Source organism: Equus przewalskii, chromosome 14 (genome assembly GCF_037783145.1).
Source record: "Equus przewalskii isolate Varuska chromosome 14, EquPr2, whole genome shotgun sequence".
Classification (NCBI taxonomy): domain Eukaryota; kingdom Metazoa; phylum Chordata; class Mammalia; order Perissodactyla; family Equidae; genus Equus; species Equus przewalskii.
This window is the reverse complement of record NC_091844.1, coordinates 90,556,147-90,626,897: the sequence shown is the minus strand read 5'-3', so window position 1 is coordinate 90,626,897 and position 70,751 is coordinate 90,556,147. Positions and strand designations below refer to the sequence as shown.

Genomic DNA, 70,751 nt, shown 5'->3' with positions numbered 1-70,751 from the left:
TGTAATGCACACAAATTGACAAAACCTACAGTAAAAACATACAGTGACAGTTATTCCCGTGTGATGAGGTAACGGGAGATTTGATCTTAGTTTAGTTTGCTTTTATTTTCTTTAATTTTCAATAACGAACATAAATTGCTTTTATAAGAAGAAAAATTATTTATCTCTTAAAAATATAAACACACGTGGCAGCACGGTGCACTAATTGTAACATAGTGTATCAATTTTCTGACATTAGCACAAACATCAAAAAAATCTGAGTCCTCTCTGTCGTGTCAGAATCTTCTCCTATTTTGTCTAAAAGAATGATAGAAAGTATCACTTTTTAGGAGGGGCCAGGGTGACATTAACTCACAGCTCCTTTCTTATTTCGGTTTTAGGGTCAAGGTGACACCATATTTCTGCAGTGTCCTTAGGGATTTTAATTTGACAGAAATCAGAATTTAGGGCTATCGAGTGTAATTGTTTTAACTGGAATTAGCTTGTCACATCAACTCCAAATCCGCAGCCGTGATGCACAGCCCGAACCTTTGCAGGAGGAACCACGGGCCCGCCTGTCTTCATTCTGTCCTCGGGGCTCTCTGCTCGGGGGACTTCATCCATCCTCTTTCAAGGAGCCGTTCCTGAATGTTATTGTGTCCAGGACGATGCCACGAACCGTAGAAGAGGCCAAGAGGTAGTTCTGTCCCTCCAGGAGTGTAGGGCTGAAGAAGACAGACAATCCTGCATCCTACGCCACCAAGACGACTTAGGGCAGAGGGAAAGTGTCCAAGTGGTCCAGGGGCTGAGAAGGGGAAGCAGGGTGTCAGGAGGTCCTGACGGGCTTGGAGGAGGAGCTTGGACGGACCATCGGGGACAGACCCAGAGGCTGGGAAGGTGCTGCTCCCGGGGCGGCCGATCCGTGAGAAGAGGGGGCGACGCCCAACAGCACAGGCGTCTGCCCCTCGCGCTGCACCTGTCCCTCCCAAGGCGCAGGCTCAGCCGGCAGTGTTGGCATGTGGCGGCCAGGGCCCCACGCGGAGAGGACGGAGTGCTGCTCTGTCTCTTTTTGGAAAGACTCCTCCCTCTGTGACAGGAAACCAGAGCCCACGGTCCTGGAAATAATCATCTTCTGTTCTTTCAAGGTCTGTACTTCGTCAAGCCAGTTATGGTTTGCTCCCATGAAAACTATCCGAAATCTCGCATTTGATGAAAGGTTTGAAAGAGCCACTTTGAGATGAAATACTATAAATTCGTGTAATGTTTAGAAGTGGAGCTTTTCCCTTAAATTGTGGATGGAATTTGCAAAGATTATGGTCTTTTAGGTTTTACAGAGTGTTCTTCACTCTTTCAAAGGAGGGGGAATTTAGCGTCTCCCGTCCTTGGCGCCTTGCGCTGTTCTGCGGCTCCCCGTGCATGGGGGGCACCAGGCCGGTCCTCTGCTTGCCCCCTGAGCTCCCGGTTCACCGTCCTGGGATGAACATCGGAGGCTGGGAGGTCAACGTTGGGGGCGGATGGAGACTGTTTCCAACATCATAACAAGACAGACGCTGTTCCTGAGGGGCTGCTCTTCCCCAGAGGCGGGGGCTTCAGAGGTTCCTCAGGCCTGGTCCCCACACAGGAGCTGCTGACTGGGGAACAGAAACTCGCTGGAAATGCATTTAATCGGGAATCTGCCTCAAAAAGCTTCAAGAAACTCATCATTCCTCGCTCTCCTTTCTGTCTCCTCAAGATTTCTCTTGAATCATGTTTAATTTTGGAATATACGCAGATCTGTAGAAACTGAGTTTTTGTAAAACATTTGGCAAAATGTGGATTTTTTGCATAACTACTGGAAAGGTTAAGACAAGGAAAAGTCATTCAACTCCCCTGTGTGCTGTTTTTGTTTTGTTTTGTTTATTTCTTTCTTATTTTAAAGATTATTGGGGAGAACACTTTCTAATCTGTTATCCCGGACGCCCTGTGGGACATTTTCGTTGGTGAGAGCACAGATCGTACTTGAGAAACCCGCGTTTTGACAGCGCGTTTATGATGGCAAAACCTTTCCAGCCATGGTGTCTGGTGGATGGGCTGGTGACGCGGGCTTGGGGGCCGGGGGAGTGAGGCTGACACAGCACAGCAGACATGTCCCCCACCAGCGCCACCCCCCTCCGAGCACCCACGTGTCAAGGGGCAACTTCGCTCAGCCTCGCTCAGGATTTTGAATCTCGCTGTGATGCAACTCCCTGCCCACTCTGAAGTGGCAGAGAGGCCCCAAGTGAGAAAGGAAGGGAGTTAAGGCCGATCTTAAAGCCGGAGCCCCCAGGATGCGGTGAGGTCCTGACTCCTGGATGCGTGGCTGAGGGGTGGGCGAGGGAGTGGGGCCCGCTCTGCACGGGTCACCCCTGAGGCAACACGTCCTCCCTCTGCGGCCTCCCTCCAGGGCGCAGAGCCCAGCAGCCGGCTGCTCCCAACAGCTCCCACCCGGAGAAGGTGCGCATCCACGGCGGCCCAGGTGATCGCTGAGGCAGCGGGCTGACCGCCCAGGACATTTATCTACAATGGCCTCACGTCCCGGCCGCAGCTGCCTGAGGCCCCGGGCTGCCTAACCAATGTTTCCTCCTCTCAAAACCCTTGTTCTCTTTAAAGTCAGATGTGCTGGTTCACGGGGAGGAGCACTAAACATGAGCTCTCAGCACTAAGGTTTTCACGTTTGCTGCCGCACAACGTGAAGAAGAAGCTGAGGCCATGTTTTATCTTCTGTGGCTCTATTTTGTTGCTCCCGACTCCAGGGGCCGCTTGAGCAACCGGGCGTGTGGCCGCAGAGACAGAAGTTCGTCTCTGTTGGTTCAGGACTATGCTAATGGCAGTGAGTGTGGCCACAGCCAGCGATTTACTCATTCACAACCAATACATTAGAATTGCCCCAACCAAGCCTCTAATGCGCCGAAACAAGGAGCTGGTGCCTTCCTCCTCCCGCAGGGCCGGGGGGATCTCACGCCTGGCGAGGTCAGACCTCCACGCCCGAGTCTCAGGAGGAGGTCTCCTGTCCCCTCGTGCCGGGAGAGTTTGAGCGGCGTCATCTGGAGAAAGCCGGGGGCGGGCGGCTCCGAGGAAGTGCTGAGAGCAGTGGGCCTCTTGCTGCTCCTTCTAATCTGCGTGTTTTCTTTGAGAGGCGCCAGGAACGGCACAGCTGCATCGTCTTAAGGCGTTTTGTCCATGGAAATGAGGGGGCTTTCAAAGTCTGATTATGGAGCGGGCTGCAGACACGTCTAAATAAGGGGAAATGAGTCTTCTAAAAAAGGGCTTCTTTAAATGCCTGTACAAACGCAGAGATTGTGTTCTTCAGACGTGGGAGGGCTTGGACCCGAGTGGCGTGGGCGGCCCCGGGGGGCAGTGTGGACCTAAGCTCCTTGCGCCATCAGTGCCCCGGGAGGCTGCAGGTCCCTGAGGCCGAGGGCCAGGGAGGCATTGGGCTCCACCGCAGACCCGCAGGACGGCTTCCACAACGATGCGCAGACTTGCCTGGCTCACCTTCAAGTGCTGGTGGGAGGGACAAACGGCCAGATGGTTTCACTGGAACTTGATAGAGCTGCTCTCGCTCTGTTGAAGGCCAGTGGTTTTCTGGTCCCTGATTTCTCCCAGGAAAACGCTGGGCCCGTCACGACAGCCCTGGGCAGACGAGGTCTAGCAGCCCTGCACACCCGCCACAGCCCTCCCTCCTGACCAGAGGTCCCCCAGGGCCACGCAGGACCTCAGCCCATGTCCACAACCTGGAAGCATGCTGCACACAGGAAGTAAGCTTATCACAATAAAGGTGAATCGATACACATTGTGCCTCCACTGGACACACGGGGCATTGTCCTGAGACACAGCCCCCAGGCCTCCATGTCCTGAGGCAGACCACACCTCCCTCTCCCCAGAGTTTAGATGACCCACCTTCGCTGCTCATGTCTTCCATGAGTGTTTTTCCATAAGATGGAAGCTGCCTCCTAACCCAGATGGGAGCCTGTGGCGCACGCCGTGGTCAGCCCTCCACTCCCTGCGTTCCTCAAGGACAGGGAAGGACTTTGTTGGCTTCTGTCCCCAGTTACCAGCCTAGCGTTTGTCAGAGAGCAGGCATGCAGCAAATATTCAATCAACCCAGCACACAGTAATGAAGGGACTGCTCCACTCCAGGCAGCCGCTCAGGGCTCCACGTGGCGTGGTTGATACGGATGTCGGCCGATGGCCTGCGGCCTGGCATCATCTGGCCACCACAGAGGTGGCAGCGGATTTTTCTGCTCTGGCTGGCCAGGCAGGGCTGCAGGCATCCTGCATGCCCGAGGGATGCTCTCAGCCAGAAGTCCTCCCACAGGAGGCCCAGAGGTCAGAGCAAGTGATCATGAACTTTGACATAACTGTGACTAGTATGTGCGGGAAAAGACAAAGTTAAAAATTTTAGGGAAGAACCAGAAGCCATGAAAAGACCACTGGAAATTCTAGAATTAAAAGAAAATTCAATAGCTGAAATTGAGAACTCCATGAACCACATGGAAAGAATAATTAATGAAGCAGAAGGTTAAAAGCTACTGCTCAGGAGGAAGCAGGGAGCGAACGCAGGAGAGCGCCTCTGAGAACAGCATCTGAGACGCGTGGGACAAAGTCGTCACGCATGACACCAGTCAGCCGGGTTCTGGAATGACAGAGGGACAGCATGGGTTCCGGAATGACAGAGGGACAGCATGGAGCAGAAGCAACCACTGAAAAGGCGACGTCTGAAGAATTTCAGAACCTGATGAGAGACATCAAGTCACAGATTCAGGAATCCTATAAACCCAGTCAGAATAAAGATAAAAGGACCACACCCAGGCACATCGAAGTAATATTCCAAAACACGAAAATAAGGACACACAGAAAACCTTAAAAACGGCCCAAGAAAGATAAAACATATTCCATTTCATAAAAGCAGAAAGTGAGATTGATCGTTGACTTCTTAAAAGGAAAATGGAAGCCAGACAACCTGTAACGGCACCTTCAAACTTAATAAAAGGAAATAAATGTGAACGCAAATTCCTTAGGCGGGGCCGGCCCTGTGGCTGAGTGGTTAAGTTCGAGCTCTCTGCTTTAGCGGCCCGAGCACCATTAGTCAGGCCATGTGGAGGTGGCATCCCACACAGCGGAACCAGAAGGACCTGTTACTAGAATATACAACTATGTACTCAGAGGGGGGGCTTTGGGGAGAAGAAGGAAAAAAAAGAAGATTGGCAACAGATGTTAGCGCAGGGCCAATCTCTAAAAATATAAATAAATAAACAAAAGTATTAGGATGAGGCTAACACTGCAACAAAAATACAAACTTTGCTATGTACCAACAGCCATGCCTTAAGGTGGGAATGGGGGAGGACAGAGAGAGAGCAAGTAACACAGTGGAAGATGACATAAAAGCTGTGTACACGTACAACATATAAAACAGAGGAAGATTGTCACAGATGTTAGCTCAGGGGCAATCTTCCTCACCAAAAAAAATAATAGTAATAATTTTGGATTGACTAACGAAGCAAAATCCAAGACTGTTTTGTATATAAGAACATACCTAAGACAATGATTCACAAAGGTAAAAAGTAAGAGAAAGGACTAAAATGCAGCAGACAAGTACAAGTAAAATGAGTGGGCCTCACTGTTATGATCTCAGACGAGGCAAAGTTTTGAATAATAAGCTTTAAGAGACCAGGAAGCCTGCTTTATAAATCTAAAGGATTCAGCTCTTAATGATCACAACCCAGTAACCTGCTATCATAGGCCAGAAACTGCAGACCTGAGAAGAAGTAACAGAAACACAGATGGCAGGTGATTTCCTCTCAATCCCAGACAGGTCAGGCGGGTGAAGCTCTGTGAGCAGCGTGCATCCGCCCTAATCCAGGTCAACAGCAGGACGCCTCTGACAGGGACACAGAGAGCTGTGGTTCTGACACTAGAGTCTACACTTTTGTTTCAAGAGCACATGGAACATTCATAAACATTTACCACAAAGAAAATCTAGAACATTCAAAAAGTAGAATTCAAAAAAATTCAAAGAAAGGACACCAAACATCTGATTAAAAAATTCAGATAATGGACAATGAATGAACAAAAGAAAGCAAAAGCTGGGAATGAGTAAAGATTAAAGGAGAAGTTAATGAATTCAAACACAAAGAGCAGAACAAATAAATTAGAAATCTTTTTAAAAATTCAATAAAATAGGCAAATTTACAAGCTAATTTAATCAAGAAAAATAGGAAAACATAGAAATAAATTAAACTAGAAATGGCAAGGGAAAAATAACCATAAAACGGAAGAAAATTTTAAAATCCAAAGATAATGTTTTGTGCAATTTTATGCACATAAAATGTAAAAACTAAAAAAAATTAAAATTCACTTTATACAGTTTAACGAAATTGATCACAGTAGAGTCAGAAATTTCAACCAAAGGCCTTAAAAGAAATTAAGTTAATAAAGAGCTCTATAGAAAGCAAGAAGCCCAGAGAGTCTAATAGGGGAAATCTACCAAATTTTATGAATTTTATTATCTGAATGCTACCTAAATTATTTTGGAGTACAGGAAAAAAAGGAAAACCTCTAAATTATCTTTTTAGTGTTGACACAAACAATCAATAATCAATCTAGAGACTAGAAAGATAGAGTGATATTTAATGAGCCAGCACTGAGGACGAGCCCAGAAGTGCTGTGTCCCCGGGGAGGAAGGCGTTCTGGAGCAGCGTGGTTTACAGCGTGTTTATACACCGTTCCAGAACAAAGAATGTACACCTAGCACGACAGGAATACAGCCTTTTCCTAAAGTCAGACGCAGACGTTTTCCTCCAGTTTAGCACAGACACAGAGGGTCGCCTTGACTTGGTTTTCCGGGAAGAAAAGCTTTTCTTCAAAGAAGTGCTGGTATTGGGGTCGGAGAAAGGGGCACTCATCTCTGTCTTTACAGGGTGCGCTCTCTGCTTTGGGAAAACGTTTGAAGCAAACGTCCTATGAGTGGCCAGTGGGCCGTAAGTCAGGCTGATCTGGGAAAACAAGTTTTAGGCTAAATCAGGCTTAAACCTGAACGGCTTCCCCATATACCTCAATATGTGAAAACTTCTTATTATCATTATTTTCATCATTAGGAGTAAAACTTTGACTCCAGAAACACAGAATGAAACAACACAACTACAAATCATTTTCATTGAGTAATAATGATGTAGAAAAATTTAAATAAAGCACTTGCAAAAGAATCTAACAACACGCTAAAAATACGATACTTCCTTAATAAAACATGGAACATAGTGGTTCCTCAAATTGCAGGCCACGCGTCCCAAAGTCCCCGACTCTTAGAGGATCCTTGAGGCCAAAGCTATTTGCAAATTAATACTTAGATGTTGTTTTTCCCACTGTGTTTCTATTTGCACTGATAGTAAAACAAAAATAAAACAAGCAAGAATCAACCAAACAAAAGAGATTGGAGGGTAAAACTGCTGGCACCCTAGTACAAACGGAGAAGCCGGCACTGACCCATGGCTGTCGCTGGGCTCCCTGTGCGTCAGGCCCACAGCGCCTGAAAATGGTGGGCTTCACTCCAGGAAGTCCTTGACGGAGCGACAGGCATCCCTCGTTTATTACATCACAGACTGAAGTGCGTATTTCATATAACATACACAGAGAATGGCTGTCGGGTGGTGAAAGAAAGAGGGAGGGAGGAAAATCAGGTGAGATGGAGGGAAGAAGAAGACAGAGTATTTACTAAAAAAGAACGGGGACGAGGATGCGCCACGAATGAGGGGTGCAGTCAGCTCCCCCTCCTTGAGATCCAAGTTGGCAAAACAAAGCAGAATGGGGTCCCCGAGCAGAACGCAAGCAGCCCATGGCTGTTGGCTTTCATCGATAAAGACTTTAAAAAGTTCCTTTTCATCATTCTTGCTTCTCATTAGCTTGTGTAATTTTAGTTTTGACGTTGAGTCAGCACTATTTAGCATCATATTACTAATTAAAAAACGTCCAGTCAGAGGAGTGACAACCTCACATAACTGAAATGACACGTTGAAAATATATTTATGTATTACAAATGTTTAATTTTAAATGTTTTGTGTTTTGCACTTCCCTCTGCTTCCTGAGGTCACTATTTTCACACGGGGAAGAGTTTGTATTCGGTTAATTTTTGTAATGTGCTGCCCACTAATGGATGCTAGGATGCAGCTAGGAACCTCCAGGAACCAGCTGGTCCTTTTCGGGAAACGTCCAGTTTAGGTAACATCTTATTTTTGTCAGAGGTCCTTTGATTACTGACCTCTGGGTAGGGGACGTTACTAGTTTTCACAGGAAGTCAGACAGGGAGAACCCGGTGGCTCTGCCCGTGCTCCTGAGCAGGTGTCTGAGCAGGTGATTGTCCAGGAGGAAAGGAGCTCCACTGACCACGTTGGTGCTTTCGATGGCAGCTCCCTTGAAAGAGCTTCTGCCTCAGAGATGCCACCTCTGCCGTTGGCAAACTTCCTTCTTATCCGCAAATCAAAAAAAAAATCGAATCATGACAGTTAACGCGCTGAGGAATATAGAGTTTCAGAAAAAGTGTGCCAAGAGGCAAACACTGTCAGTGTTTCTGCATCTTCCCAAGAGGCTTCGCACCATTCTTTAGGTTGATCCCATCTGGAAGGGAAGCTCACCGGAAGACACATTTGGAGAGCTGATGAATGGGGATGCTCTGAGCTGGAGGCCGTTTGCCCAGAAGGGCCCCAGGACTTGATCTGAGGGAGTCAGAATCCTGTTATTAGTCATCTGAGAAAGGCGGTAATCAGCCCATTAACGACATTCAGAGGGGTTACTGACCACAGGGACAGCTGTGAAGATATAAATGGTTCAGGAAAAATATAAGCAAAATATAGTTATTCAACTGTGAAGCTACAAAGAACCTGGTACAAACGGAACTAGAAACTCATTTTTAAATAATAGCTCTATTTGGCTTAAAAAAATGAATTGCTAAATTGTCTTAAAAACCGTGATTATCATCAAAGATTCACATTTACAAAGGAAAAACAAACAAAAAATTTAGTAGCTCAGTTTGTTTTCCATCCTGACTCAAAGAAAAATGGAAACTTTTCTAAAAACGAGTGATGTCGGGACAGACTGGCCCACCGAGAGAGATGTCTAGACATCTGGTTTGAACGTTCGAAAGGTTCCTCGGTTCTTGACCACGCGGATCTCTGTAAGTGAAGCAAAGGTCCTCCTGTGGGCCGGTCCCCTGAGCACAGCGCAGGACGCCCAAGTCCTGTCTCCTCGCACACAGTGGCGTAGCGTCGAGATTGGACTCGTGACGAGTTTGCCCTGATTCGCCCTGTGGTCCCAGTGTAATTATTATCAGGGTCCTATTTTACTCTCGACATTTCCTAATTTGGGTGGTATATTGTATCATCGTCCTAAACTCAGCAGTTGGGGTTAAGATCGTGGACCTTGGATCAAGCGCTGGCTCGTCCACCTACACGCCGTGGAAGCCAGCTACTCCGCCTACCTGTCCGTTGTTTCCATCTCTGCAGAGTGCGTGAGAGCACCCACCTGCAGGCTGCTGTGCCGTCAACTAAAACACTTCTGCCCACACCCGTGAGCACCACGTGCTGAACAAACGTCCCGGAGCAGATGAGCTGCACACCCCCTCCGTGTCTGCCCGGCCTCCTCCCTCGGCTGGCTGGGCCCCCCTCCCCTCCTTTTGGAAACCGCTCTCCTGATCCATGGAGATCTGGTGGAGATGGCCCAGCCTGCGGGTTCTGCAATGCAGACTCAGAGCCTCCACCTTCTTGACACGGAAATGACAAGGTGGCCCATGCCAGGCAAAGCAAAGTGCCCCTGCGGCTGATTCACACGCATGGACAGAGAACTTCTTTCTCCCCAGGGTACTTAGTCAGGTGACACGGATGCGGAGATGTTAACGGAAAAAGGCTTTCACTGGGAACCAGGCCAGAGCAGAGGGAAGAGCAGAGTGAGGTGAACAGAGTCCCTGGATCTCAAAATCTTTTCCAGCAAATAAAACAAGGTAACTTAACTATTCTGTCACAGATAGCCTACACCCTACAGGACTGCTTTTTCCAAGTTAGCAGAGCAAGACCAGTGGGACAATGCAGTCTCCTAAGCAGGGTCCTTAGGTGGTATGGATGTGTGTAAGGAGCATCGGAATCTTCTGGTCACTCACTCAGGACTGGAGCATGAATGACGTAACAGCGAGGAACAGAAGAGAGAGAAAAAGATTGTTCCTGGGGACAAGCCAGAGTCAAGCCGTCACGCGGTCCGTTTGCTACGCTGGAAGAGGACTTCACGGAGCAGCAGAGAAGCCCGTGGCATGCAGCTCGGAGGGCCGTGGGGGCAAGGCCCCGCACAGAGCCAGCAGCACCGCTCCATGCAAACCAGACTCCCTCCCGCACAGCAGACCCGAGCCCACCGAGAGAGGCTGCGGGTCCCCCTGGAGCCCAGCTCTAACTTTCTGGGTACATGGGACTCCAACTGTTTTCTTTATCTGGTCACTGCCCACTGCTCATGCTTCCGTTAAAACAATCATTGTGTTTTATTGTAAATTATTATAAACTTAATGTAAACATACCTTGTGTACCCCACCACACAACATAAACACATGGTCCATTTATGGTGTTTTCTCCATTCCTTCCACGTACAAAAACGTAGGTTTCCACAGCATAAACATACCTGACACAGAGAGCATCTAACCCCACACCATGAAGAGAGGATGAAATGTCTAAAAGTTAAAAGTCTTGCATTTGCTATCAACGTTAAGCAAGATTGTAAAGGCCATTGCATCTTTTCAAGATGAAGAACAGTATTAGACGCAAACAAAACTCAATCTGCTTGGCCTCTGTAAATCTCACAAAGCTGACTTGTCTCTTTTCACGAGAATGAATCTCACAATAAATCGTCAACACCAGTTGGGTGTTAATCTTGTCACTAAATGGCTACGCATGAAGTATCCACACAACCTGCAGGGCAATCGGGAATGCGGTTTCCAGCTTTCATTTGTTTTGATTTGCATACGTAAGGTGCATGGCGACAGTTTGCTCTGTAATGAACTGTCTAGTCTTCCCGGCAGCTTTCACTCTGACGGTGGACACGATGTGCTGACTCCGTGGAGGAAGTGGGAGCTGGGGTTGCCCTTGTCAGCTCGCCAGCTGACAGCGTCCAAGGTCGGCTCCTGTCTCGCCTTCCGAACCGTCAGCATCGTGTGTGCGTGAGCTCATAGGGGTTTGAGTCTGTGAATTCCGAGACTAGAATGAAACACAATCTGTACTTCCTTCTATGCTATTCCCTTCTGAATCCTGTTTTTATTAGATTTGGGAGTTGCCTCCACGGCCCCTGAAAAGTCATTTTCTATCCTAACCTTCACCATTGCTTATTTCTAATGTTTCAGGCAAAAAAAAAAAAAAACTAGAAATAAGTTGGAGGGGAAATGCATTATGATTTTCTAACAATGTTATACAGTGAGATAAATATTGGGTTGTATTTGATTCGTTTATACAGAAATGACTCAACTCATCTATAAAGGTCAAATGACGTTAACTCAATAGATACGTTACAAAATGCCCAAGAAGAATGCTTCTGATAAAATAATGTATTTTCAGATTTGTGCTAAGTCATTCTTTAAAGTTAAAGAGCTCCTTTTGTCTAGTTCCAATACCAATGGTTCAGACGTCAGTATTAAGAACGTCCCTTTAGACACAAAAACATGTACTTAGAAAAAGCCACGAAGGAAGCTGAAACTGCTGTTGAGCTGCTCTCACGTGCAGTGTGTGTGAAAGTCTTCACATGACAAAGTCAGCGTCAGCCTGGGGGAGGCAGCATCGCCCATTACACCTGGGGAAACTGAGGCAGGGAAACGAGAGCTGCTCCGAAACGCCCTCCTTGAACATCCACGCCTGCTTCCAGGACTCCACCTTCACTAGAAACGACCTGCTCCTGGGAAACACCCCTCACAAGGGAGGGACAAGGACCTGGCACTCAGGAAACTCCGGGTGCTGAGTGTAGGACATGCCACTTCCAGCCAGCTCCCTGGACCTCGCCAGAGCCAGTAACAAACACCTTGGCCTTGTTGATAACTGTTTTCACAGTGCCTGTCACTTCATAGCGAAAACCCTGTCTGCTAGAATCCTAGACGACAGATTATGTCATTCTTCACATGGCCAGGATGTGCGTTGAGGGGGCGCCAGAACCGCTGAAGGCGTGTGCCCCAGGCTGGTGGCGGGTGGTGTCACCACCTAACACTGGTGTGGGTGTGAGGCTGGTAAAAACAAACGAATGATCGTATTGGGGTCGTTGGGGACTAGGGTCTTTGGGCAAAGAAGAAATGGACCGTAGATGCCCGTGGGTGACTTCCAGCAGGTTCTTCAGCCACGGCATCCTTCTTCCTATGGAACTCGGAAGTTCTGATGAGCGATATGAGGCCGTGAGCAGCAGGAACCCCAACTGATCAGTTTTAGGCTCAATTGCACGTGTGTTTTCCTGTTTCCACATAGGGACATTTTTGACAGATCATACCCATTGCTGTTCCCCCTGCATACCCATCAGACGGGAGCAGCCTCTGTCTCCCCAAAGAAAGGAGACCGAGGGGCAGCTTCTGGCGGCTGGGGCCTCATACCCATGGACCAGCGGCCAGGTGTGCTGTTTGAAATGTGCTGGACCCTCAGCACCTTCCCCCACTGTTGGATGGATGAGTCAGGACCGAGGATGTTCCAAGATCTGAGTTCTCAGAAATATGTAGAAGGCTCTGTGTTTTCCCCACCTCAGCTTTACCGGCAATAAAGCTATGTTTCCATTCGCCTGGCAGAGTTACACGTATTTATGGTCTTCCAATTGGCCTGGGGGAGAAATGATGAGTTCTAGGAGTTAGGCAACAAATGCCAGCATAAATCTTTAATAATTAGTTTTATTTGTTTATTTTTTCATTTCATTTGGTGTCTTTACATATCATCATCACAAATCTTAAATAGCACAGGAAATAGAATTGTATTTGTACAAAAGTACAGAGAACAGTGGAAATTAAGTTTTCCCGGCACTCTGGCGTATTAATTAAATTTTGTGTTTTACCAGCTAAACGCTGAAGGTCTATTGGTGATTAGAATGACCGATCAGGCTGTCAGAGGGCCCTGGTAATTGTGTAACAGTAATGGGATTGTACCTCGAAATCCCAGAAGTAACCTCATCTGAAACTGAGGGGAGGCCCTGGCTGCTCGCTGCTCAGCAGCTCGTTCTGGGAAGAATTTCAGAGATGGCAGAAGTGGATCAGAGAGCAGCCAGCCCATCCCGCCTCCTTCTTTATCTACCATGGCCCCCACCAACCGCACCACCAAGGAAGGACCATTTCTGCCCAAACATGCTCAGTGATGTCTAAAAGCACCTCCTACTTAATGAGTCCAGTTAGAGTTCTTGATTCCCGTTCTCCCAAACTTTCCTTCCAGAAATTTCCTTATTTCATTTTGTGACACTGCCACATATCAAATTTCTCCAACAAAAACTCAGTATTCCTCCTTCTTTTCCTCCTTTTCCTCACACCCCACACCCAGAGCCTCCTCGTGCCCTGTTAGCTCCCCCTCTGAGGTGGGTTTGACATCCGCTCGCTTTCCCCCTCTCTCTGATGAGGAAGGAACCGCTCACGACAGAGTCGCCATCAAAACTCACAGGAAATCCTACAAGAGCTCCCTGCCTGGCCTGTGGTCCCATTTGCCCGCCCTACACTCCACTCTCTGCTCAAAAGTGGGAGCAATGACTCACAAACATGACAGAGATCCTATCAACCACGTACCAGCTTAAAACTCTCCACACATTCTCTGTGGAACGTGGAAGAGAATTGAGGGTTTTCTTTTTTACCTAACCTCTTAGGCCCTGTGAGATTGGGCCTGTGTCCATCTCTTGACGGCCCTCAGCCACCGCGTGACAGCCACAGTGGGCTCCCTTCTCTCAGGGGCATGGCAGCCTCTGCCGCTTTGAGGCTCGTGTATGTCTTACTTCTGCCTGGAATGTCCACCCCCACGATAGGATTGACTCATCCCCATCCTGCTGTCCTCAGTGGGGTGTCACCTCATCAAAAGGGACGTCCTTGGCCATCCTACCTAACAAAAGGTCCCCCAGTGGCTCTCTGACTCACTGACCACCTTATGTCCAGCGTAGCGCTCAGCACAGGCAGGACGGCTGTTCACCGTGTGCCCAACCCATCCCTGTCCCTGTGACAACGTAATTGTCACAATGCTTTGTTCAGAGAAAAAGGTGGCAACTGTCTTGCTTACCTGTGAATTCCCTGTGCATAAGTGGGCCTTTAATAAGAATTTGCTTAATGGAAAGTTATCTGAGGAAGAGGGTGGAGGTGGAGGTGAGACTAGGAAACGAACATTGAGACTGGTCTGGCCTCTGCTGAGGGGCGTGTGCTCCAGCAGACAGCTGAGAGAGGAAACGGGGTGGAACGCACTTTATTCTTCTTCATAGCCTGGACCACCGCCTGACATATTAGTTGTTTATTTTTTCATTATTCGCTGGCTGTTTGTTCATACTGCCGTCTCTCCTTCCCACTGGAAGGGAGGTCCATGCAATGGAGACTTCCCTGATTTGGGTCATAAATGTGGTCCCTCCACCGAGTACACTTGCTAACTCTCAGAAGATACTCGATATTTGCCAAATGAGCAACGAGTAAGTTCTTCTGTCTTCCTCTACGCTTCCCTTCCTTCAAGTGAATTAACAAGACAATGAACTAAAAAGACAGGGCCACACTCATTTAAAGGTTGTTTCGTTCCAATTGACTAATTTTGCTGGCATTAAAAAACAGTTGCCAGCAGTCCTCATTCTATTGGGGGAGGTGGCCTGACCTCACGATGGGACCTTCTGCCCTCGCAGTATCCTGGAGGACGGAGGTGGGAGGCAGCAGACCACCAGCTGTGAGTCCACAGGCAATGAGAGCTGGTGTGAAGAAAGACATATATATAAAATATATAATGATATATATTTCCTTAATTCTTATGGGGAATATATCATATATTGACTTTTTATATATTTTTATTCAATATTATATATTATATATAATATAGAAAACATTTTTATTTATCATATATACTGCATAGCATATAATTTCCACAGATGTACCTTACATTGCTTACTAATACTTGCTGGGGCCAAGACGCAATATACACACGTGCACATGTGCATGTGAAAATGCGTGAACTGCCTTTGTGGTCAGCACTTTGGGTCCGCATGAAGGTGAACCGTAGGAATAAATTTAGAAAGTTACGTGAATTTCTTGTAATGTGCGCCTACAGTTTCCCGGAGAGAAAATATGCCGCCTGTCGTCGCTCAGCTTCCACAGGAGAGACGCTCTGAGACAGAGCTGCCGCAGGGGGTTCCCCGGGCTCTCGGGAACGACATGGGTGGGATTCCAGAGCTGGGAGGGCCCTTCAGAGGGGTCCCCACTGAGGCCAGAGGTCAGGCCACGTCCGTTTCTGCCACTGCTGTCATCCCGGGGTGCAGGCGGCCCCTGCGGGAAGTGCGCCCCGGGCCAGGTGGCTTCCTTCCCTCCCGGCGTTTCCTCGAGGAGCCCCAGCCTGTGGCGTCACAGCTAACGCCCTCAGGAGCCACAGTCCTAGCCTTCTCCATCCTGAAGCCTGTCTGGGGGGCAGCAGCCGCATCTGCTCTGCCACCACCCAGTCAGGGCACTGTGTGAACATGCTTTTGTGTGTGGATGTTGCATGAGCTGTTTTCAAAAACTACCTGTCCTGATTTTGATCCTGTCTTATGGATACAATCATAGCAAAGTTAACTCAGATGTTCTTCAATATAAAAGTAATCACACTGATTAAGTGTTGGGTTAAGATTGGTATCTATGGCCAAGTGCATGTCTTCATGGATGTCTACAAAACCATGGCGTGTTTGAGGAGGAAGCTTTTCAGTACTGACCATGTGGGTTCAAGTCGCCTCATCAGACAGCATTTGCTGTAAGTGCCAGTTGACCCTGCGTGACGTGCTTGGGTGTTGGCTTATCCAGAAAGGTGGAGGCTCTGCTACAGGTGTGATACGTGCAGACTTGTTTCCTCGAATCAGTTCTTGTTTGTTTGACCCAGAGGAAGGGACTTTAATAAAATATTGAAGGAATAGAATCTCGATATTGTCTGGCCAAAATTCTAATTTTGTAGGTAAGAAAACCGAGGCTCACAGGGAAAAGTGATCTCCCCAAGGAAAGAGTCAAGCGCAACAATTTAGATTTTAAGCAAGACGTGCAGCCTTCCAATAAAATACCACTGGAGTTTCTCTAAAAGTCTCGTAACCAAGTTCTGAGGATTTGAAAACGTATCTGTAACCGCATTTTATCATTTCTAAATCGCTCTGCATTGGCGAAGTCCCATCATTCATCACTTTCTCCTGCTCTGTTATGAATGGTAGGCATTGTGCCTCTCAGAAGACATCCTTTTCCTGATCCAGCTGGGATAAAGGATGTAATTTTTTTTGGCTCTCAGCCCAAAATAAGGGGAAGAGAAGAGTCCCGCAGGCAGTTGTCCTGTCTCAGGTGCTCGTCACCACTTTGTCAGATCAGGAACCTTCCGACGCCAGGAAGCTCAGTCACCCAGCAGGTGTTGCAAAATTCAGAAGAGAAACAGCAAACGTGAGGCACACATTCCTGGTGAGATTTCTCTTTGTGAGGCCGCATGGTTTGAAATTCATGCATTTGTATTAATTACACTTTACTGATGCTCTAATATGAAGAGTTGACAACATGCTCAGAAATAGATTATTAAATAAAGCAAATGTTGTTGTATTTTCTAGATAAGGATGGAGTGTAAGTGCCGTGATTATAGTCATTTGGATTATTAATAAGACAACAGAGATTTTATTCTTGAGTTTTAAATTCTTGGTTGAAAAGATCCTGTTACACTGCGCACTCCCTGTGACGGCTGAGAAGCACTCGGAACGTACCCTCTGAGGCTCCAAGGAGCTGTTGGGGCATGACGGGTACCGCAGACGGTGCCTTGCACCTGGAGCTGAGGTACCCGTGTGACGTCCACCTGTTCGAGGTTGTGTTGCTGGTAAGTCTGGTCCCCATGTTTCTCAGCCGATGTGCCGCAGCGAGACGCGTGTCGACCTGGCAGTGGTGCTCTGGGTCCCGAGCATCCTCTTCTTCCACAACGCAGTTTAAGAGAAAACGGCATGTGGCACAACTAACAACAAGGAAGAGGAAATGTCCAAAACAGACCTGGGATTACAGAAGGCAAGAGTGGAGCACCTCAGAGGCACACAGAGAACCTGAGTCTTCAGCACTTGCACCACCTTTGTCACTCACTGGGACCTTTACTACAGGGCGTTAAAAATAAATAGAAGCTTTTTAAAACCCTGCGTCTTCAGGGCTTGGTGCAGTAAAATTCATGAGTCCAGACTGTGTTCACATGTGCAGCTGCAAGGTAACCTAAGTGGTCACTGAACACGATTGAAATGGATCTGCGTGGGATTTCTGCACAGATGGAACCGAGAGCCGTGGATTGTAGTGACTCTGACACACACGCCCGACGAGCTCACCATACGCTGTGTTTTAAATACGACTTGGAAGTATTTTATTATTGATCATGTTAATGCTAAGCATAGATTATTTTAGATAATGCCGTTAAATAAAGATAATTTACTAAAAATTCCTAAACAAACTGCAGATTAATAGCCATAATGTATAAAGATATTCTGCAAATCAATAAGAAAAAGACGTAATGGAAAAAAGGCAGAGTGTGATCTGGTAATTCACTGTGGAGGAAGTATAGATTATCGAAATAACCGTCAGCAAATGGCAGTGGGTGTCAGTCCCCCGGGTCATGGGGAGAAGTTTCCGGCTCCGCTGACCAGAGGCTCTGATTCTGCGGCTCTGTGGCTGTGGGTTCTGAGTCCGAGTGCCCAGGGACTCGAGTTATGATGACCTCGTCAGGTGATTCTAATATATGCACGGGTTTGAGAAGGGCAAACACAGACTAGGTGTAGCCGAATAACTTTGAAAATATTAATAAAGTGGAAAACTATATGAAAAATACAACTGGCCAAAATTCATTTAAGATTAAAAAAGAAAGATTATATCAACATCAAATATAGAAAACTTCAAAATAATGAACAATCTCCAGTAGTGGTTCTGGAGTCAGAGTGTCACGTCCACAAGTTCTTTCAAGATTTCAAGGGGCCAGCCCCGTGGCTGAGTTTGCACACTCCGCTTTGGTAGCCCAGGGTTTCGCCGGTTCGGATCCCGGGTGCGGACATGGCACTAATTGTCAACCCACGCTGAGGCGGCGTCCCACATGGCACAACCAGAGGCACTCACAACTAGAATGTACAACTATGTACTGAGGGGCTTTGGGGAGAAAAAAAAAATAAGAAGATTGGCAACAGATGTTAGCTGAGGTGCCAATCTTTAAAAACAAAAGATTTCAAGAATTAACACGTTGAAACCTGTATGAATGTTCCAGACACTGTTGAGAACTCTTACCTCCTTTATTATTATAAAGCAGAACTCTGACAAAAGCCCGTCATGGAAACATCACACAAGAACTCTGCAGACACTCCACTGTCGTACATCCACGCGAGAATCCTGACACTGAATCGCTCTCTCCCTCCAAGATATATTTCTCTAGCACGCAGGTTTAATATCAGGAAATTAAGTATTGTGTTATATTACGTCATTCAGGTAAGTGAGAAGATGTATTTGATCACCTCAAAGGATTCCAAATGAAATCAAATCTCACACCCATCCCTGACAAAAAGCTGCCTTAAACCGCTACATAGAAATCATACTTAACAGACAATCCTGTTAATAACTGTGAACAAGACAGCGATCCCCACAACCACAGTTATCTTTAAAACGTGACTCCAGAAGTTCCGATGAATCTAATTAAACACGAGATAGATTTTTTTATGTAACTATCTTTCAAAGTTCCTCCATGCAGTAGATATTCAATAAATATGCTAAATAGATGAACAGTTGAAAAGATGAAAAAATGGCGTCGTTTTAAATTCAACCACCAGGTGCCAAACAAGAGATTCCACCCTGTGTTGTGCTCCCTCTGTGGCGAGCAGCCACTGTGGGTTTGATGTTCTGCGAGAAGAATTATGGTCACGGTTACGTTTGGCAGCACAGGTTTGCTCCTTTCTGAAATTGTAACAGAACTACTCCAACAGGCTTGTCGGGGCTCCAGCGTGGGGACCTCTACCCTGAACGGTTGTGTAACCAAAGTAGATGAAGTCAGAGGCGCCCCGGGGGTTTGGACCGGCTCCGACCAGGTGTCAGCCAGAGTCTCGGCAGAGTCCCCAGCGGGGGAGCACAATGAGGGCAGTGTGAAGGCCGCCGTGGCGCAGCCTTGAAAGCCACCAGCCCCTCAGGGTCTTTGGAGAGCCCGGCACCTAAGCTGCCCTCGGGTTAGTGACACGGAAGCTGAGTGAACAGGCACCGGAGAACCGGGTTGTGTCAGTGCATTAAACACACACGACACAGGGAACAGTCAAGGCAACTCGCTGGGGCTGTTTCTGTAAGTCGTGTCCCTAGGCCAAGCTATGGAGCTGCCCCAGTCAGCAGGAACGTGAAAATAGACCCCTCACAGGGTCTTTGAAGTCACGGTGCGAGGAGAGGGTATGTAATTCAAATTAACCAACTTAGGAATGGTAAGATATAAACATATTTTGAAAATTTTAAGTTACGTGCAAATCTTAAAATAATTCTAACCTCCTAAGGTTACAACAACCATGCAATTTCAAAGCTGTTGGATCGTGCATGTTGTGGACATTTTCACATATCAGAAAATACATGTCTATAATACACTTTTGATTACTGCAAAATAGACTATGGCACGAGCGCACCACACTTTACAGCACAGCGTCCCTAACAGGACTGTCAGGAAGAAGTGAAACACGAAGTTATGTAAGGGGGGTTTCTTCTTTTTTTTTTAAAGATTTTCTTTTCCTTTTTCTCTCCAAAGCCCCCCGGTACATAGTTGTGTATTTTTCGCTGTGGGTCCTTCTAGTTGTGGCATGTGGGACACCGCCTCAGCAAGGCTTAATGAGCGGTGCCGTGTCCGCACCCAGGACTTGAACTGGCAAAACCCTGGGCTGCCAAAGTGCAACTTAACCACTCAGGCACAGGGCCGGCCCCTGGAGGGTTTCTTTTAATGATATATTTACCAATTATCTTATGCCTTAAATAAAATAAAAAGTTTAAAACTTTAATAATTATTAACCTTACTATATTATTAAATTTTTGAATATTCACTAATAATTATTTAGTTTGTAGCTAACTTTAAAATGTCAGCAACTATGCAGTGTGTTGTATTCTTTGTCTATCAAGCATATGTGTATTTCATAGATATCAATAGTTTTCACGTGTATATATCTTGACTGTATTTTGGTATAGCTACAATTCCACTTCTCTGCTCCCCTTAGCAATGAACTTTCCTAAAGAGTTACTTACCTCCCACTTATGCTTTTAAAATGTGTTTATGAACCATTTACAACTTGCAGAGTTGGGATAAAATAATCTTGTGACGCCTCTGCAGCAGTGCCATGCTGTGTTTATTTGTTTAAATGACTTGTGCACTTGCGTCCTTGATCTTCTTGGTGTAGTTGCATTTCCTGGACGTGCAGCCAAGCTGCCAACCTTCCCACAGGGAGCGAAGAGCACCTTTCAGTCATTTCAATTCAGGTCTTTTCTTTTTTGCTAGAAGCAACAGATATGCAGGTACATAGGAAACATGCTGAGCATTAAAGACAATTTTGGTCAAGATTTGTAACTATCCCATTTCATAATAAATTCCAGAAATTGCAATACTGTCCACATCACTGTTTCATCAGATCAATCCTAGGTGCTTTCCAATGTCTCCAGAGTTAACGCACTTCCTCTAATATTTCTTCAGCAGAAAATCTGTCAAAATTTTCCAATATATCCCATAAAACCACCAGAGTTTTCCGTCTTCTCATAAACCAGAGAAAACGGCTGAGTGACATGTCAGATCCGCTGCCTGGAAGGAGTGGCCCCGTGGGGAGTGTCTGCGGGAGGCACCTGGCCCCTGGCATTTGGCTTCCCCGGGAGCCTCGCTCTGTCTCTCCTGGTTTCCGCAGAAGCAAGGGAGTGACCTCCTGTTGTTTCCTTCGTTTTCAGTCACTCTGCTATAACTGCCTATTTGTATCTACTGTTTAAACGCAGCAACCTGGTAACTCAGGGCTGGAGACGCAAACTAGCTGCCAGAACGATGGGGTCCCCGGGCGGGGACGTTCCCTGGAGGAGAGTGTGCGGCTGACGGACAAGCAGGTGGCAGCGCTGACTGTGCACCTGGCAGTTCTCTGAAATAACATCTTACTGAATTCAGGGCTCTCAAGTAAAGTCACAGAAATGTGCGAATTTGAAACTACTCTGTAAAATTATTAAAACAAAGCAAGTTTTTAGAGCTTAGATCAATGAAGCATTTTTACTGGGTTAGGGTATCTTGTGACTCAAATCGTCTAGAATTGCAGGCTTTAGGAAAGCAATGACTTTATTATCGTTTATATTCTCGACAGAGCCTGCGCCTGTGGCCTGCACCCTGCCCTTCACACGCCCCTGCCCTGTACCCGCCATACGAGGTAAGGAATAGCACGTCAACTCACCTTCGAGTCCCGTCGTACCACCAGAGGCGCCACGGTCCCAGGTTGGTATTGTCTTTCTCCAGCGTGCGTTCACACAGGGTGTTACAGAGGCATGAACCTCTGAGACAGGGGTTGACTGCACGCCACAGGGAGCCTCGGCACTTTGTGATCTGGCCCACTGTGCTTGTGAGGTGTCTCCACGCTAACGGGTGCAGTTGTAGGAGTCCCTTTAACTGCAATGGATGGGACAGGTGCTCATTTCCCTACTACCCACCAGGAGGAAGCCAGCAGTGAGGAAAACAGGCAGCGTTCTCACACTCCTGGAACTTAGTCTCCTGGGCAGACGAACCCATCAGCAATCAAGGATAACACGTCCGTTACGACTCCACAGAGTAATGTTCATCCGTGGGATTAGAGCAGTCTTCATCACCAGCCCATGCTCTACGCTTTCACTAAAAATACATGACAGGCTCTGATGATTACGAGCATGACCATGTGGTTTGTGGTTATCAGACAAAATGCAGCAAATGACTTCACAGAGAAAGAGGTAGCAACTCCCAGATTCAGAAGTAACAAAAAATCGTTTGTTAAAACAGAGGTGCCGTGTATTGGAACAGCACTACATTGAAACCGAGGTGTACGACAATGCTAATTAGCGAACAAACACAAACAAACCCCGTACAAAATGGCAGAGACTTGAAAACAGAGACAGATAGGTAAGGCTGAAAAGAAAACTAAGGAAAAACAACCACGTAAGGAGGAAAGCTGGAGAAACTATTCAGCTTCATAGTATTTACATTAAGGGTGTTTACTTTTTGGGTCTTTTCTTTTCAATGAAAGGGTGGAGGGCAACTTTCTAGTGGAAGAAGGCACAATCTCTAGACATGAGAAGGATCACGGATTTTAGGGTGCAGTAGGCATCTCCTGAACATCACAGTCTCCTTCCGTGAAGCATTTATATGAGCAACCTGTTGAACCACCGTTAGGAGCCACAGTGGGTCCAGGATCACTAATGCTGATCAAAAAGCCCATATTCTCTCCAAGTAGGTGACCCATATTTTAAGGCGCTAGATTTTCTCACTTCAAACGCTATATAATCATAAATATTGGTTTGTTTTGTTTTCTTGGATTGCAGAAAAATTGAAAGCATAGGGAATTTCTTCCCTTCATTTTATAACTATAGTTTGCATGTATGAGAGAGACAGAGAAGAAAAGGAAAACGTCAGTTTATTTAAGAGGAAAATACATAAAACTAATAGTTTCATTAGGAGCAGAATTTTGAATTATAATAATTTCGTATTTTGAAATCTTGAAGAATCCAGTCAGGATAACTTAGTATTTTTAAGAAAGAATAAGACCTAACTCATGATCAAATACTATGACTCTGCAAAGGACGTAATGCAATAGATTTTTTCCACCCCCTGTAATGGTCACTGACATGCCCAGGGTTTCTCTTTCACAAATACTGTTGCCCTGAAGATTATTGTGCGTCTCCTTGGGAGACGTGTGCGATAGATTCCTCCAGGAGCAGACGCAGGAGGAGAATCCACATGTGTGCGAATCTTCCTCTGTGCTCACTGTTCATAAAGGGCTGCCTTGGGTGGTCGAGCCATTTATACTTTACACATCTACACGTGAGACCTCATGTGACTTCAGATGCTGACCAGAATGTAGTATTTCTGGACTTGTATGTTTCTAACCACCTTATCAGTGCAAAATGGCATCTCACTGGAGTTTTATTTTGTAGCCCCCAGATTATTGGTGAGGTTTCTCATATTTTTCAATATACTTATTGATCACTGAGGATCTCTCTTCTGTGCTCAGACTTTTCGTATCCTTTGCCCATTTTTATATTTGTTTTTTGTCATTTGCGTGTTGTTTCATAGCCATTCTCTACACTGTAGAAGCTAATTCTTTGTGGATTGTATGAGATTATCACATCTTTCTAATATATCTTGATACCTACTAGGAGAGTCACTGTGATATTTTTTCAAAGTTATCTTGTTTATATAAATTTTTAAATAACATTTTCAAGGTCCATGTAAAAGCCTATTGGGATTTTTATTAGAACCACAGATAATTTATAGGTTCATTAGGAAGCAGAGAGCATTTTTCTGATGATGAGTGTTCCTATCCATGAGTATGGTATATGGGTCCTTTGATTGTTCTTTAATTTAGTTGAATAAAACGTGGTAATTTCCTTCATTATGTCCTCCTGGTTTTACTGAGTAAACAAACATATCATCTTCAAATAGTAACAGGGTTCATTTTTTGAATCTTTAAAGCTTTTATTTATCTTTTGGTTTACAGAATGGATTACCACCTAAAATAGAATGTTAAATAGAAATATTGTTAGTGGTCATCTTTGGCTCTCATCTAATTAAGTATGATGTTCACTCTATTTTCTGGTTAATAACCTTTATCAGTTTTCTAAAATGTTTAGTTCTTTTGGTTTCCTGAGTTATTTTTTTAAAATCGTAAATGAGTGTTTAGTTTTTTCAAATACATTTTTTCTGTATCTATTAGGAAGATTGTGTGGTTTTTCTTTTTAGTTTCATAGCAATTTTCATTGCGTAAGTATACAGTCAACACTCCACGTCCGCGGGTTCTGCATTTGTGTCTTCACCCAAGTGCAGATGGAGAGGCCTGCGATGGTTATGACTGTACTGAACATACACAGGCTTGTTTTTCTTGTCGTTATTCCCTAAAAGACACAGTATAACAACCATTTACATTGTACTAAGTATTATGCGTAACCTAGAGATTATTTAAAGATCAGAAACACTGTGGGCTCCGTTCCAGACCACCCCAATAAAATGAATATTTCCATAAAGCCAGTCGCACACAATTTTTGGTTTCTCAGTACATATAAAAGTTATGTTTACACTACACTGTAGTCTACTGAGTGTGAAATAGCATTATGTCTAAAAAACCATGTACATACCTTGATTAAAAAATACTTTATTGCTGAAAAATGCAAACCATCAGCTGAGCTTCCAGTGAGTAGTGGAGGGTCTTGTAAAAATGCAATTAAGTGACGTGCAATAAAATGCAGTGTGCCTGTCCATGGGAGGGTGTGTGCGGGTCACGTGCAAAAACAACGCCATTTTATACAAGGACCTGAGCATCTACGATTTTGGTATCTGCGGGGCTCCTGGAACCAAGCCCACAAGGATACCGAGGGATGACTGTATTTGTAATATTAAAACCAGCTACTCCTTTCTGGGATCATCCTAAATTTGTCTCGATACGTTGTTTTTGTTTTGTTGTGCATGTATGTGTTGGGTTTATATTTTGCTACAGATGATTTGAGTAACAACATTAACAACCTTGACCTAACGTAAAAATCCACATCCAAGACGTGGGTAAGTTCTCCTCAAGCACACGTGGAACATTCAAAAGAGACCACATACCAGGACATAAAACAAGTTGAAATCATTACAAAAAGACAGTGTAAGACACAAAACTTTCCTGACTGCAGTAACATTGTTAGAAATAAAAAGTAAAATATTATTTTAAAATGCAACAGTATACATTTGTAAAATAAATACACATATCACTCATAGATGAAAGAAATATCAAAGAAAGTTAGAAAATATGTATGGATGAAAAATAACAAAAATACTACATATTAAATTTTTGAGAGACAGCAGAAGCAGTATATAGAGGACAATTGATAGCCGTAGATGCACATAATAGAGATAATTTTTAAAAGGTTGAAAAATAATAATTTAAGGCTATCACTAAATGCTTATGCCATTAAACTAATTAAATGGGTAGTTTAAAATCTACTTGCAAAAATACTAGCAGACTCAAAGTTTTATATGGATTACATCAATACATCAAAGTAGAGAGAATCCCAAAATTTTGCAAATCATTTAGAGAATAAATATGAAGGAATATTTTCAAAATAGCTGTTTTAAAATTTTTTCATGTGTCTCTTGTAAGAAAATTTGATGATCTGTGTCTGTTTTATATTCAATTTAACAACTGTTTGGATTCAACCTTTCGTGTTTCATCCATTTGTATACATTCGACAAGAGATATATTTGCATTTTTGTCCACTCCCTTATTTCATGGTTTCTCCTGACCTCAGTTAATAACAGTGTTTCATTTTCTACTCTCCTGACTGCTTTTGAATTGAGTGATTTATTTCATATTTTTTCCTTTCTAGTAATTCCATAGTCATTTATTGACTTTCAATTATTTTAGTAATCATCACTGAAATTTTGACATGTGTCTAAACACTCTCTAAAGGTAATAAGTCCTAAAGTGGCATTTTGGTGGGAAGATTTTTGCCTCTAAATTCTATTTTAATGGTCATAGGGAAATTATGTTAAGTCCATTTTAGAAAGTTATATTTTTCTAAGAATGTATTTATTGCAATAATTTGTCAATAATGCTTTTATTCTATTTTGTTTAATCTGCAGTTTATATAGTTATGCATCCATTTTATTATTGATATTGGCATTTCTCAATTTTTTTTCTCTTGGGTACGCTCTGTAGAGATTTGTCAATTTTATTAGTAGTTTTAAGAAGTTTGTTTTTATCTTTAGGCTTTCGGTTGTCCAATGTTTTCTGTTTCACTAATTACCCCTCGTATCTTGACTCCTCTTTCCTTCTTTGGGTTTGTTCTGTTGCTATTTCTCCAGCTTCTTCAGATAACCACTTAACTTTCTGCCTTTCCTCTTTCCTAATCAATTCACTTGAACACTCAGGTCACCCTCCATACGCCGTCTTAGATGTGTGCCCAGGTTTTGAAGGTGGCACTGTCACTGCTGTGCATCTCTCCCTCTGGTGCACACCTCGACCTGTCGTTGACACAACCAGCCACAGCGACCACCTTGAAACAGACGACCGGTGTCCTCTCCCTCCTCAGTCCCACCACGTTTCTCCAGCACATGTGGACCACGCTCCACTTCCTATGGGGCCACACAGACGCCAGCACGCCCCCTCATGGCTCTGTTGACGCTTCCACGGCTCCTACTCCCCAGGTGCTGCCCATGTGGACTTACCGCGCTGGCTCCTTTTGCCACATTCTGAACGTAGGTCAAGGGGCCTTCCCTCCTCTCATTACTCTGTCACACGGCTCTGCTTCCACAGTGCTGTGAAAATCTGAAAGGATCCTGCTTATTCTGTTTGTTGTTTGATTTCTGCCCAGAGCAGGTCTGCTCAGACAGGAGAAAAACTTTTTCTTTACTCATCTCTATTTACAGTACTTACTATGTGAGAGGAGTCCAACCAGTATTTGTTGACTGACTAAGTGAGTTAATGCCCAGGAGAGAGCAATGTAAAGACCATCACAGAGCCGTCTGCTGGAGGCAAGGGAGCTGAGTGGCCAGAGACAGTTCTGCCCCGAGGCTGCTCACCAACCTGACACCTCGTCTCTTACTCTGTAGTCAGTGAGTTGACTGGTCTCAGCGTTAAGTGGATGCTTGCTAATCTGTCACCAGACCTAGAAAAAGGAAATCCCCAGGATATCATCCCTGAACCAGAAGCGTGCTCACTCGGGAGTCGAGGGCCTCAGAGCATGGCGCAGGGCCTGGGGGCCATCCCTGAGCTGCAGAGCTCCCAGCCACATCTGCCCAAAGCTGAGGGTGCCCGAGGGAGCTGCAGAGCGAGCTGTGGGCACCCAGGCCTCAGTATAGCCTGGGAGACCTGGGCCGGCATCCGGTGGGGTGTGGGGCCAGCGGGCCTCCCGGGACAGGTGAGGGGGAATATTTGACTGGGCACCTGAGGGAGAGTCTATGCATTTACTTGTATTTACATGTTTTTCTATGTTTTTCATTTTCCACTTCAAATGCCAGAAAGTTCAAAAGTGAAAATTTCTTAGGCAAGGTTTTGTACCAAGCCCCTCATTGTGTGACTGGAGCTCTTTGCCCTTGCTTCCCTGGGTGCTCATTGTATTGCTTTGACCCTAAGTTAACTGAAATTCCTCTTAGGAGAGAGCAAGACCAAGAGAGGAGGTGAGAGCAGAAGGGAGGGGACACAGGAAGAGCGAGGGGCAGGGAGTCCCAAGCGGGGCCCAGGCCCGTGAGGTCCGTCCCCTGCTGCCATCCTGTTTGACTGTTACTCATTCACCTGCAGTGAGTTTTAGCATCTCCGTATTTTCCTGCTAAAATGGTCTCCCTCACACGTTTCACACTGCTATCTGCAGCATAGCTCAATTCGTCTCATTTTAATTCCCTTCTGTTGTGCAAGACCTTACCTCAAGAGCACGTTTCCTTACGTGTTGCGAGTTTTGAGGGTTTTCAGCTTGTTTCCACTAACAATTTTAGAACCTACTGAATTATGTATTGAAGTATTTGCCTTTGTCTCAGTGTAGTGTTATGTGAATGAGTCTGTTTTCCGGCCAACACGGGTGTGATGTTTCTGTCAGCCTAATTAAGGAACAGTGACAGCCTGCAGCTCCAGGCCGTGGCACACATCTGGGCCTGTAATCAGCTCACGGCCCTCTTGGTTTCCCACCGTCCTTTCCTGAAAGGAAGGTTCCGGTGAATATACGAGGTGGGCAACAGCATTCAGCGAACGTTTATTACAAGAACGAAATACACAGGATACACCTCGTTATTTATACTAATAATCACAAAGTAGTGAGTTACTATCTGGGTGAAAAGTACCACAAAACATTAAAATGTTTAAGTCTGATTATGTCTGTGTTACCAATACTTTAAATCTCAAATATCCGTCACCGACACAGTATACGTGCTATTGTAGGTGAATCGAACTTTAAAAAGCCACAACTTCACATTTTTATATTATTTCACAACTACTAAAACTCTTTTATACTGTGAGATTGGATTTGATTATTTATGAGTACAAAGAGCTTTATAATCCTTTTCTTAAACGGTGTGTTTAGCTGACTGTTCAAATGATAATTTTGGCTGTAGGTCAATATGTTTTGCTTCATAAAATTGGGGAACTTAGAAACGATACCTCATATCTACGGTTTGTTTGGCCTTCTCATGGTGTGTTAATTATCTGTTGTGTAAGTGTGTTGTGTAGAATCGTGTGATTGTGTCATACGTATAAGCGTATTTAGCAATAAAACCAAAGAAAACCGTCCTTTCCTTTTCTTTAGCCGTGTGGGTCTGAGTCTTCAAACCTTTCAACGTCGTGGCTGTTTCTACAGTTAACGTCACAGAGTCAGCGGGAGGGAGTCCTGTTGGAACGAAGCGTCTGACTGTTTTTTCTAAGAAAACAGATGGAGAGTAAACCCTAGCACACCGACTTGTTGATTCTGGAACCCGATGTGAGACGCTGGCCCCAAATGACCTCGGGGACTTTCAGGTGTCGCATCCCCCATCTTCCTCTGGCTCTTGATTTAGAAGCTGAGCACAGGGGACACGCGGTTCCTGTGGGGGTGGAAACAGAGAGGTGTTAGGGGGCTTGGGAGATGAGGAGCGTGCTGCTGAGAGAGTCTGGAACTGTAACGTGACACCACCACCTGGGGTGTCCGACCAGAAGGCCGGGGGCCCGAATTCCGGGGGCCCAGAATTCCGGTTCTCCAAGCTCCCAGGTGAGGCAGGTGAGCTCGTCCGAGGACCCACCATCAGGCTCCACACCGAGTCTGCGCCTCACTCTGACCCCCGCCAGTTCTGGGCTTCAGGAATCCCCTACTCTGAGGGACGCCCCAAATAACCCCAGGGGCTGCGGGTTCAGAGTTCTGGGAGGGTCTTGCTGCTCTGCGGGGTTGGAAGTAGCACCAGGTTTCAATTAAATCGAACAGCTCTTACTGATGACTCAGCATTTCATCTCTACGCAGGAACGTGGGACCCACAGTCCAGAAACTCCTGCCTCCCAGTGGGAAGTCCTGTTCTCAGGGAGAGCCACAGGCCAGGGCAGGAGCAGGCAGCCTGGGTGCTGAATGAGGCGTGTTCGAAGCGGCCTTGCTTCCCGTGCACGAGACGCTGGCGCTGCCACGATCAGAGATTTCTCCCTTAGCAGGCGGAAAGCAGCTGAGCCTCGAGGCCAGTTCACTTTAGTGCATATGAGAGAGGAGGGGATCTCATTTCGGGGAAGCTCCATGACCAAGATTTACGATGAGAAAGACCATGCACGTGTTGTTTGGGATATTGGTACTGAAGACTAGGAGGAGGGTGGGGCATTGCCAAATTTCGGGGGCCCTACGGATTTGATCCTGTGGAGAAAAAAGAACATTGATGACTGAAAGAATAAACCGACAGAGGAACTATGTGGCCGTCACTGGACTTGGAGACAGTGACAGTGAGAGTGACAGGGAAGGAGCAGGACTGAGCAACGCCGGGGAGATGGGGTGGGGAGAGGCTGCTCCAGAACTGACGGAAGTTGGTGACTTGAAGAAAACCTACGAAGGAAACAAAGGAAGAAGTCAAGGAAGGTTGCAAGCTTGGATCACAGAACACAGAAGCACGCGTGGTTGGAAAGCGCAGGATAAAGACGACAGTAGTGACGTCTTTAACACGTTCACCTGGGGCAAGCATGAACTGCTGCAGTCCAGCCTCTCTGTTCCATCTGCAGAGAGCGCAGCCCACACGTGGCGGCCGATCTGCGTGGAGCCGTGTGCTGAGACCCGTCTGCCCCGCTGTGACTCCCAGGGTCCTCCTCCTCCTCCTGTGTCGTCACAGATGTCGTCCTCGACATGTGACTTTCCCAGCTTGTCACCATGCACTAGAACTTGGGGTCCCTTCATCCAAAGAAACAAGCCAAAAAGACTGAAATCGCCAAATGGGGGAGGAGGATACGGAGAATGGACTGAATCACCAAGTTCTAACAGGAATTTTAGGGCAACATTTGATACTTGAAGGAAAAGTAAACGTAAGGTAAACTTCAAAAGTCCTATTCCATGTAGTACAGCAGCCCCGAGCCCTCGGTTTCCCTTTCCAGATTCAGTTACCAGAGGTCAGCTGTGGTCCAAAAGTATTAAACGGAAAATTCCAGAAAGAAACAATTCATAAGTTGTGAATTGCATGCGTCCTGAGAAGTGTGATGAAATCTCGTGCTGTCCCCTCCAGCCTGCCCAGGACGTGACTCCCCCTTCGTCCATCGGATCCACGCTGTGCTACCCGCCCGTTAGTCACTTAGTGGCCATCTCAGTTATCAGATGGACTGTCGTGGTATGGCAGTGCCTGTGTTCCAGGAACACTTCTTTTACCCAGTAACGGCCCCAAAGCGAAGAGCAGTGATGCTGGCAATTCAGACATGCCAAAGAGAATGATTGCTGTCAACCCCTTACTGTGCCTAATTTATGAATTAAACTAAGCCATAGGAGAGTGCGTGTAGGAAAAAACACCCTCTGTGGGTTTCCGTGCCATCTGTGGCTTCGGGCATCCACTGGGTTTTGCACCGTGTCCTCCGTGGACACATGGGGACGAATGAAGACGGTAAATCTATAGAACTCACCAGCAAGAGCCATTTGAAACGTGGCTTTGTTAACTTCAGAAGGGACCCTCCAAATCTTTTCAGTCGACGCAGTGACAGCATCCACGTGTTTCCACAACCTCATCCTCTGTGTTCCCATCCTGGTCAGAACACTGGCCTGGAACCCTCACTCAGACCAGCGCCGGCGTAGACGGGGAACATCTCTGTCGTGCAATTGAGAACCCCTGGTTCCTCGAGGACAGTCTGTCAAAGGGAAACCTCTGGTGCCACCTGCTGCCCCCATCCTGCATGACTCTGTACAGCTCTGAGGGAGAATAGGAAGTTTTGAAGCCAGTTAGTCACTGTAAGATGGAAAAAGCTCAAGTGTGTGCTGTATCACTTGTAAAGTGTGTTGCACACATTATCTTCTTGCTTCTTACACGCTCCCAGAAGATAAACAGGGCACAGATAGGTATTGTGGTGCCAAATAAGAAAACAAACTGGACTGAAGTAAGTGGGGACTTTACTCAAAAGTACTACTGCACTGGGGCCCATCCCGTTCCAGCACGGCCTGTCTTAGCTAATTACGTCCCTCCCCGACGACCTCGTTTCCAAATAAGGTCATATTCTGAGGACTCCAACACACGGATTTTAGTGGAATGCAGTTCAACCCACACCACGCAAGGAGAGCCCGACAGCCAGCACTGAGCGCAGCGCTGGGAAGGTCCGACCCCGAGACCCGGGAGTGTCTCCAGCCTGGGCAGCAGGGGCTGTTCTCTGGGGAGCGAGCGGGGCTGGACAGAACCGTGTGGGCAGCAGAGGAGCCTGACGGGCGGGAGGTCAGAGGACGTTTTACGTGGGGTCAGCCGTCCAGCAACACAGTGGGGCTGTGTTCACTCCAGGGCTCAGGGAGGGTGGGTTCAGGGTCTGGGAGGGAGAAGCCTGGTCAAGGGAGGTCCAGTCAGGTTACTGGGCATCTCATCCGGACTCGGCAGGGGCACAGATTCTTCAGTGCTTCTTCACGAGACGAGAGTGAACTCGGGGCCCTCACATGCTGGACTTCTCTGACAGGCCTGCGTGAGCTGGGCGGGTCCTGGGTACGCAGATCTCTTGTAAAATGACAAAAATTAGGAATATCTAATCTCAGGATTTTAAAAACCCTACTTTTTCCCTAAATAAAGAAGCCCTGTTTAATTAAGACATCAGCTCAGTGGGGAGCCTGGCCCTTCACTGACTGGTTGTCCCTGGGTCCTGGGGTCCTGGGTCCTGGGGTCCCGGGGTCCTGGGTCTATGACAACAGGGCAGTGGATCAGTCATAGTCTGGTCTGTGCACATCCTCGGAAGGTGGGGCTGATCCCGGGCTGACCCCAGACAACCTAGCCCTCCCTCCAGGCCAACCCGTCACCATCCACCACTGAAGCCACCGTCTCGGGTCTCACCCGTCAGCCCCTGGTGATGCTGTCATGTCACACTGATGGTTTTGTAGATCAATCATTGTAGAACATTGGAAATCTCATGTTCTCACTTTTCCTGCAGAGAATCAAAATAAGCCAACTGAGACATGATGGTAAATTGTGCGCCCGCCTCCTTACAAATCGCAGCAGAGCAGACAGGTGTCGAAGCTGATCTGGACCAGTGAGAGAGGGAAGAAGAGAAGAAGTGAACCTTTCAGAATTCGGCTCACAAAAGCATGGCCATTGTTGGAGAAGAAACAGATCGTGAGGGACAGTCATTAATATTTCCCATAAGGAATAACCACTCCTCTGTTTTAAATGCCTGTGACGAGATGTGAATGGAGATAATTGACTGAACCCCAAATCTCCCCCCTGGAACCAATAATAATAATTTGCCTCCAGCTGGTTCAGAGGGTCTTTGGACTTGGCTCTTCCACCCAAATAAGTTACACTGAGAGGCCGGCAGGCGCATGTGGGCTAGGACTCCACACGCGCCTGCTGGCGTCAGAGACTCGGCAGATCCTGATGAGGAAAACACAGAGGGGCATCGGCACCACCAGCCCCTCAGGGCGGCTCAGCACCAGGGCCCAGAATTTAGTCGGTGTCTGAAAACAACTTCTAGAACCTGGTTCTGCCTCCACCCCAGCACAGCCTCCAAGGGTCTCAGGACGGAATGAGCTCAAGCTCGAGCTCACCGAGCAGCTGGGAGAACGAGGTTTTGATTCTTCCTGTTTCACGTGTGAATTCATCCTATTTCTGTGGTCAGTCCTGTGTGTACTTTACTGACGGGTAGGTTAAAGTCGTGCCTCGGAAAATCACCCAAGGAAGACATTGCATACACTCACACATGCGCACACACACATGCACACTCTCACATTGCACACATACTATATGCACACTCACACATGTGCACACCTACACCCACACACGCACGTTTGCACATGCACGCACACGCATTCACTCGCACGTGCACACACACTTGCACACTCACTCACCCCCAGGCTGAGCACACGCTGACCTGTCCAGTGAGGTCCACTTTCCCTGTGCCTGGCTGGACGATGCTCCGGACACTCCAGGGGACAAGGGGCGTCACTCCCACCTCCATGGGGTTTGCACTCACGACAGCGTTCCGTTGACTAACACATCTACAACGTGATAAGGTCCGCACAGGGTTGTGGGGGGCACAGTGGGGAAGCCGACCAACATTTGGGTGGAACCAGGAAAAGTTCAGGAAAGGTAGCAAATCTGCAGGAACTCTGGAAACCCGGGTGCGGGCAAAGGACTTGCTGGCTGCAGGTTTAGCTCGACTCAGTACCTCTCCTTGGCCCAGCTCGTCCCTGCACAGGGTCAGGGACACAGACGAGAGGTGGGCTTTGCTCTCTCCCTGGAACACTTGTACCCCTGGTGGGAGGGACAGAAAAAGCAACGCCACAACCTGGGGACAAGAACCTTGAGGAGGGTCGAGAGTGGTCAGGCAGGAACCCCAGGAGAGGAAGTGAGTCTGCTGGGAGGAATGTGGAAGCCTCGGGAAAGGCGGACCTTGGACACGTCTCAAAGATATGTTGGAGCCCCGGCAGGGGGGTGAGGGGAAGGCGCCGCCTCCACAGTGACACGCTGAGTTAGAATTTCACTCAGTGCCTCAGAGCAAACATATCTCTCAACAGGGACCCAGGACTCACCCTTGATTCAGTCCAACAGAACTTCCCAGAGACTGGACCGTGCTGCTGATCAGTCCCGGGCGATTCCAGAATCCTCCTCATCTGTGATGCTCGGTGCCCCACGCGTGACAAACTCATCCTGATGTGGCCTCGATTGAACTTCAGCTCAGATACCAGACTTGTGAGTGTCCGCAGATGTGCTGGGGAGAAGGTTCCAGAAGTGAAGGCCGGCTCCCTCCATTCCACTTTTGGCCAAATTCGCTGAACCCACTGGCACCAAAAATAGTCATTGTTCTGGGGACATGGTTTCCTCGAGTCTTTCGAAGTTTGCCCTTCCCTCCCCTTAGCCGGCGCAGGGCCGACCTTGACATGAAGAAGCTTTCTTGATTGATGAGCTCTTTCAGATGAGAAAGGTCGGAGAAAACAACTGAAGCGGCATACAGCACCTGAGGAGGCGCAGGTGAACCACGCGGCCGGTTCACACACCTTACGTCTGTGGTCGGCGCTGTGGTGGGAGGGGCCGTGCGGCTGTTCAGTTACAGATGAGGAAGCTGAGTGGCCAGCGGCCGGCAGTGTGGGGCCCAGAACGCAGGTCTTCTGGGCGTGGACGCGGCTCAGAATTCGTTAGATGAGCCTGAGACGGGCCAGGTCCGGAGGCAGCAGCTAAGCAGGGAGCAGCGTTTCTCGGGCCTGGACGATGAACTGTAAGAGGAGGACACTTCTCCCTCTGCCCACTCAGGTCCACTGAGCTTAACCGAGAGCAATGTGCCCAAAAGGCGGAAGTTTCGGTTCCTGAATTCTATCAGTTACTGAGGATCAGGGCAAAGACAAGCCTTTCGAGGCGTGAAATAGGTTAGAGGTTATCACGAAAATGGAGTCAGTGTCAGAAAAGTCAAGGTTTTATTCCAGTCTCGACTTCCAACCGAGGCAGACCCAGATTTGGGGGACCAGACCCAACACCCCTGCAGACCCCTCTTCAGAAGAACACGAAGCAGTGACTCACGGTTGCCCACGGGGCCCCGTGGAGGCCAGGCAGTGAGACCTGGGGCCTCGCTCCTCTGTTCCAGGAGAGCCGTCCGTGCTGATGAGAGACGGTGCAGTCAGATGACAAACAGCCTTTGACCTTGAACACAAATGGTTCAGTTCCAAGCGAGGAGACGCAAAACCTTTCCTGAGAGGGACAGAGGGACGTGGAGCAGGGGACGGTGCTGGGCGCGGCCAGAGAATTCACAGGAGACACTGTGCTCCCGGGCTCCCGACAGGCCAGCCGCAGCCACTCCTGCACCATCTGGGCCTCGGATCTGCAGGTGCTGCACCAGGGTCTCCTGTCCTGGGGGGTCGCCAGCTCCTCCACTGCAGAGTCCCTGCGCGAGACCCTGCGCGACCTCGGAGGCCACTTGTCTGTAACTCAGGAGGACGCGGACTCCCCTGGGGCAGCAGGAAACAGCAGTTCCTTGGCTCCGACCCCGGATGAGCCAAGGTCACTTTCCTGGGAGGCCGGTGTGCCGAGTCCCTTTGGGGGCATCACGGCGGATCCCAGTGACTCCCGCTCAGAAGGGCTGTGCAGTCCTGTGGCGATGCTCTCAGGGGCGAGCCCCTGTGGCCGCACAGCCCCGGGTGGACAGAGGCAGCCCCGGGAAGACAGAGGCTCTGTTCTTCCTCACACCTTAAAATCAACAAACTCCCCATTTATGTCACCAGATGGACCACAAAACCTTGCCTTTTCCCTTTATCCGGATTAAATGTGCCCCTACCTCCCCACGAGGCCGTCACTGACATCACTCCTGGGGTTGAGATTCGGGAAACAGATGAAGCTTTAACACTCGGCAGCACTGGAGGTTTCAGGGACCCTGAGGGCAGAGGCGCCTTAGAAGCGTGCACCGGCCTCAGGGCCAAGGGGAGCTGTGTCTACTGGCCTGGGCGTGGTCACACCAGGGCTGGAAGGGTGTGGAGCAACTTCAATTTTATTTCACACAATTAGGGATAAACTATGGCTTTGCCTGTCGTCTTCCATTATAGGGTTAGACCGGGGTTTATTTTTGTGTGTGGTTTGTATAAAAGTGCGTTTAAATATGTCGTTTTCAAGCCTGATTTTACAGGAATAGGAGTGAACGTTTGCCAGTCCCGGTGGCGAATGCTGAGCCTGGGCTCACGGGCTGATCGGGTCTAGCTGGGGAGTTCTTGGGTCCCCATGTCAACAATGAGTGACCGACATTCATGCTATTTGGGGCAAGTCACCAAAAATGTGCTGATAGGAATCTCTGCAGTTTCAATGATGAAATTAGGAAAACGGCTCAATGTGCTTTTTTTACCCCACTAAACATCTTTTCTTTAAATTTCTCACACACTGGCTCTCTTTTTCCCCTAGCAAATACAGTTCTGGTTGTCTTGTTCCTCTGTCTCCACTAGCCTGCAGCCTCTGGTGGCCTTGTGGAGACGCAGCCTCGGTTTCCTCTGTCTGGGGAGTGTCTTGGTTTGGTACTGCACTTTGTAATCAGGAAACATGTAATTGTAGAGAGAACGAGTAGATAAATTAAATGTATGAACTGATAAATGAAATAAAACAAATTTAATTTATATCTCCGATTCTGACACCAGATTGCACTGGGTGGAGCTTTCCCACCACCAAGCAGTTGCCAGCACCAGCTGAGTGTCCTTTGGTTCAACTGCATGCTGGCACCGTCTGCCCAGAGACAGCGTCAGCATGGCCCAGCCCAGACGCTGACCCCACTTTAGGCGCCGGCCACAAGTCCAGGTGCTCACCAGTGCTTGCGATCGACCCCTCCTTGGGGTCAGTCCTTGCACTGGGGCAGCTCACAGAACTCAGAGAATCATTTCACTCCCTCGATCACGGACGTATCATACAAGGACATAACTCAGGACCCTTGCCCACTGGTGATTAACTCAGTGCCCAGCTCCCTCTCACCCCAGAGGTCAGGGACTCAAATCTCCAGCCCTCAGGTCTCTGGGCTTGTTCCCCTTCCCCGGACCAGCCGCCTTCTGGGGTGGGGTCAGCTCACCTCATCAGCATAACAAGACGCTCTGAGCCCTCAGCCTTAGCCACTGCCCAGGGTTTTCCAAGCTCTGCGCCAGGAGAGGCGGCAAAGACCAAATATATGTTCCTTATTATAAATCACGATATCACAATATTACACCAGGCTCCTTGCAGTTTTAAAGATAATTACAACTGGAAATGTTTTACTGTTATACATGCATTTTTATATATTATATATTTATATATATTTCACAAATGTGATTTTACCAAGAGAAGAAACAACCTGCTGAGCTCACAATTGTCTGTGCATGTGCATCTTCTCCACGACACCGACAGGGGCACCTTTGCAGAGGGCACTGCAGAGCCGCGGTGGCGGGACCCCAGGCCTCATGCTCAGCCTCTTCTTGCTGAGGGTGCACGCCCCCTCACATCCAGGGGCTCCCACGCTAGTTCTGCCATATGAAACCCAGTCAGAAACAACAGTACCACCAGGCCCGTCCCTAAGACTTCCCACAGACGCCACTGTTCTCGCTCTCTGCTCACCCCACTGTCTGGAGGCAGATGATGGTAGACGCTGGATGCAAGGAGCCTGCGACAGCCTCCCGTGAGCCGGCAGGGCTGTGACGGCAGCACCACGCTGTCGGTCTGTCGGAGTGGCCAGGTCCACCCGCTGGGCTCACGGCAACGTGAGCTGTCCCACCAACACTCATCACAATGGAGGGAGGTGGACTGAGTGGCTTCACTTTGCAATTAACTCCACAAAGAAGGAAAACACTGCTCAGGAAGTTAAGGGAACTTTCTCTGGCCGTGACGCTTGTAGGCATTGATGCCAAGACCTCCACACTGAACGTGAGTGACCACTAACAACTGAAGTGCCCAGAGCCCGCAGCATTTGCATTTTATTCATAATTTGTAAGGACATTAAGACAGTTCTCTTCATAGAACAGATGTGAGCTACAGCCTGTAAGTGTGGGAAATAATCTCGTCCCAAATTTTTCACAGATGGACTCTGATTTCTTAGAATAACGGCTCCTCCTTTCTACAAAGAAGCCGCTGCCCCCTGAGCAATCCCTCCAGGCTCACATTAGTCTCATAAAAAAGGTCTGAAAAAGTGAAATTCTCCAGGTTCCCCACCAGCATACCCCTTAAATATACCAAAACACAATTCACATTTAAGCGACTAGAATATTTTTCTCTTTATGGAAAATTTAGCAAATAGAATAAAATACCCCTGCTTTTCACACAGATTTGCTAACTGTAACTGGGGTATTCTTTCCTAATACAGATCGGGCAAAAAGAACTTAAGAAAGAGGGGATCCGAGCTCACCTGGGGCCCAGGCACTTCAGCAAACAGGCAGCCACAGATGAGCTCAGATTCCGGCCCGCCCGCGTCTGGGGACCTGCCAACACCACGGGGGGGGGCCCGAGCTTCCCCCAGGTGGGTCTCGGTCTGCGCGGTTCTCGCTTCCTGGCAACCTTTTGCCCACATCAATGAGGTAATATTTTCAACGTGACTCCGAAATGCACCTTTAATGAACTAAGTGCAACACACCTGCAGACGACTGGAGTAACTCGTAGCTTTAGGCGCAATCCTGAGCTCTCAAAAACCACGCGGCTGTTAGGCGATCAATACCGCCGTCATTTTGCATTCCCGAAATACGGGCTGTGTGCCAAGCACATCTGTCTTTGTAGAAAGAAAATCATTTTTTTCCAACTTTCATGCCACTGTGTCTGCCGGATAGCCTTTGGAATTTCTACTTCAGTGCAAACGTGAGTTGTTTTTTATGTTTTTGCTGCAGACTTTGTGCTTCTGTGGAACCATCCAAGAACAAACTGGAAGAGCTGCCTTAATTCTCCAGCAGAGATTTACTGGGCAGCATTCCAGGTGCCAAGCGAGGACGGAAACAAGCACGCGAGCCATGGATCCCAAAGCAATCAACAGTACTTCTTTATTACTTGACTTTTCGGTATGACCTGATTTCCACCATTACAGAAATCATTATCTGGTTAGAAAGACAATTTATCATCATTTAAAGAGATGGTTAAAACCAGAATAACGTGTGCTACCATTTGTTAAGTAATGCCAGTATGCCAGACCCCAAACAAGAAGTACGTTTTCCATGACTTTCGATGATTTTTACCCACACTGTGGGTGGCATTAGCCCTTCCTTTTTCCAACTGAAACTGAGACTCGGAGGTTGAGCATTTTACCAAATTTCAAAAAAGCAAACAGAGCCACGATACAGAACTAGGTTCTCACACATTCTCTTTCTACTACACGGCCATGGATGAAATCCTGAAAGACGGGGCTGAAGGATTTACCTCTGTTCACTACGGGCAGAAAGGCTGGGACCCAGGGTGGGGACGGTGACAATGTCACGATCGGCAATGCACACGCAGCCAGAGCGAAATCGCCCTTTGCCATTTTCAGGCACCGAGAGCTGGGCCGTTCGCTGTCACAGAGCCACCAAGCGTGCAGCCCACTGAGCAGCAGCAGCTCGTTCTGGACCATCGCCGAGGAGGGCGCATAAGTTCCGGCTGGATGAGAAAGCTCGGGCCAGAGCAGGGGGTCAGGAGCTGGGCACCATATGAGGACAGTCAGCTGAGCTGTTGACCCCCATAAAGTCGGGGTCAGAAGCCAGATTGCAGCAAGCTGGATACATATGTCTCAATAAATTGGATTCTTTCAAAAACTTTAAAGTGAAAACAGAACATGCAGATCACTCATAGTCGGTAGACTTTTGGCCATTTCTAGAAAGAAGAGTCTGCACAGCAAAAGCATGGAAGACCAGAGAATGTCGGTGCCCCACACAGCAGCGGCCAGCTGCTCCAGTGTCGAGTGCCTGTCACACGCTGGGCATCGAGGCCACAGGTGCCCGGCAGCGCCCCTACCGCAGACGACCTGACAGTGACCAGCCAGGCCCCTCCTTGCGCCAGACCCTGAGACGAGGGCCCTAGGGGACAGCAGAGCCGGCCCCCTGGAGAGGCTCTGCAGCCCTGCAGCCAGAGCCCCTCACGAAGACTGAGTGTCGACTTGCCGCGACAGCAGGTGACACCTGTGGCCCTGAAGGTCGGCAGTGGGCCGAGCCCGTGCTGAGGGTGGACGGCGTCGCCTCGTCAATCCTGGAGCAGCCAGGCGGGGGGCCATGTCCCAGCCCCCAGGTGCATGCCAGGAGGGATGGAGCGCTTTCCTCCTCTGTGGCGTTCCCCAGCTGCCCACTGGCAGGGTGAAGCCAGGCCTCCTGCCCAGACCCTGACCTCGGCACGGGTGTACCCCCTGCACAGTCCGCCTCCGGCTCTGACGGCCGGACAGCAGCGTGAACGAGTCTGTGCTTGTGACCCACGGCCGTCCCAGGCTGGCGCCTAGGAAGCCTGTCTTCTGGGGACGCGTCTGCTGAGACGATGGAAACCATTTCCCGGCTCTGCTTATCGCCGAATCCCATTTGCAAAAAGTTTCCATCGTCCGTTTCTTGATACCAAATCTCAGGAAACCGAGTAAGTATTCAGTTTTCTGTCTTCTCAGCAGATGCAACAAAACCAACAGCAGCTGTACCAGAAATCTGGGGACTGATTTTCTGGACTGGATTCCGAAATATTTGCAACTGGGGACTGGGTGTTGCCAGACATGGCCCATAGAGTGAGTCAATTATCAGCCATGATGACCTAAATCGACTCCGTGTGACAGCTCGTGCAGGCTGCTCCGGGGCAAACTCCCAGTTAGCGCCATCACCTAGGACCCTGGTGGGTGTGGCCCCTCAGCGGCTCCATCATCCCCTCCCTCTGGTTCCAAAGGGACAGTGCGAGCCCGTCGGTGCCGAAGAAGCTCGCTGTCTCTGGACATGAGCTGCTCTCCCCTTGAAAGCCGCTGCTTCCCCACCCCGCTGGCCTCACCCCCCTGCCTGAGAGCACCTGCCTTTAGCATCTACAGAAATCTACTGGGTCAAAATAAATAATGAGCCGTTCTCTCACTTCAGAGCAGTCACTTCGGACGTCCAGCAGACGCTGGGCCCATAGGACTCCGCAGGCCTTCCCGACATGGACTCACACTCCAGGGTGGGAACAGCAAGACGTGATGCCACAGGCGGGGCCAAGATCTCAGGGCTGAGACCCCGAGTTCTCCGTGTGGCGGCTGGGACGGGGAGGTTTTCTCTGCGTGTGGAAGGCAGACTCTGCAGTCTGTTACTGCTTGTTTAGGAATCACAGGGAAGAAACAGAGCTGGATGTGGTTATAATGTCTAAGGGGCGACGAGTTGGCTAACAACTGTTCTGCTGCAAACCACGGTTTACTTGCCTTTCAGTGGCTTTTTTCAGAGTTGACTTTGGCAGAAATACACTAAAAATGCTTGACAGCAGTATGCAAAAAACCCCTGAAATCAGAAACATTTTCAAGGAAATTGCCATTAATTTTCCAAAAAGCAAACCAAATACAATGATATTTATGATCTCTACTTCAATCAAAGAGGGTTCAGGGGTGGGCAGGATTCTGACCTGGCCCCAGGGCCCCACCCAGCGTCCACTCCCCACATGTCCCCATCCGGGTGAGGGCGTCTCTCAGGAGTGGGTTACGTGAGGTACAAAGGGGTTTGCAGATTTGAGGAAGGCCCCTGATCAGGAGCTGTGAGTTGGTCCACAGGGGGCATTTCCCTGCAGCCTGACCTCCCTGGGAGCCTCGGGGAGATGGGAGGGGCAGGTGCAGCCTTGCTGGCCTGAGAAGCAAACCTAGTGTGAGGGGATGCCCACAGCAGGGAGTGGACGGAGGCCAGCCCCTCGGAGCCACTGGCTCGTCTCACACCCAGAAGACCCCGAATGCGCCAATAGCCCCAGTGCACTTGGGAGAGGCCTCCAGCCCCAGGGGGAACACAGCGTCCCTGCGATGTCGGGGCCCGAGCCCCTGCTGCGCCACGACCCCCTGGGACCTGCAGAAACCCCGAGAGGACAGTGGTGGTGTTTTCAGCAGCTACAGGGGGTTTGTTTTGCAGCAACAGAAAACTAACGTAAGTGCCAAACCAAACTATCCCCTGTAATTCCCAGCAGAATTCTAGACAATTGTTGCAATAAAAATGGGAGTTACATGTTAACTGGGCTTTGTCAGCCTGCAATTGCTTCTGCTGCTCAGTGGCCCCGCAGGTAACTACATGCCCGGGCGCCGTCGTCCCCTGGGGAGGCCCAAGGCTGGAACCCCTTCAACATCCCTGCTCCCATTTCTCCTGATACTTCTTGTTGGATTTTTGGATACGTGAATTTTCTCCCTAAGATTCTGAGATAAAGTAAATTGAAAACTTGTAAACATGTTCGCAGTTCAGCTGAAGCAGCTTCAAACCAGCCCGGGTTGCGGGGTACAGGGCGTCACGCCCATGTCCCGGGGATGGGGATGCCCACGCGAGTCCTGGGGAGGAAGGGACAAGACCTGGTGGATGGAGGTCCGGCTCGCGTGGGTGGGATGCGTGCGGACCGGTCACCTCAGGGTGGTCTCTGGTGTCTCTATCCAACGTGTGTGATGCTTCAGTCGAATCGCATTTCCTGGTCTGGATTGTGAGTCATCGGAAAGAAGGAAAGTAACTGAAAAGCAGGAAGCCAGCTTTCAAATGCTGCTTTCCGCTGACCAGCTGCTGAGTTTCTCTATCCATCAGTCTCTCAATGGGAAAGACACATAAACGAGGTAATCAGAGGATGATAGCGACAGGGAGCAGGACAGGCCGCCCCAAACTCGCCACCCTAGCATATTGATTACTCTGAATTAAAGTTACTTATGAAACAGCCAGTGCCAGGACACTGTGACCCTCTGTCCCCAGAAAGCAGGAGATCAATCTCCCGTGTGAACATGCGCTCCCTGTACCAGGAGGAAGAGCGACTGCTCATCGCCAGGGACGAGGAATTCAGGGCCGAGGAGGCTGTGAAAACAAGCCTAGTCGCTTCTCCACTAATGAGCCACCCCAAGCCCAGACCCTCTGTCTCGTCAGTCCTTCATACATTTATTGTTTCTTTATCTAAAGGTACAAAAGTTACCTGCTTTGGTTATTTCTTTGAGTTTCATATTTCTATCAGCACCCATAGTTTTGAAATTAAATGTTTTTTTCCCGTTAATCTGTTTTATGTTAATTTAACTATTAGGCCGACCAAAGAACCTAGAAGGGAAGAGGGGAAGACTTCTCCCTTCGGTAGTAATACCTGCCTCATGGGTTTTTTGTATGTGATAGAAAGGAGGGTTTTCATAATGAAATTAGTGTTGTGACTGGTGTGCCCTTAAATTCTAGCTCTACCTAGTGTATCAAGAAAAGATCTGCTTTCTTCTCTGAATTTCTGTAACCACTTTTAAGTAGTGGACGGGCTTGGTTAGACTAAGGGTTATCAGAAAATCAAGCACAGCGACACAGGCCAGCAATCACACTTCAACTAACGGCCAGCCTGGAAGGACGGAGGGCCCACCTTCACCAGGGGCAACGAGCAGCCAGGAACAGCTGGCATATGTGTTCACTCCGCAAACATCGACGCAGCACCTCGTGTTCACTGGGCAGAGAGCAACAGAAGATGGGAAGATGCAGAAAGGCGGCCTGTCCTTGGCTGGATCATAGCCGCTGGGTGACAGAGACGTGCAGAGTCCCTCCCCGCTCGCAGGGCAGGTCCCGTTGCAGCTGTGAGCGGGTGCCAGGCGGTGAGGTTGTGGCAGCATCCCCCGAGGCCTGAGAAAGAGTGCTATCCCCGTAAGGCCAGCTCCTGATTGGCGTCTGTGCTGCACAAGGACGAATGTATATGAGCCAGCTCCCAGCTCTGCGTGCTCTCCTTGCATGTGGGTGAAGGTTCCCACACAATGAGAGTCAAATTCCACCACCGGTATAGTCACACTAGGGTCTTTTTGGTTTTAATTTTGTGTTTTGCAATTTACTAAAGAAAACTGGATTTGAATAAAATAAAACAGAGAACACAATAATTTTAGTTGAGGAGCTAGTTTTATTACGTGAAATGACAGGTGGGCAGCCAGTCGAGGGAGGGAAGAAATAAGAACTGGAGCTGCCTAGGGAGCAGAAGGGGGCAGAGGGGTCACACGCAGAAAGTGGTCACACCCCGAGTGCCTGAGGTGGGATGAGACTGTGCTCAGCCCCGGGGGACACAAGGACCCAGGGAAGGTGTCACTGCCGTCCAGGAGAGCGGAGCTGAAGAGAACCCGGTCCTGCGGGCCTGCAGGAGGCCAGGGTCATCAGGTGGCTCATGAGGGCAACTGCAGGGGGAGCTGGAAGGAGAGGACAGGGCCGAGGAAGATGCTGGGGTACCAGCGGTCCCTGCAGGCGGGGAGGCGAGGATGTGGGAAAGCAGGATGGTGTGAAGCGTGTCTAAGAAGACGGATGTGCAGGTGGGAAGGGGCGGGAGTCAGAGCACAGGGCAGTCGGGTGCAGGGGCTAGAGGGCGAGCAGATGGCGGAGACATCAGGAGGCGGCTGGCCAGGGGATGGTGACGGACGGGCCTGGGGGATCCCGAGGTGGGGAGGTGCTGGGAGATGCGCCTGTTTAGAGAAGAGCCTGGTCTCTGGAGAAGAGGAAGCTGTGCACTGAAGACACAGGAGTTCAGCTGTCCTTGGAAGTGAATGGGCTAACATGAAGAGCAGGTCGGGGTGCACCCTGACCCGTGGGCGTGTGCTCCTGCTGCAGTGCGGATGCCCCGGGTCCGGTGGAGGATGGAGCCTGGGCGCCCCCTTCCCTCCTGGCCGGAGGACCTGGCATGGAGCACTCCGGGCTTCGGCCTAAAGTCTGGTAGATGTTAATCCTCAAGTTTGCTGCTCAGCTGTGGAGAGAGCCGCTTAGCAAGCTGACCGGCCGGCTTGCCAGCTTTTTATTCTTCTTTTTTTAAATCTAGTAGATACTTTATTGGCTATAGCAGAAAATGTTCATCAGTAAATATAAACATTATAAGCATTAGATGCATTAAACTTCATAATTTCTGAAAGTTATTTTATGATTCCCATTTTAAGTTTTATTAAAGTATATCTTATAAAAAGAATGAACAAAAGGAGCCTGCACACTTTAAATGGTAATAATAAATGTGCCCACGTCCTTACCACCAGCTTAAAAGAAGACGCGGCCAGCACACCGACCCAGCCCTGGGCACGCACTGCCCTCCTGGCTCCGAAAACGAGGGATGTCCTGGCCCTTGTTTGCTTTCACCTGCTCTTCTTTACAACCCACCGCACGCGTGTGCCCCTAGAACTCAGTGTCTGACTTTGACTCTGTGAATGGAGGCGTGTGTGTGGGTTCCTTGGTGACCTTTTCCCCTCTCGTTTTGTTTTTGAGATTCAACCACGTTGGAGCCTGTAGCTGAGTCGTTCATGTTCTGCGGAGCAGAGCCGTCCGTTTCCGCTGACGGGCGTCTGGTTTATTTCCAGGTGGGCATTTCTGCGGAGATTCTCCATGGCACCCGCCCAGAGGGAAGGCGGGTCCCCCTCCACGACGGGGTGTGGGTGCCCCAAGCACTGGGCTCTGTCCACCTGTTCCCACGGTCCACAGATGGACACGCACAACCGCCGTGGAAGCAAGTTCCCCTCGCTCCACATCTGTGCCGGTCCTTCTTGTTATCAGACTCGCTGCCAGGCTGGAGGGTGCGGGATGTGCCCAATTGTGTTCATGTGCGTTTCTCTGATCACTAATTGGGCCAGGGACCTTCCTTCTGCTCACTGTCCATGCGGCCACCCCAGGAAAACCCTTCAAGAGGTCAGCCCACGTCCACCCGGGTTGCTTGTCATCTGCCCGTGACTTCGTGGAAACTCTTTATGTTCTCTGGCCAGGAATCCTTTTGCTAATTGTATGTGTGGCCTGTCCTCTCCCAGCATTTGCCTTTTCAAACTCTTGGAGGAGTCTTTTGAAGAGAAAAATTCATAATACTAATGTGCTCAACTTTATCAATTCTCCCTCTACTGTTAATGGATTTTTTATCTTGTTTAGAAAATGTCTTTTCCCCTAAGGTCAGAAAGCTGTTCCCGAGAGTTCCCTCTGAAGGGTGGTGTTTCCGCTTTCACTCTGGGTCCTCGACCCGGTGGAGTCGGCTTCCCCGTGCGCCGTGAGGTAAAGATGTGCCAAGGCTGAGTTGTGCCCCCAGATCCCTGCACTGAGTCTGAGTCCCGAGGAGCTCCAGATGGGACCACATTTGGATCTGGGGCCTTTGAGGAACTGATCAGCCAAGATAAGGCCATGCACATGGGCCCTATCCAAGAGGACTGGGGCCTCCTAAGAGGAGGACGTCGGACGAACGCACACAGCGGGGGCTGCTTTTGGACTCCAGCTGCAGCCTCAAAGCTTCCCTGGGTCTCCAGCCCACCCGCCAGATTCTGGACTTGCAGCCCCCGAGTCGCGTGAGCCAGCTCCTTAAAACAGCTCTCTCTTTCTCTCTCTCTGTGTATATATATAATACACACATCCTCTTTCTCTCTCTCTCTCTCTGTATATATATAATACACACATCCTCTTGGTTCTGTTTTTCTGGAGAATGCTGACCAACCCACGATCCAGGCTCACGTCCCGGTGTGAATAATCGGCTGTCCGGGAGCGCCGTTTGCTGGAGTCACTCTCCACACTGCAAGGCCAGTCTGCTCGCCCAGTGGCTCCCGTGAGGCCTGGGTCCATTCCTGGGCGTCCACAAGGGCCCTTCTGCTTCTCCCCAACAATGCACACAATTGTAACTGCTGAAGAGGAGTGGTGCGGCCAGGTCTCCCGTGTGGCTGAGATTAAAAACCTCCATGCGTTGCATTACCTCCTCCACAGACTGTCCGTCTGCTCACAGAGACTGCACTGTTGCCAGGGAGGGGAGCTATGGAAGTCACGACAAACTTTATTCCCTCAACCAGACGCTACTTCCAGCGTTTCTACTTAAAGCCGTGTGATCTGGAGAAAACAATCCAACCTCTCTAGACTGTTTCCTCATCAGGAATTTGGGAAGATGTTGTCCACTCGACAGGACAATGGTGAGGATAGTTAAGGAGGGGGTGGCACTTTTGTACAGAGAAATACATGATGCGTGTTTGTTCAAAGAATGAGTCGTGCGTCCCAAGTTATGTCTCAAATTACAAAGACACTACATAATTGCAAGGCAATGCGTTTACGGTAACGTCACTATTTCTTTGGAATATTATTTTTCAAAGCTAGCTGATGAGTTTATTTTCTCTTTCTTTACGTGATTGATCCAACACCAGGACTGGTCCTAACTCACTCAGGGCAGGAGCTGGAGGGCATCTGATGTCATTGTTGCTGGGAGTTCAAAATAGTTGTTTTCTAGTGTAGTAATAGAAAAATAACAGCTCTGGGATGTTTTTTTCACTCTTTTATTTTCAAATATTGCACTCTCTCTCTTTTCTATCCTACCGGAGCCACATTAGCTGATGTCGAGTCCTCTCTGTTTACCAAAACAAGCTTCCTAAACTCACTTCTTTGTGTCTGTCTTTCTCTGTCTTTCCCGCTTCACTAATTCTCCTTACACTGCATGCGATCTCTTGTGTGAATTATCCGTGTGTCTTACACTTTTAGTTTCTCCAGTTTGGCTCCATTTCAAATCTGCCTGGATGTTTTTTATGTCGCTCTCTTCTTATTCATTGTTGTTTTGCGGGTTTTTTTTAGAATTTCAGCTTTCAGAATGTAGAGTTTCTTTTCAGAATTTAACACAGTGTTAAACACCTCTTCTTAGTATTTCCTGTGGTGCACACGATAATTTCATCATCAGACATCATTAGCGTCTGTGTTTCTGGCTGTTTCTGCCGACTGGCACTTGGAGTGGTTCCCTCCCTTGTGAATCTGGTCATTTTTCCCCATTAAGTCATATGTTGTTGAGGTAAAATCTGTGGGGTCCCAAGGACCTAAGTCGGGCAGGGCTGCAGTGGGGAGACCTGTTTTTCTCTGGCCCTTGGTCCACCTCAGCCTCCTGTGGGTGTCAGACCCAGAAGCTGCCTCCCCATGGGCTGTGCCCATCGGGGCACGGACCCCACCCCCTACAGCCTGCCCTGGGCATCCGGTGTGACTCCTGCTCGCAGCTCCTTCCTCGGGGCTCAGATGTGGAGTGTTGCTTGTGGGGCTTTCCTTCGTTCACTCCTGAGCCCAACGAAAGCAGGATCTCCTTCTGTCTGAGCAGAAGAGATTTCCAGACTGATGAGTCTGATATGGCCAGGTCGGAGCAGAAGCCTGACTTCCTTCGTGGAGAGTGACTGTGGGGTGCCAGGTGGGAGGCGAGTTCAGCGCCTGAGGGAGGAGACATCGGGGCTTACTGGGTCGTAGGAGGAGACTTGGGGAGAACAGACTTGGGGAGAACTGGTCAGAGTTAGATATCTTCTGAAGAAGAAGAACCCAAACGACTTTCGAATGGGAAACAGACCAGTGAAGGAAGAGCTTGGGCATCGGCAGAAGCTCTCTGGTCGGGACTGGACTTCCCGGGACCAGAGTGAGCAGGACACTGGTTCTGGCCCTGCCTCGGGACGAGGTCTGGGCGCAGCCGACATGGACTGTCTCAGAGGAGGCACAGGAGTGAAGACCCACATGTGGTGGGGCGAGGGCAAGGGGAGGGGAGGGCATATGTAGAAAAACATAAAATCCCCTACAAGAGTTTCATAACTGGAGAAGCAGAGAAGTAGGAAAACTCGAAGGAAGGAAGCAATGACCTTTTAAAGGCTTACTAGTATTGCAGCACATGCACATGCTGAGAAGAGTGCAACGTAAATTTAAAAACAATAATAATTAAGGAGGAGAAAACTGCAGGAGAAAAGTTCTTCACTATGCAGGGGACGCAGACACCACTGCACAGGAGGCCATCTGGGCCTTACACATGGGCCTGCTGAGTCCTCGCCCTGCAAGAGCAGCAGCGGACCTGTGCACCAAGAAGTGGGGGCAGTGGGTCTGGGATGGACCAATGAGCAAGTCTGCTCCGGGCTGAGATGCTGCCGACAATCTAGAATGAGGAGATGGAGCTGCAGCCATTCCAGCCACCAACACCTGGAAGAGTCGCCTGGGGAAGCATCGAGGGGCCTGTCCTGAGAGGCGCGGGCCAGTCTGTGTGTATGTGGGCCCTGCGGCTGTTCACCTAATGTGAGAGCAGTGAGCACTGTGGTGGGCTCTGATCCAGCTGTGTTGGGAAGATGGTGTCTGCAATGGCATGGTGGGGTCCTGCGGTCTTGTCACCCACCCCAGAACTTCACAGTGTAGGATGATGACTGCCTTGTGCTCAGAGATCCTGTGGATCAGGACTCGTGCAGGATGCAGCACAGCATGGGTGGCTTCTAGGGCACTCAGTGGTCAGCAGGGCCATGGCTGGGGTTCGTCTGGCAGATGGCTGGGCCTCAGCAGAGGCTGTGGACAGAGACACACCCAGACTTTGTGCAGCCTGGTGACCCTGGGCAGTCAAGGTCTTGGTTGAGGCTCAGGCCCCACAGTTGTTTTCTCCAGCTAACGAGGATGGAATGTGGTGCTGTTCATGGCCCAGCCTCAGAAGGCATGTGGTGTCACCCCACTTCACTGGTCTGAAGCCCCCAGCTTGGAGGGGAGGGGACAGCCCTGCACCTATTGGGGGGGGGCACAGGCACTAGAAGAGAATGTGAGTTAGGAGACATTGTCCCTGACATTCCTGGAAAATAAATCTGCTGCCTGTGGATTTTGCCGAGTGTCAGACAGGAAGGTGGCAAGGACCTCAAAGGACTGGGCAGGAGCACGAGCAGAGATGAGCCACGGCATCCACACTGGACGGTGGAGGATGGAGGGGAGCGGGTGGGATGTGCAGGCAGTGAAGTCCAGAGTCAGCAGGGCTGAGATCCTCAGAGCCAGTTTCGAGTCAAGAAGACAGGACGTGCTCATCCGAGGAGGATGCTGGAAGCTGAGACTTTGCAGGTGGGAGTGACATGGTGGCAGGTCGAGAACAACCACAGGGTGGAGGCGGAAGGAGGAAATACTGAGGTCGGAGAGAACAAGGATACAAATGCAGAATCCTCGAGGAATTTCCCAAGGAAGGAAGGAGGACAGCGAGGCTTTGGCTCTTCAGAAAGGACGCTATGAAGTGGGTTCCACAAGGATGGCGGGGGCTGGTGTGACTCGGCGGCATGCTTGTCAGCAGGCTGCGGGTCTGAGGGAGGAGGAAAGAGCAGCAGCCTTGCAGCAGCCCCGCCACCCAGACATCCAGGATGGAACTTACCACCTGCCGGCAGGTGTGCCTGACACGGGGCGATGCGGCCATGTTGGTGGAGGAGCCTTACGGGAGAGCGCCTTCCTCAGACAAAGCCGCACGGGACGCAGATGCCGTGCCTGAGTCCCGGGAGGCAGGGTGCTGAGGACCAGGCATGTGTGTGTGTGTGCGCACGTGTGTGCTTTTGTGAGCCTCTGTGTGCGTGTGGGGGTGGGGTCTAGTTGTGGAGGCACAGAATGTCATGGCAGGTGACACCCCAGAGCCTCCAGCATCCCTGGGGACTGAGGCAAACAGGCAGAGGGCAGGACAGGCTAGCACAGTGTGGGGTCAGCATTAAGTCGCAGAGTGGCCCCTACTCTGAGCTCTGTGGGTCTTCCGTAAGCCCCCAGAGACGAGCGCTGGGGACACACTGGCCAGCGCCCAGATCCAGGGTCTGTTCCATCTACCTGGTTGAACACCGTGCTGGAATGCACCCTAATGCTTAGTGGACACGTGTTCCTAACAGCATTTCCTCTGACTTCCATCAGCGTATATTTAGTTTCTGCTCCTGGCGTTGGACCCCTGAGGGTCCCAAAGGAGAGGTGGCTGGAGGGTGACCGTGCGCTTGCTGAGCCCGACTGCCAGCAGGAGGAGCTTCCAGAAATGACAGACCATCTTCCAAGGACTGGGGACGTGCTAGCCTCCTAACAATAAATAAAGACCAGAGAAGTCTTCTTACAGACGTGATGGTTTCAACAAAGAGTCTGAACCAGTAAACCAACAAGTGAAAAAAAGCAAAAACTAGCTGGACTTCCGTGTGCTGTGATGGAAACGGCTGTTTTCTTCTGAAATTGCTGCCTGGGTTGTCACCTACACATCAGCCTCTGTGTGAGCCCCAAATTTCCAGCCACTGTTACTTTTTAGTGTTGCTGTTGTGACATAAGCAACCAAACCAAACTTTATTTTCTTTGAAGCTGAATCTTGGTGAAATTCCAAATGACACTTTTCTCCCCCTGCTTTGGTCATTCATCAGCTCCCCCTCACTGTCGTGAAAACCTGAATCTCCTGGCATGTGGGATGATGCCAGGATTTGTGGGTCTGCTGCCCCGAGAGCATGATTCACCCTCTGTTTCCCTCGTTTGCTGGAGCAGAGACACAGCCTTTGTGTTCTGGGAGCTTTTCCCCTAATTCCTGCTCGTCTCTACTAAATCATGGTTTAGGTCAAAATGCTCCTGCTCCTGGTGGACGATTACAGGTGACGCTCTCTGCGGCTGGCTCCCACGCGCTGCGCTTGCTGCTCTGTCAGCTCCACGAGGACGGAATTCTCCTCACCAGCCGGCCCTCTCGTTTTACTCCACATCAGAACGTCTGTTGAGCGGCTGGAAACAGTGTCCACAGCCCTGGGACGGGCACTGCACTTCGCACGGACCTTGGAAATGCGCCCACGTGTGGGACACGTCCAGCAGAAAGTGTGGGCCAGCACTCGGGGCAGATCGGCCAGGTCGGCCCATGCGGACAGTCTTCACTTTCTTTCCTTTCTCTTTTTTCTTAGCACCATCTAACAGGCCGAAATGTGGCCTCTTCTGAAGTTGAGCCTGTTTTCAGATGCTCTGTTTCCGTTATTTTATCAGTTTCCCCTGGGGTGAGAGGGCAGGTGAACCAGGTCCCAGGGGGACGCTGCGGCCGTCGCCCCTTTCCCTTGACTCCTGTTTGCCCCAGGGCGCACAGGCCGTCTCTCCAGGCCCCAAACCTCAAGCTCCGGGACGATTCGACTTGGCCCTTCCTCCAGTCTGACTCTACCTGCTCCCAGCGAACGCGTCCATTCCCTCAGATGGTAGTTACATCCGTTACCTTCTGAGCAAACATCTGAGCACCAGGCGCGGAATTCAGACCCTTTCCCTCGCTCAGCAGACAGAACACTGAACAGTGACCCTCGGCCTCACAAGATCCGCTCAGGAAGTGTCTTCACTCAGAATCCGCTGTAGGGGACACAGACGGTTCTCAAAGCACCAGCTTCTCACCAACACGTCTCCAGAATTACCACGTGCAACGTGCAGAACTAACAACAGTAGACAGTAGCTCTTATTCTCGAAATCGGGTACTCTCATCTGCGGTCAACACACAGCTGCCTCGTGCAGACAGGCTGTTGCACACAGGGGCGGGAGGCGCTGCTGGGGCAGAGGGCATCCAGCCGTCCAGTCCTCACCTGTGCCGCCAGCTTCCCTCGTCTTCAGTTTCTCTCTGTTCTGCTCAAGGGGCTCCCAGGGCGGAACCCTGACACACCTTGAGTGTCAAGTGCACCTGTTGGCTGTGAAGACACAGGCCCTGTCACCAGCCCACCAGAGCAGGTCACCCGTCACAAAAGGAAGGGAGGCCGTGACTGACGCTGAGCATTAAGTGGCAAAAGAAGACAAAATCTCACAAACGCCCACTAAAATTACTTCAAAAGTTTAAGTCTTTGTAATAGCATACACCAAGTATGTTTCAGAAATTCTTGGATAAACTTCCATATTGTCAAAATCTATGAATTTACTGTTTTTTTTTTTTAACATTGGGACTTTCTATAACTAAATGCATGTAACTCCAACACTCAAAACCGACGTCAGGTAGATGGAATTTACTGTTTGATTTCGTAGCTATGACATCAGTCGCTGCTCACAGAGTGGGGTCTGAAGAGCAGAAACTTGCCTCGGTAACCTCCACGGTAAATGCCGACTTGTTTTCTGTGACCTGAGTCACATTTCTCAGAAAGCGAATCCGTCAGGACGAGCAGCCTGGTTTGCTGCTTTTCACCCCAAAGCCTGAGCTAAAGGCGTCTGGGTTTGGAGGCTGGAGCGGGATCCACGGCACCTTGACTGGGCATCAGACGAAAGTTGGTAAGTGAAACAAATCACAAAAGCACTGAAACATCAGCCCAAATCCATGTGAAACAAACAAGTAAAATCGCAGACAACCTAGTTCGTCTGTCGTGGTAACTGCGCTGCGGTAACTTCCTCACTCGGTCATCCCTCTCCTGCTGGCACCCGTGACGGCGGCAGGCAGGCTCGTCAGCTTGCGAGGAGGGTGACATCTACAAAGCGAGAGGACCCCTGTTCTGATGAAACTGACAGCTTTACGCTCCTGAGCACCAGACTGAAAAAAGAAACGTGAAACTGGGGAAGGAATTGTCACCCTTTGCATTTGTCAGAGAATCTATTAGCTCAAACAGCTGAATACCCACTGAGTGCTCTATTTGTAACTGCACATGCTCAACAACAAACTCTGAGGCTCGTTCAACACATTCCTTCCACGGGACCCTGGCTCTGTCCTGTTGTGACACTGTGACTGTGTCCCTGGGTGGAGCCTGTGTGACATTCCAGGCCCGGCCTCACGGCAGTCAGTCCACTACACTGAGATGTAGTGTTTGCTCCCGAGGCCTGGTGGAAGGTCCCTGCAGTCCAGGGTTTCTCAGTCCGGGCACTGCATGAGCTCAGCAGCATCCTGGGCTCCACCCACTCCAGCGACACCTCACAGCATCACCAAACCACCCCAGGCCCAGGGCAACACCGCCCTCGATGGAGAAAACACTGTGGGACGAGACGGGGGAGATGGTGCCTACACATAAGCAGCACTGCTTATTACGGTCGTCCCCCTCACGTGTGGGGACACGTCCCAGGACGCCCGTAGATGCCTGCAACCGCGGACGGCACCAAACCCTAGATACATGTTGATTCCTTCGCCTACGACCTGTGATAGGGTTTAATTTACACGTTAGTGTAACATGACGATAAGCACTGGTAGTGATGGCGCTTCAGGGCCGTCATCGAGTACAACAAGGGTTCCTTGAACACAGCCCTGCAATACCATGGCAGCCGACCTGATGACCCAGACAGACAGCTACCGAGTGACCCTCCAGCAGATGGCCTCCACAGCGTAGAGCCGCTGGACAAAGGAGGACCCCGGCCCGGGCAGCACAGAGCAGGACGGCACGTGCATCACCCCACTTCCCCACTCAGAACAGCGGGGACCTAAAACCTACAGACTGTTTATTTCTGGAGTTTCCCATTTGAACTTTGGGGACCACGGCTGATGTCGGGTAACTGAAACCACAGAAAGTGAAACCATGGGCGAGCAGGAGCTCCTCTACTGGCTTTAAGGTTCTCAGAGTAACTGAAGGGCTTGTAATTAACACTAATTTCAGAAGCAATGTGAGCCCCACAGCAAATGAAGAAAGGCCCCGCACAGACTCTTTATTGACACAGTTCAGCTGGACAGGCACCAGGCGTCTCAAGGACAGGTGCAGGGTGAGGAACGCCCGGGGGACGCCAGTGCTTGTCTGAGAAACCAGCCTAGCCATGTTCCGTACGAGGACGTCGCAGCAAAGAATCATCACCACCAACGGGCTCGGCTGCCGACAGGCCGCCTGCGATGCACACTGGGAACAGGACGGAGCAGCCGCGGTCACTCTGCTTTTCTCCTCCTCTTCCTCTCTCTCCTCTTCTCCTGTAAGTTCTTTAGGTCGGTCATCACACTCAAAGTCTTACGCACCCACAGAATCTGAAAACAACGTTTAGGATACATTAGATCTAGAAAACACACACATTGGAGAAAAGTAAAGCGTGCAAGCCTGTGACACACGTACCACGATGATCATGGCGTTCAACAGCAGCGGCGCCGAAAACACCAACGAAATGAACATCCCCCTTGAGTCGAAATACTGGTATTTTGAAAACAGCCTGTTGTAAGAAAAAAACTTACAATTACTTGGTGTGACAAGACGACGTTTTCAGTGATTCTCTACTCAACACACGGCTTTCGGAGAGCTCTCACATCAACCAAGGCAGAGCCACTCGCCCACCTCGGGGCCTTTATCATTTCTACCTTCCATCCAAACCGTGACACCTGCTGTGAAGAAAAGTCGATCCCACAGGGAACAGAGAAGCAGCCCCCAGCACAGGAAAGATGCCGGTGGAAGCAACTGTGACCAGTCGAAGGGTTCTGAGGCGAGGCGGACACTTGTGCAGGACGCTCCTCTGCTCCCAGTGAATTGGACACCAACCGTGACAGGCACCGACCCGCAGCTCTTAAATGCTGCCCAGCAACAGCTTGACTGTTCCGCATCCGATGAACTCACAGCAGCGGCGGCACGCACCATCAGGCCTGCGGCAGGCGGTGGGGGTAGCACAGGCAGCTCGGGCACGCGCCCTGCTGGGTTCTCACAGTCGCCTGACTGAAGCGGGGCCTCGTCTCTCTTCACAGGAGAAGCGGCTGGGATCCGGGAAGGGCAGGCACTCAACTCACCCACACACAGGGCTGGGCCACCCTCAGGGGCCAGCACCGGACTCACACTGAGCAAGTCAGTGGTGTGTCACGACCCTCTGACTGAGAAACAGTCACTGAGCCCCTCCCGTGGACTGTCATGGGCACGGGGTCACGGCAGTGAGGAGAAGTCAAAACACTGCTCTGCGAGAACTGACACACAGAAGGTGGGCCCATATGATGAGGCGACAGTGAGACACGTGTGCTATTGACAAACATCAGAGAGAGACGAGGCGGGGAGGGCCATGACACGCGTGCGGCCGGGGGAGGGCTGCTTGTCTCCAGCAGGAACCTGAGGGGCCAGCAGGCGCAGGGCCACATGCTGCAGTCGGACTCTGCCCTGGGCCGCCGCCCGGGCCAGGAGGGTGAGGGCGAGGCCTGGGGGGCAGGCGGTGGTGGCGGGAGGCTGTGCCGTTTCTTCCCAAGCAGCAGCCACGGGACCTGCTGAAGAATCTGCATGACGGGTGAGGCGCCGGCCTGAGAGCCGGATGGAGAAGCTGCCACCCCAGAGGGAGCAAGGCCCTGGGGATGGGTCTGAAGAGAGGGCAGCAGTCGGCGGGGATGGCGAACTTCATGACCATCAAGGGGCAAGCAGGTGGTGAGGCGGACAACGGGGCACCCTGACACCCGGAGACCAGGGGCACAAAGAGGAAGGCATGAGCAGGTGCGAGAGGAGCCCCCATGGGCAGTGAATTGTCCACCGTGTGCGGAGGAACAGCAGATGCCCCATCAGGGCCAGAAGCCGGGACAGCTGCCACGGCCCCAGCTGTGTGGAGAGCCTGAGGCAGGGGCAGGGCTGGGGGTCTTCCTGGGAGGATGATGCATGTTTCCAGCATGTTCTTCAGCTGATGGGGATGGCTTCAGCGGGAAACACCAAGGATGCCAGCGGGGGGCAGGGTGTGGAGCCACATCTCCAAGTGCAGAGCGGGGCAGGTGGGGCGGAGGGCAAGGACCGCATAGGGGATACGTGCGCCTGCCCTCCTCCTCCAGGTCTCAGGGGGCTGGAGGGCTTCCTTCAGCTGGGAGGGCACAGCAGCTGCACCACTGTGAGCGGGGGCCTTCCACCACCTTCTGGAAGGGCCAGCATACCAGGCTCCATGGCCGGGAAGTGACACCTTCAGCTTGTCACCCGAGAGCCCAGCAGTTCCTCTTCCTACTTTAAATTTGCTTTTAATTTTACATTCAGGAACGTGAAAAACCAATTTTAGCTCCCAGGCCACATAACCCAGTCAGTGGGCTGGGTGCGGCCTGTGGGCCGCTGTCTGCAGGTTCCCTGGCTGTGCACAGGGCTGGCACGGAGGGGCCTCGCTGAACACAGCTGTGCCTCATTCACACCGCGGTGCAGGTAGTTGACCCCGGCGGGTCTGACATGCTCCAGAGGATGCAGGGAGAGGCGGGGGAGGAGAGGACAAAGGCACACAGAGCACAGGGATGGCGAGGGTGGTGTGGGTCCAGATCCAGATCCAGATCCCAAGTGGGAGACACCAGCGGGAGCATCAGGGGAGAGGGAGTAAGGACCCAGGAAGCGCTGGTTCAGGGTGTCCTGACCAAGGGCACAAAGGCCTCTTGGGGCCAAGGCGGCAGGACGGAGGGTGGAGGGTGGAGCTGCCACCACAGGAGCCCCAGCCGAGCCCCACGGAGGAGGGAGGGTAGGCCGGAGCTCCCCAGGATCTGGGTGTGGGGTGCGCCGCCAGGAGCAATAGCAGGTGCCTCAGGGAGGGGCGCTGGGACACTCAGGCCTGGGGGCCAGCTGGCAGGGCCTCGCAGTGACTGCCTGCACTCTGACCGCTGGTGGGCCACATCCCTCTGGTGACACTCTCCTCACCCTGCAATGGAGGCCAGGCCCCAGTGGCCGAGCGCCATACCGCTCAGGCCGAGTGGACACACCTTCGGCCAGCCGCCCAGCAAGAGGGGCCGCCTTCCAGGCCTCAGCCCATCCTGCTCCTGGGCTCCCAGCCTGATGTCCCCATTCCTTCTCCAGGTCCGAGTCTGTCAGGACGTTGGGGTCACAGACCACTGCTGGGGCGGGTCCCGTCCCTGGTCCACACAGCAGGGAGCCAGCTTACCTCCAGTTCAGGGCAGCCACCTCATTGATGGACTCGGCGCAGCAGACGAGAGCGACTGCGAGAGAAGAAGTGCGTTAGAACGTGGCGCTGGCGCTGGTCACTGCAGTCACAGGCTGCACCAGGACGTTCCCTGCAAACAGCACACAGGAGGCGAGAGCCGAGGAGAAGCAGACGGAACGCGAGGCGAGGCCCCGAGGCTAAAACTGCGGACACCCGCCAACAGGAGGTGGGGCAGGAGGCCGTCTCAGAGCTGCCCACCCCCCGCCTTGCGGGCCGCACAACGGGCACCCACAGCAGGAACAGGGGCTGCGGCTGCCCGGACTTCAGCCTCCTGCCCCTCAGTGCCCTCGCCCCGTGCCTCATGCCAGCCAGGCATCACCCTCATCTCATCTTAGACATCCCACTCACTCTACGTGCAGCGTCATGACTTTACTGTTTCCGCGTAACCTTCTCAATCATTCCACACAGCAGCCCTGCTCCTTCTCTAAACCCCTGGCCCTCATCTTTAAAACTGGCCTGGGCAATGCACGAAGGCACTGTACGCCTCCTCCTGGTTTGCACTCTGCCTCCCAGAGCGGGCAGCGAGTGCCACGCCCGTGGGGGAAACGCCGCGTAAAGAGGGTCAGCATGCGCTAAACCCACTCTTCTCAGTGGAAGTGGCACTGAGACCCTCCCTCGCACACCAGCAGAGTCCTTTCAAATTCAGCGTCCAAGACTTATCTTGAAGCTGCCAAGAGTGAAAACTGCAAGTGCTCTGAAAGTCAAAGGTGAGATGGGATAGACATGGGACGTCTTCCAGAAATGTTTAGAGGATCTGGAGAGGATCACAGAGCACACACAGCGCCCATCACACAGCCCCAGGCACGGAGCACTCACAGCACCCATCACACAGCACCCATCGCACAGCCCCGGGCACAGAGCACATACAGCACCCATTGCACAGCACCCATCGCACAGCCCCGGGCACGGAGAACACACACAGGGCACATCACACAGCCCCAGGCACAGACACACACAGTGCCCATCACACAACCCCGGGCACGGAGCACACACAGTGCCCATTGCACAGCCCTGGGCACAGACATATACAGTGCCCATCACACAACCCCGGGCATGGAGAACACACACAGCGCCCATTGCACAGCCCTGGGCAGAGAGCACACACAGTGCCCATTGCACAGCTCTAGGCACAGACATACACACTGCCCATCACACAGCCCCAGGCACAGAGCACTCACAGCGCCCACTGCACACAGTCCCAAGCTCGGAGCACACACGGCACCCATCACACAGCACCTGTTGCACAGCCCTGCACACACACACACACACACAGCGCTCATCGCACAGCTCTGGGCACAGACACACACAGGGCCCATCACACAGCCCCGAGCACGGAGCACACACAGCACTCATCACACAGTGCTGAGCCACAATGCCTCCTCTACTCACTCAGGCACAGGAAATGGCCAACCTGCAGCCTGTACCTCTTCGAGGAGAACCAGGTGAGCAGCAGGCAAAGCAGGTGGAAGCCGCCCAGCCCCAGGAGCCAGGGCTCCGTCCAGTCCGTCTGCTGCAGGACAGAGAAAAGCATCATCAACTCCCGCAGGGCCAGGCTTCATGTCCCCCAAGTCAGCGAGGTCAGGGCCCCTCACCACTGGGTGCTCCTGGGGCTGCTGAGCAAGGTGTCTAGAGAGCCCCCAGGCCTGGCAGAAATATGCACGGGGTGGAGGAGGGCGGTACCCAGGGATGAGGCAAACAGGAGCCCTGCTGGCAACCACACCAGGCCTTCAGCGGCATAACCAGTTCAATGCTCACACCCACAGGGCGGACGGAGCCGCCTGCACCCCTCTGCCTGCTGGACAGAACCGTGTGTTTCCTCTGGGGCAACCTAAGGGTCGCCGCCCCACGAGGTGAGAAGGAAGGTGAGGGACGTGTTAGGGACGCACTTGGTCCCTCCAGGAGTTATGAGGACTCCCATATCCAGCTTCTCAGCCCAGGACTCAAGGCCTGGAAATCTGAGCCATCCTGAGCAAGACCTGATCTTCTCCAACCTTTCTGCCCCGCGTCCAGCCTGCAAACAGCGCTGGCCTCTTGGCTCTCAACTTTACGGGGCACGTGTCTGCACCCCCGGCTCAGACCCTGCTATGTGCAGTCCCCCCAGTGCTCAGATTCCCCCCTGCCATGCTCAGATCCCTCCATGCTCTGATCACCCCTCCAGACGCTGAGACCCCTCCATGCTCAGATTTCCCCCAGATGCCCGGAGCGGACCGGAGGGCGATAGGGACAGCAGGTCCCCCGCGCCCTGAACACTCAGCCCAGAACAGCCAGCCAGACAGCCCTGCAGCAGCACAGGGCCCCACTGCACAGGCCCCGCCCCTGCCCCGCCCCGCCCAGCCACACCCCGCTCCGCAGGCCCCACCCCACTGCACAGGCCCCGCCCCTGCCCCGCCCCCGCCCAGCCACACCCCGCTCCGCAGGCCCCGCCCCACCGCACAGGCCCCCGTCCCCAGCGCCAAACCCCGCCCCATCCCGCAGGCCACGCCCCACCGCCAAACTCCGCCCCCGCGGCCTAAGCCCCGCCCCGCCTAGCCCCGCCCCCACGTCCCACCCGCTGCGGTCGGCGTCCATGGCGGGCGCTGGGAAGCCCGGGGCGGCGCTAACCGCTCGGGCCCGAGCAGGCAAACAAGGAGTGGCGAGTTACCGCGATGACGGCAGGAATGCTGACGGGGAAAGAGCTGACTGAGAAGGGGGACGGCATGTTCCTGGATAAGGCCTCCCTCACCACCGCCGCCAGACCGTCCCCGCCCCGCCTGGATACCGCTCCCGCGTCGCCTCTCGCGGGATCTCCACTCTTCGCGAGATCTACACTGTCGGATGGGGTGTACCCTGCCATCTCGCGATACCTCCAGTGCCTGGTGTCGCGTCCACGTCTCGCGGTATTCGCGGCGTTGAAATAAATATAAGTGAATTGGAAGTGGGCGCCGGGCTCGTTATCTCGTGGGCGGGGTGGGCATCTTCGGTCCTGCTGCCGCGGCAGCAAGGGACCGGCGTGGGGACAGTGGCCGCGCCCGTCGCCCGCACCTGGGGTGACTGCGCCCCACTTCCGGGGTCTGGGGGACAGAGGGGACCGTGGGCGGAGAGGGCCGGGCCCTCGGTGGGGGCCGTGTCCCGGAGGGCTGCTGTCCGCGTGCTGGCCGGGAGCCGGCTGTGCGGGGCCGCTCCGCGCTCGGCCCGCGGGGCTCGTGCGGCGCCCCTCGGGGTCCCAGGGACGGGGGACCCTGCAGGCCCCGGGCCAGACCGACGGCAGCACGGTCCCGGCGGGCCCGCGCCGCTCGGACACAGCCCCTGTCCCCGCGGGCCGGGCCGGGCGCGGAGGAAGGACCGACCCGGGGCCGCCTGCGGTCTCTCCGGATGCGGCCCGGCGCATCCGCCCGCCCTGGTGCTGCTCAGGTGTCCAGGCCTGGGGGCCGTGGCCTCTCCTCCCGCGGCCCCGCCTCCCGCGGTCACTCCGCCCGCGGATCCCTTTGCCCGCGGATCCCTCCTCTCGCGGATCCATCCTCCCGCGGTCACTCCTCCCGTGGTACCTCCTCCCGCGGCCCCGCCCCTCGTGTTCACTGCTCCCGTGTTTCCTCCTCCGCGGCCCCACCTCCCGGGGCCCCACCTCCCGCGGTTCCCTCCTCCCGCGGATCCCTCCTCTCGCGGATCCATCCTCCCGCGGTCACTCCTCCCGTGGCACCTCCTCCCGCGGCCCCGCCCCTCGTGTTCACTGCTCCCGTGTTTCCTCCTCCCGCGGCCCCACCTCCCGGGGCCCCACCTCCCGCGGTTCCCTCCTCTCGCGGCCTCTTCCCAAGCGGATCCATCCTCCTACGGCCCCTCCTCCCTGAGATCACTCCTCCCGCGGCCCCTCCTCCCGCGGCCCATCCTCCCGTGAAATCGTGCTCCCGCGGCCCGCGCGGACCCGTTCGTCCCCTCCTCGAGCGACCCCTCTTCCAGCGGCTCCTCCTCCAGCGCCCCGCCCCCCCGCAGCCTCTCCTCCTACAGATCCCTCCCCCCGCAGCCCCTCCACCAGCAACCGCCCCTCCTGCGACCCCGCCTCCTGTGGCCCCTCCTCCTGTGCTCCGCCTCCCGTGGCCCCACCTCCCGCGGCCTCTCCTCTCGCGGCCCCTCCTCCCGCGGCCCCTCCTCCCGCGGCCCCTCCTACCCCGGGTCCGATCCTGCCGAGGCCCCAGCAAGCGGTGTTTTAAATCGGGAATTACATACGTTATTACTTCCAAGGGTCCCTTCTCCCAAGATAGTAGCCAGAGCCTTCCTGGGACTGCAGGGTCCGGAGTGTCGGTTTCTGCCTGCATCTCCAGCCACGTGGGCCGTTTCCTCCTGCCCCGGTGGCCTTTCCTTCTTCTGCTGTTTTTCCGGCTCTGCTGTCCCCGGGCTGGTCTGTGTTCTCTGTGCTGAGCCGTCATCTCTGTTCACACGGCCGCCTGGCCTGTGCTACTGACAGGTGGGGTTCTGCCGCTCTCCTGTCGCCTGGGACGCGTGTGGGTTATGCTCTAGGTGAGCTGTCTAGTGTCCTCTGGGACTTTGTTCCTTGGGCTGTCCAGTGCCGGCCTTCCCGTCTGTGTCCTGTATCTTTGGTGTCTTCTGGTCACAGTCTCCGTATGTTACCCGCCGCCGGCTCCGTCTCTGCCGACTGGTTTGAGCCCTGTCTTTGCCACATGCTCCCTCCCAAATTTCCCTGTGTCTCCCAGCTTGCTCGTTCCCTCCATTTTCTCCACACCCGTTGGTTTCCAAAATTGCTCACGTTCTCTCCTGCAAACCTCCACAGCCCCGCCCCCGGTGACAGGGTCTGTGCATTCTGACAGCGCTGGTGTCCGGGCACCAAGGTGTGTCCAACACAGAGGCGTTCTTCATGTGTGGTGCTGAGCCCTGGACAGCGGCTGATCTGAGCCTTACCTGGAAAGTGTGCTCACATTTCAGACTCAGCTCAAAAGTGTAAAATGCATCAATGATTTTATTATATTGATTACATGTTGAAATGATAATATTTTGGACCAAATAAAATATAGTCTGATGTTAGTTTCACCTTTTCCTCTTCACTGTTTCAAAGCGGCCACTAGAAAATTGCCATGACATTTTGTCTTGAATTCTCTTTCTGTTGGACAGTACTGATATAGAATCTGTACCTTTTATTTGGAACTTTCAACCTGCCTGATAGGATCAGTTATAATTTGATTTGAATGAAGAAATATCAATTTTATAATTTCTAACATAGCTTCATAAATTATGATTATATAAATAATTCATATACAGTTGATTTTCAGGGCTATATTAATGGGTAAAAATATATTTTCTAACTGCAATGTATTACACAAAATCAAAACTGCTAATTAATAGTTTTCTTGCTGCACAATCAGCTTCCATTGTTGTATTATCAAGTCTCAGCAGGCAGGAAATTTACTCCAAATGGTTTATATGAAGAGACAGTAGTGACAAAACCACCCACATGGTGTGGGAAGGAAGATAGGCAGGAGACCAGCGACCACACAAGGAGCCAATGGCCCTGAGGCTGAGGGGACAGGGAGCCAGAGCTCATGAAGCTGGAGAGTGTCAGAGGGGACCGGGCAGGTGCTTCCAACTGGGAAGGGGGCTCTGTTGGAGAGGAGGTAGCATGAAAACAAGAGTGTGTGGAAGAGACAGCCCAGCTCCAGCCCTCCTGCCCTTTGGAGGCCTGCCTGGGTCTCCCCTTTACCTAGCCCACCCGCACCGCGAGACGCAGCCCTCTGCCGAGCCCACCCACAGTGAGAGACACAGTCCGCAGTATGAGCCTCCTTCACCCAGAGCCGTGCAGAGCCGGCCGGTCACTGTCCAGAGCACTGCCCCTACACAACCAGTCGCTGTCCTACTGGAGAAACTTGTTCACCAAATAGGCAGACATCCCGGTTGCCAGGCAGTGATGCTTCGGGGCAGTTTCCCTTCTGTTATGCCCCTGCCTGCAAACCTGAATTCCGTCACAGCCCACCATAAGTTCTCTTCAAACAAGGTTACAGGAATGAAGAGAATTAACGGTGGAACGCTAGGAAATGCACAGAGCTGTCACGCTCCCCCGTTCTGCAGCTGGATGCGGAGACTGATGGTCCTTGTCGTGACCTTCCCCCTTCCCTCCGTGTTCCATGTTCCCCTCACCCCCTGGGGGCTCTGCCTAACTGAGTATCCAGTCTCCTGCGGTCCTGTCTGGTGGTCGCCAAGGTTTTCATGGACCTTCATTGTTGCACACCTGAGTCTAGGAGACCCATGTGTATGAGGCTCACCTTTTCCAGACATGGTCTTCCCACCCCTTATGGGACAGCAACCGGTTTTCCCTGGGAATAGGGGTCAGACCCCCCTCTAGGCTGTCGGCTCAGTCGGCCTGAGGCACCCAGGATGGCCAGGAGGAACAATGACTCTGCCTTCACTGAGAGGCCCTGAGTGCAAGGCCCAGAGGCCATGCTCTCCCCTGAGGAATTAATGTTCCTGCCTGCTGGGGCCAAGACCCAGCAAGGGGAGACCCAGAATGGGGCCTGCTGCTTCTGGATGGGGACTGCATGGTGAGAGCATGGATCTATGGCCCAGCCCCTAACTAGTGCCTTCGCCTTACAAAGAGTTTCTTAGACACGAGGTCGTGTGGGACACCAAACAGTAAATAAGGCGTAACTCCAAGGATGACAGGCTGGCAGGAAAATCGAGGACAGGAAGGCACATTCGTATCCAGTGCAGATTATCCACTTGAGAACAAAGTCCCACCTCACCCATGTGGGGAGTGTCAACGCCTGCACCACCTCTGGTAACTGGGTGAAGTGTGGGGGCCTGAGGGCTGTTGGTCCTCTGCGCCCTCGGGAACAGACCAAGAAAGACTGCCTAAGCCTGGGGGCGTCTGCTGGTGACCTGTGCACAGGGAACACCCTGAAGGGCTTCGACACTGGCCACCAATATCCTCACTCATGCTCAGTGCAAGGCCCAAGTGTGCACCTCTGTCTCCACAGCCGTTTCAATCTTCTTTGCAGTTCCTGACCGGCCAGCCACTCCTCAGCTCCACCAAGGGTCCGTGTGGACCCCTCCCTGGGCTGACTTTTCTTGTACTCGATGGATACGCCCATGAGCCACCAGAAGTTCTGCTACGTGGCACCATTTCCCCCCACTACTGTCTCTCAGGGCCTTTTGGACGTGGGGCTGAAGTGAGCCCAGCAGCCGCTCCCGGCAAGGGTCTGTGCATCCCCAGACCTGCCTGTGAACCAGAAAAGTCTGTCGATGTGCCATCCAGGTCTTCCCACCGAACTTGGGAGCTCAGCCGCAGCCTGTGGGACACCAGACTTGTCCGCTGGGGTCCTGGGCTCTTGGTGGATTCTCTGTCCTGTGCTAACTCTGATTCTTGGTTTAACTTCTGGGCTCACAGTTTTGACCCTGACGGAGTTGAGGGCAGGCCGCCCCAAGATGTGCCACTCTGTTATGCAGACTATTTCGAGCTAAAGACAATAAAGGCTCGAAAGACTCAGCAAGAGCATCCGACCTTCCCCGCCAAAACTGCCTAAAAGACTTGAAGATAGAAGGCCTGTTCCGAGAAGGAGCTCATATCATGTGATAGCTATAGTGTGATGGAAAACAGGTGTGATAAAAGGACACCAACAAACCCATTTTTTGGGCCTAGCAAAACCTGTTTAACAAACATTTTCATTCCATCTCTATGTAAATTGTCTTCCTCACCTTTGAAGTCCCAGATCACTATGTCCTCCTTGTCTGTAGCTGAGGATACTTAAACAGGTGGACTCAGCCAGATGTCTGAGTTACTCAGTTTCTTCTGGGTTTCTCCCATGTACACATGCTATTAAATTTTGTTTGATTTTTCTCTTGCTAACCTGCCTCTTTGACTATTTGACCAGCCATAAGAAGCTTAAGGAAAAGTGGGGGGCGGAATTCTCCCACTTCCCTGACAACCCTGACGTAAATATCAGTTGCCCTTTGTGTCTACAGTCAGTTTACAAGGAAGCATTCAAGAGCAATGCAGGTTTTAGTTTACTTTTCATGGAGAAATGAAAGAGGGTCTGCATTCCAGTAGCAGCACCACCACACTGTCGGGGCCTGAACGGTGGTGCAGTGAGCGCAACCCATGCCTCAGCTAGCTGGCCACTCCCTCCCTGCACGTCCACCGCCCCTTCCTGGTCTTGCTCCTCACTCCTCTTGCCTCCAGCTGTGCTCCTTTTTCTATTTTCCTCCTCTTTTTGCCTAAACATTGAGAAACAGCAGGCTCTTCCTTGGTCACGTGCCGAGTCACGTGCTAAGATGGTAAGGAACTAGAAACGGGAGGCAGGCCTCCCTCTCGCTCCGAGCACTCCTCACACACTGTCCCTACAGGGAGTCTGGGGCGTCGAGTGATTTCTCCGAGGCACCAGTGCCAAGCGTCTGCATCCCTCTTCTGTCTGTGTTAGCCCCACCCCGGTCATGTCACCCTCTTCTCCGCGATTCTACACCTGTGGCTTTCTCCCCGCTGTGACCGCTGCTGTCCTTCCAATTCATTGTCCACCTAATTTTCAGTCTTGGGCTCCAGAAGGACACAGGGAGGCCCTGAGTGTGGGATCTGTGCTAGTGTGCTGAATACAGAGACTCTTTTCTATGACTCCATCCTCCTAGGAGGGAACCCAGGGCCTGCTGTTGGCAGCCTCGAGCTTTTCCAGTCCCAGAAGGGCCACGGGCAGTGCAGCCACCAGGCACCTGCCTTGAGGCTGGGCACCAGCAGGTGGCAGCACAGGTCCTGCTCAGGCCCGGCTGTGGCGACGATGACACTTTTTCCCATGATGTTCTTTGCAACAAAATGACGTCCCATATACTCACCATTGTTGAATTGGGAGGCTTAGTCTATGACATTTAATTTTAGGTGGAGAAAAATTTTTTTCTGAACATTATGAAATGGCCAAATCTGTTATTTTTGACTCTTTCATAGATTGCCGTTAGAAAATCGTAATCATTTTAAAATGTGCTTGTGAAAAATCCATGATTGTGGATAATAAAAGCTTTACAGATAAAATCCACCAAATTTAACATCTCATCTTCGCTTCATATTTTCAATAATGTTCCTCCCCTCTCCCCCTGCCCAGTGCTCACAAAGGAGTTTGTAACTACATGGGTTACGATGCACGTCGCATACTGCTGGTCTCTGTCTTCTTGATCTGAGCCGGAGCCGCTCCAGGGCGTTGACCATGTCTCATCTGTCTGTTATTTTATATGTCTATGTACTGTCTGTGAAAATGTTTGTGACGTGAATGAATGTATGAATCTGTAACGACAGCTCATTTAGTAATTAGTGATGAAGATCTTCTGGAATTTTGCTTTGTGTACAGCCCCTAGGACTGCACATAATCAGATACAGTTTCTGTAAAACTTCTTTATGCTAATAGACAAAGACCTTCATGCAAAAGACTGGGGAGTCAAGGAGACACAGTTAGTTACTGTCTTCTTTTGGGAACGTTGAATCAATAAAGATACATTGTTAGTTGGAGAGATTTCTGTGTTTTTGCTTTATTCCTAAGCCAACAGGTGCTAGAAAATGGCAGAGTTTTCCAAAACATGTTTGCAAGGCCAAAACCTGTGCACCCACCACTGTATTGGGTGTGAAAGGATTATGTTCCTCCAGCCCCATGGGATTTCTACAGAATCTCTTAAAACCTTGTCTTGGCTGCTAATGATCACACAGTGCATGTGGGCTTTCATTTGGGATTTTGTTCACTCTTCTATTGATTGTGCTCTGTTGACTTCAAATAGATAAAATCCCTGGAGATGGTTGGGAAACATGCCGCCCTGACGTGGGGTGTAGGTATTTGCTGCGTTTCCACACAGGTCAGCAGTAGGAAGCTGAAGCCAGATGACCGAGTCTGTGGAGGGCCCGGCCCTGGGGATGGGCTCAAGCTCGGCGTGCCCTGGCTTGTCTGCCTGATCCCCCTTGGTTCCCAAACCCTGCCACGGGCTTCAGGAGTGGACTCCCAGGTGCATGAAAACGTGAGGCATGACCTGGAACAGCGTCTGGCACGTGGTGGACTCCAAGGAATCCTTGGTCCAGAACGTTCATCCCTGCTGTTTGCTAACAGGGCCCTAGGCCAGACTCGGGACCCCCGTCAGTGCCGAGGAGATGGTGGCGAGGAGACAGGGAGGGGGTGGCTAACACCCAGTGCAGGAGGCTTCCCAGGAGGGACATGTTCTGAGCTGGGCCTTGAAGAATGAGGGGAAATTCTTCAGGTACATTGGGGTAGGAGGAGCAAGTTGCGTGTGCCCCCACAGCTGAGGACAAAAGTCACTAATAAATCTACGGAGCTGTGAGTTCCTACCACAGGGTGAAATGAGAGGTGTCACCTGGGGATGTCAGGAGATAAGAATACTACCCACGTCATGGCCTTGTGTTCTGGGAAGAGTGTCCTGGACCCAGTGGCATACAGATGACATTTACAGTCTTACAGGGACTTTCTGGCATTAAGAGCCTGTCTACCACACCTGGGGTCAGGGGCCTGGAGAGAGCAAACATCAGACTTGTGAAACTGTCTGGTATTAAGGAAATCGATGCTCTTGCCGACAGGTTGTAGCGATGTGACTCAAATTCACCAGCACCTCGGTTCCCGTGGAGGACACCTCACTGCACATCTGCTCTGGCTCCCCGTCAAGTGTTAGAAACAAATCGTGAAAACTACCCAGTCCACTGGGAACACAACCAAAAGGCATGTTTAGTGTGTAAATTCTGCCCTGTTCACACGACCGGGGACCAGGCAGCAGTGAAATAAGGGAGCCCGAGCTCCAAGCTTCAACACCGGTGAGCGTGCAGATGCACCCTTGGGAAGACGAGGTTGCAGACGGCCGTGGGTGCGCAGAGCTCACAGCGTGGACTCGGCCGCCTGTCAACCGCTCACGCATGAGTACGAACACCGTGAGAGTGGGAGGGAAAGCACAAGGACACTAAACACTAGGGTGGGGTCGTCATAGCCTCTGGGGGGAAGAACGGCTGTGAAATTGGGGTGGAGGGATGTGGACCTTTAGATAGATATACTGGCGATTTTTGTTTCTGAGTTGAGTGAATGGCCACATTGACATTAATTGTATTTTCTCTTTTTTGTACGTCTCAAATAAGTTCAAATGGTTTTGGTAGGGCGATGGTAATTTCATGTCACAGTCCTTTGCTTTCCTTATAAGAGTACCGAAAGCTTCTAATCGCAAATGTCTTTACAGGATACTGTCATCCAGCCCTGCTGCCAAAGACAAGTGTCCAAATGTGTTTGTGTGAAGGCAGAAAGTCCGTGTAGATCCTTGAGGCAAGGTGTGCATTTGCACGCAGATCGCAGTGCTCTACTGTCAGGATATTTAATCATTTCCACAAAATAATTTTAATAAAACAACCACAACAAACTGGGCACGGCACATCTTATCAGGCGTCCTGGAAGCAATACGAAATTTCGAGGAAGAATTTTCCCTACAAATAACGAATATGTGGTGTGTTACAACACAGTTTGTTTAAAGCCCCCTTTTCAACAGCAGCTTGCGCTTCTCTTTTAACTCCTTGAGGCGTTCCCTAATTGCCAACCTCCAACTTCCTTCAAGTTGTTTAAGGAGTGTGGATGCTAACAAGACTCCTTAGGAATCCTTCTTATGGCCACAGCATCTTGAGTGCTGAAGAAAATGTGTTCTCAATTAATGAGCTGATTTGTGTTTGGCGCTTAAAATTGGCAAAGTCAGTTGTTTATTAAAACAGAATGTGTACCTTAAGTTATTTTTGTTGTGAAATGTTGGATAAATCTATTACTTATTTTCTGTGTTGTGGGGGGACTGGAGCTAATTTTCCCTTGAACTTAGGAGAGGTTCATTTCTCTGGATTGCTGTGTTCGAAGCACTGGGTTTAGTTCCCAGCTATGATTTGACTTTGCATGTTTTTTATTTTGGCGTTAATGTTATAAGAGTCACTGAAATGAACGGCTGCATTGAGTGTAAACAACTCTGCAGTCCTATGGGAGAATTTCGTCTTTCGTTTTTGGCTGACGAGGGTGGTTTGCAGAGAAGTCCTGTTCGCCCTTCCCCCCACCCAGTGCGTTAGTGGCAGGACTTGCTGACCCCAGGGACGGTGGGGCTTGCACACACGTTGAGGCCCTTCCCCTCCCGCCCTGCAGCCCCAGCAGACTGCGCTGGTTGCACAGTGTCCTTTCCTCGTGATGTGAACTTAATTTTAGAATGCCAATGATTTTTCAAACAGCCTCTACTAATGATAAGCGCATCTGTGATGGCTAATTTTATGTGTCAGCTTGACTGGCCAAGGGTTGCCCGGAGAGCTGGTAAAGCCTTACTTGTGGGTGCATCCGTGCGGTGCTCCTGGAAGAGGTCAGCATCAGCCAGGACGGAGTGAAGAACTTGGTCTCTTCTCTTCTCCTCCATATGTAGGATCGGACGGGGAGAAAATGCAGCTCAATGAAAGGATGAATTCAGTCTTAATATGATACGGTGACCTGTTGTTTAAGGAACATTCTCTAAGTTTTTTTCCTTCCAGAAATACTTCTAAATTTTAGGGAGTTTCTCACCTGACCTGCACTGTGATTATTCCAATCACGTGTCAGACAGATACAGAGAAAACGAGGTTTGTCTGTGTTCGCACAACGAGTCATTTGGACCTAAGAAACTGACACAAAGACAGGCAAACTGCGCCCTGAGCTAGTGTCTTAGGTCCTATTTTCTCATCAACCTATTGAATCCTAAGTTCCCCTGTTACCAGGGTCACCTGGAATCCATCCATCAGTGGGATGGCTGAGATTTTAAAGAGACCCTATTGTGGACTGCTTCAACCTTTTGTGAGAAAATAAAAGTTTAGTAAGTTCAAAGCATTTACATTTACCCACGCATTTCCATGTAGATGAGAATGTCAAGTACTAATGCCCAGGGCACTATTTTTTTCCTCTGGTATTTGTTGGGTTTTTGCAGACGCTTGTGATGTTCAGACGGTAAAAGCATTTCAATGAGCTTAGGGATTATTTTCTTCGCATTTGGAAGTTTAACTGCCTCTTCTCTACAGGCATAAAGTAAGGTGATTTTCCTCCCAGAGGCCTGGCCACACCCACCCCAAAGGCTGGTAAAGGTCGTGAGGCAAGTGGAGGCTACTCAGGCTCCTGATGGCAAAGAATCCAGTGCTGGGGACGCAGCCCGGAGCCCACAGCCCTGACCTTCCTCGGGGTCCCGGCCCTGCCCCATGGGAGGTCAGTTAGGGCCCAGAAATCAG

At 50.8% G+C, this 70,751-nt stretch overlaps 1 protein-coding gene and 2 long non-coding RNA genes across 6 annotated transcripts; all 3 read right to left on the bottom strand.

Annotated features, from left to right (window-relative positions):
* Nucleotides 1-28,301: 28,301 nt before the first annotated feature.
* On the bottom strand, nt 28,302-32,007 carry LOC139075481 (uncharacterized). The gene is made up of 4 exons (XR_011525852.1): nt 30,943-32,007; nt 30,011-30,226; nt 29,298-29,887; nt 28,302-28,916 (listed from the first exon to the last, which is right to left on the bottom strand). It is a non-coding gene; the product is annotated as an uncharacterized lncRNA (long non-coding RNA).
* A 22,320-nt stretch (nt 32,008-54,327) lies between these two features.
* On the bottom strand, nt 54,328-61,083 carry TMEM18 (transmembrane protein 18). Of its 4 annotated transcripts, none has more exons than XR_011525851.1 (5): nt 60,189-61,067; nt 58,937-59,057; nt 54,984-57,542; nt 54,745-54,838; nt 54,328-54,659 (listed from the first exon to the last, which is right to left on the bottom strand). XR_011525851.1 is itself a non-coding variant. In XM_070571866.1 (5 exons), exons 1-5 carry the CDS (start codon nt 61,041-61,043, stop codon nt 54,564-54,566), a joined length of 984 nt encoding a protein of 327 aa, XP_070427967.1. In that variant the 5' UTR covers nt 61,044-61,083; the 3' UTR covers nt 54,328-54,563. The 4 variants fall into 4 exon arrangements, 2 of the variants coding, with proteins under 2 accessions (XP_070427967.1, XP_070427966.1); XR_011525850.1 differs by having other exon boundaries at nt 55,005-57,542; XM_070571866.1 differs by having other exon boundaries at nt 57,488-57,542; nt 58,972-59,057; nt 60,391-61,083.
* A 7,775-nt stretch (nt 61,084-68,858) lies between these two features.
* On the bottom strand, nt 68,859-70,212 carry LOC139075658 (uncharacterized). Its single transcript, XR_011526270.1, has 3 exons — nt 70,065-70,212; nt 69,829-69,987; nt 68,859-68,963 (listed from the first exon to the last, which is right to left on the bottom strand). It is a non-coding gene; the product is annotated as an uncharacterized lncRNA (long non-coding RNA).
* Between the last annotated feature and the right edge of the window lie 539 nt (nt 70,213-70,751).

What these genes read in the sequence shown, in the direction of transcription:
- TMEM18 (XM_070571865.1), bottom strand. Translation starts at nt 60,914, where the DNA reads ATGCGCCGGGCCGCATCCGGAGAGACCGCAGGCGGCCCCGGGTCGGTC. An exon ending in TGGCCATTTCCTGTGCCTGA is followed by an intron (nt 57,543 to 58,936) that starts GTGAGTAGAGGA and finishes CTTCTCTCGCAG; the next exon opens with TCGCTCTCGTCTGCTGCGCC. An exon ending in TGAACGCCATGATCATCGTG is followed by an intron (nt 54,660 to 54,744) that starts GTACGTGTGTCA and finishes CGTTGTTTTCAG; the next exon opens with ATTCTGTGGGTGCGTAAGAC.